The following is a 72,089-nucleotide window of genomic DNA, read 5'->3' on the forward strand; positions in this document are numbered from 1 at the left end:
TTGGTTAGAGGACTCTTTGAGGTTTCCAAAAAGTGCAAGATCTCCTTCATATGACAAAAATTGAGGGATTTACACCTTGTTGAAGTTGGCTAAATTTTGGGAAAATACATGAAATCAACATTGCTCAAAAATGTATTTTTTCCAAATGGGGCCAAGTTTTCATGGTTCAAACATCATTTCCATAATATAATGGGCCTCCCACGACCAAGACAAAGCCCACATCATTTTTATCCATTTTTGATTTAATTTTATCACATATAAGATTAAATTTAAAAGGGAAAATGGAAGGATAATGCATAGCTTGAATTCCAAGCATGACTCATCAAGAGAATCATTCAACTCTGTCCCAAGCCAAAGTACAGCAGAGGGAGAGAAGAAAATCAAGCCATAGTGGCTTAAATGCCAAGCTACACATGTGGAAAAAGTCAAAAATTCAACAAAGCACTTATTGCTTTCTAGCTTAGATTTTAAGCACTTCAATGCTTATATATAGGCTAGCATACTTCAGTAATGAAGAGAGACAAGTTCAGAAACAAAGCCTTGCTTGTAACACACTTGTAATCACTTGAAACTTTTCAAAGAAATCTCAAATTCGAATTTTGAATTCCAGTCACTTTCCATACAAACTAAACATTCTAATACCTTCCTCAAGCATCACTGAACATATCTCAATCATTTCCAAGTCTTGAAACCTCATAAATCGAGCTACCTAGGCCACGGTTTGTTCAAACTAAAACTAACTTATATCTCATAACACACGCATATCTAGCAAGATGTAGACATATATTTGAACTTAGTGTGGTGTGTAGATCGTTTCTGGACATTTAATTAAGGTTTGGTTGCTTATATACGAAGTTACCATTTTAGGGTTCATACTCTCCAAATTAGGGCTTTCTGAAATAAGCAAAATTACAGGTTCTAAGTGGTACCACTGAATTCGTATGGACTAGACGAATTGAATGGGCATGTCGCGCCAAATTTATATTCACGTTTACACCTATTCGCTATTTTGCAGGCTTAAGCATCACTTATTATAGCGCTTTTTTACAAAAGCGCTGTCAAAGGTGTTGTCTGGAGGTTGAAGATGATGCGTGTCCTCACCCTATTGGCTGGCATGCGCGCGTGTTTTTTAAATTTATCTCTGATTCTGTGCTTTGCAGGTGTAACTTTTACCACGTGCCTCAATATCTGGGCCATCTGATCTCATTTAATGACTCATCCAACGCATCAGAATGAATCCCCATACCATGGACTCTCAGATTAATCACACATGATCATGTATCCTTTTATTTTCTATTTTATTTTAATTTTCTTTGCAAAATTAATTAAAAATAGTTTTAAAAATCCAAAAAATACACAAAATATTTTTAGACTTCTAAAATAATATATTATTTTCTGAAATAAAAATATTTCATTTTTCTTCAAAATTTCAATATTTTGCATAATTAATTAGTATATATTTATATATTTGCTTTTTAATTATTCTAACCAATCAAAAAATCATAAAAAAAATTGTTCTTTATATTAAATATTGTTTATATGTTATAAACTAATTTTGTACATATTTAGGATAATTTTCTCTTTAAGTTTTAATTATTTGTATAATTATTTGCATAATTATGTTTTAATTAGCTTAATCAATTTCAAATCAATTTCAAAAATTCCAAAAAATTAGTTTTGTTTTAAAATTAATTGACAAATATTTTGTACATTTTTTTAAACTTAATTTCTAGGTTTAAATTTATTTTCATATTTTTTTCATTTTAATTTAATTAATCATGCATTAATTATAATTAAAATCAATCATAAAAAAAATCCAAAAACATGCCTTTTATTTTTCTTGCAATTTAAATTCCTAGATAAATGTATAGGATGTCAAATTCATGTAAATAGGCTAGTTTACATTTCCTGCACAATCGATGTAATAGCGTAGATTTACTTTCCGCATTTTAATTTCCAGCAAATATAAACTGCGTGTATGTCAAAGATAAAATTGAACCGTTAGATCACTAACTTCAAAGATAAAATATCTGAATCCAAACACAATCAAACTTGCACCTCTTAAGGTAATCCCTTCTCATTCTTTTCAAAATCAAAGTCAAAATTCTACTGTTTCGAGTACAAAATCGAACCTTTTGTTTGTATCCGGTGAAAGGATAGATTTTTAAAGGAAATAAGGATAAAGACCTTACAACTCAGGGTAGACCTCCTAGTTTGCTTGCTCAAATCAAAACAAACAAAATTCTCATACACTGTTGTTTTTCAAACAAAACTTTCCAAAAAGACAATACTTTGTATACATCCAAACACGGATCATTACAAAGTTAACGTTCTTTTCAAAACATCTTTTGAAAGATAAACAAACATTTTGTATACATCCGCACAAGGATCATTACAAATTCAATTTACAAAGGTATTTGAAACCACATATGAGCATTCTAAAGCAATTGAAAAATGATCAAAAAACAAGTGAGCTAAGCAAACTTAAGAGCCCATGGATAACCATGGATACAAAGGGTGCTAACACCTTCCCTTTGTATAACCTACCCCCTTACCCAGAATTTCTTAAAGGTCTTTTTTCTGTTTCTTTTATAAACCTTTCCTTAATTGGATAAAATAAAAGGTCGGTGGCGACTCTGTGAATTTTCAAAAATGCGAAAGCATAAGCGATAAAAAAGAGTCAGTTCACGTATCTCTCCCGCTCAGAGGTATGGCCCGAAAAAAAACGGAGGTCCACAACATAGATCATATGTCTGTACAATACAAGAGAGATAAAATGTGTGAGAAAGCAAACACACATCATAAGATACGCAAGAGGCAACACATACTATGTATGTGATCATCCAAAGTGTTGTTATACACTAAACACATGCCTATATGATGGAAACAGAGAGCATGAACGTGAAAGCTGACGAGCTAATTTAAATGCTCCATTAAGAGGCAACATACACTATGTGTATGATGATTAAATATTGAAATCTCTTGGAGACCAAGTGAAGGTCAGGAGTCCAGGAGTCAATGGATATTATAACTCGTGGAGATCACTGAACAATCCACTGCAGTCAGTCACAGCAGGTAGCTGTGCAGGAAGTTAGTCACAACGCGTTGTTGTGTAGGTTACTAGATTGATGAACGTTATATCTGGAAGGGATCACTGAACGGTTCAGTCATCTAGGGGTTAGTCACTTGCGGGTAGCTTGTGCATGGTTAGTCACAGCAGTTGGCTGTGCAGGTTGTTAGTCACGAAGGAGGATCGTGCAGATGTAATCATGATTTGGTTATAGTGGATTAAGACCTCTGCACAAGAGGCAAATCACCTGAAGAAGGTGGACTGGAGGTAGCCTTATTCAGAAGGTGAACCAGGATAAAAATGAATGTGTCTTTTACTTTCTGCACAATTTGTTTTAACTTAGAACATTCAAGCAAAAGCTCCTCAAAATTGTACTGAGCAAGTAAGAAGTTCTGATGACACATAGAAGTTAAAATGAACATCCTATTGGTTATGTATTTCTACATCCTCATGCTTCCGCAACATCAAAAGCATAATCCAATAGATGATAAAAACGAAAGAAAGAAAAGACATTAATAAAGAAAGGGAATTTTAATTAATAAAGAACACAATTCAATCCCCCCTTTCTTGTGTTTTTCTCCACCTTCAATTGATATCAGAGCATGACTCTGTATTGATCTCGAGATCAAACACTTAACCGTGTAGAGAGATCCAGAAGGAGAAAAACATCACTAAGCAGAAGATCAACGTCATACTCTAACACTCAATATAATCATAAGATGTCAAGGCTAGATCTCAAGACTCTGAACGTGTCACCTACATATCAAAAGGAGTTTTGAAAATTAACAAAAGAATATTCTACAAAGCTCAAGACATCAGAATGAAGAATATGTGATCAATGGAAATATTCAAAGATGAATAAGTGTAGCTGACTCATGACAAGAGATCATCTCAGACTCTTCAGTGCCAGTCATAGGAAGAAGATAAGGAAGAACAAGATTGTAAGAATGAAGACTCTGTAGAAAGGAAAGGCAGAACATCTGCTCAAATGAAGACATTCAGTCAAGATCAGGAAGACAAAAAAAAGCACAGCTGACTCAAGCCAGAATGATCAAATCCATTCAGTCAAGATCAGGTCAAGGAATAAAGACACTTCAAGACAAAGATCAGAAGAAGAAAAAGACAGAACCTCTTCATCAGAAGATGCTCAAGCTCAGACAAAGACAAGAAGGAGGGCTTATCACCCAATACGGTAAGATCTTTCTAAAACTCTCTCTCTTATAATTCTACTAACTTCAAAATGAGTTTATTGATTATATACATAGATTTCTTCTGTATATTTAGTTTTTATTAGTGCCTGCTCTACTATTTGTCACATTATCCATGCATGTGCAGCATTTCTGCTTTAACATTAATTACTACATTCAATTCATATTTATTAGCTGTCTCTAAAAATCTATCTATGTGCTCTAAACGTATGTCTCTACCACTTATCTAATCCTACATGCTCACAGACGTATCATCATAAATGGCTAACACCTCCTTATTATCTTCCTCTTACCCAAATGTTTAATCTAAGTTTGTCCTCATCAATTTTTTTTAAAGTAAGTTAAGTAGATATGTTGTTTTGCTAAAACACCTAAATATTATAAACAAGATTGAAAAAGCTGAAGATATCTTAATTTCCTCAGAAGTTCTGATAGAATTTACGTAAGTTTCAGAAGACAGAGCATTAAAGGAATTGTCTGAATTTTAAAGGTGATTGAAGTTTTCAGTATTTATGAGCTCTTAAAACCTCTTGCGGTCAAATTCTATCCTTTAGTGTTTCATACACGCAAAACCCTTGGATCCTGAACACGTGTTCAAATGTTTTTTTTAAATGTCGCAGTCGGTGTAGCTCTAAGTCCCAAGTCCTAGGTATCTGTTCCAAATCTCTTCGTCATGCTATCTCCTCCCAACCGTCAGGATCATCAAATACGAATAATAATTAGGTTTAACTAGGGGTTCCTTTTTCAAAACTTTCCCTACCATTATTTATACTCCCTAATCTACTCCTTAGCCTTCATCACTTCACTAGTTTTTCTCAACCCAATACACATCCTTCCCAAACCCATCTCCTGCTCCTCTTCAACCGTCTCCCTTTCCTTCAAATGGACGTCCAACCTAGTCTCACTATTCTCAAAGAAAATTGTTAGAACAAGATTTGTTCTGATCAATATTCTTAGTTTTGATGATAACATTATATATGAATTTTGTATAAGACAATGTGGTACTCTAATCCTATGCACTTTCCATTTTAGGAAATATATATAAAGAGTATGCACAATTCAGCGCAAGAAGCACTGACTCAGAAGGTTCAAGTATGCAACATCAGAACATGCTCTCGCAAGACATCAGAAGATGGTCAAGCAGAATCAGAACATGGTCTATGAAGCATCAGAAGAACTTGAGTTCAGAAGCAGAAGCACTGAAGTTCTTATGGTATCACGCTAGAAGCACTTCAAAGTCAGAAGATAAAGAAGATGCTCTGCACAAAGCTGAATGACTCTGATATTCAAACGTTGTATCTACAAACATCAGATCAGAAGCAAGTAAAAGATGACAGGCTACGCTGACTGACAAAAGGAACGTTAGAAGCTATTAAAGGCAAAGTCAGTTAAAGCAAGAAAAGCAAGGCTCGAGGTAGTTGACAAAAGAGTGAAACATTAAATCCAAAGTTGTACGGATTACGCAATGCATTAAATGCTCCCAACGGTCATCTTCTCAAAACGCCTATAAATAGTGAAGTTCTGATCAGAAGCACGGTTACAACACTTACGCGAACAACTCTTCACAAACAACCTTAAACGTTGCTGAATCAAAGTCTTACAAACTTCATCTTCAACCTCACTACTCTTGTAATATCTTACTGAGATTTAAGCTTAGAACTTAAGAGAAATATCACAGTTGTGATTATAGCTTTTTAAGAAGCATTTGTATACTCTTGTAAACATTTATTTTACATTGAATTGTAAAAGGTTCCTAGAGTGATCAAGTTGTGATCAGTAGACTCTAGAAGACTTAGAAGTTTCTAAGTGGTGAATTTCCTAGAGTGATCAAGGTGTGATCAGAATACTCTAGAAGACTTAGAGGGTATCTAAGTGCAAAACCATTGTAATCAAGGTTGATTAGTGGATTAAATCCTCAGGTGAGGTAAATCACTCTAAATGGAAATGGATATACTAGACCACCAGTATTTGATGGTGAAAACTTTGAATACTGGAAAGATAGATTGGAAAGTTACTTTCTTGGTTTAGATGGTGATTTATGGGACTTGCTTGTAGATGGTTACAAACATCCAGTAAATTCTAGTGGAGAAAAGATGTCAAGACAAGAAATGAGTGATGATCAAAAGAAACAATTCAAAAATCATCACAAGTCAAGGACTGTTTTGCTGAATGCTATTTCTCATTGTGAATATGAGAAGATATCAAACAGGGAAACTGCCCATGACATCTTTGAATCATTAAAGATGACTCACGAAGGAAATGCCCAAGTCATGGAGACTAAAGCTCTTGCATTAATCCAGAAGTATGAAGCCTTCAAGATGGAGGATGATAAAAACATTGAAACAATGTTCTCAAGCTTTCAAACTCTAACTGCTGGATTAAGAGTGCTTGACAAGGGATATACATAGGCTGGTCATGTCAAGAAGATCATCAGAAGCTTGCCCAGAAGATGGGGCCCAATGGTGACTGCATTCAAGATAGCAAATAATCTGAATGAAGTCTCTTTGGAAGAGCTGATCAGCGTCTTGAGGAGTCATGAAATAGAGCTGGATGCTAATGAACCTCAGAAGAAAGGTAAGTCTATTGCATTAAAATCTTTAAATAAAAAATGCACTAACGCTTTTTAGGATGAAGAAGAAGATTATGAAGAATCAGAATCAGAAGAAGAAGAAGATGATGAACTGTCCATGATCTCCAGAAGGATAAACCAACTCTGGAAAAGTAAGCAAAGGAAGTTCAAGGACTTCAGAAATTCCAAAAATCCTGAAAGAGGAGAATCTTCTGGAAGCAGAAGAAATGACAAGAAGAAGGTCACGTGCTTTGAATGCAATGAGCCAGGACATTACAAGAGTGGGTGTCCAAAGCTTCAGAAGGAGAAGCCCAAGAAGAAGTTTCATAAGAAGAAAGGTCTTATGGCAACTTGGGATGATTCAGATTCATCAGAATCGGAATCAGACTCTGAAGGCGAGCAGGCAAACATTGCGCTGATGGCTACTGTGGATGCTGAATCAGAATCTACATCAGAATCAGACTCTGACTCTGAAGAGGTATTTTCTTATCTATCTAGAGATGAGCTAGCTTCCAGTTTAGCTGAAATTCTTGAAATCAAGGCTAAGCTTAGTATCAAATACAAAAAGCTAAGAAAGCTCTTTGTATCTGAAACTAAGAAGCTTGAATTAGAAAATTCTGAACTCAAAGAAAAAGTTTTAAAACTATCCAAAGATGTTGAGTCATCTTCTGGTTCAGAAAAATCTATTCCAAGCTTGAACAATATTCTTAAAGAAAATGATTTGAGTTTCAAGAAATTCTTATCTAGAGGTATTGGTAGAAGTCAACTTGCCTCTATGATATATGATGTAAGTGGAAACAAGAGAGTTGGCATAGGCTATGAGGGTGATACCCCATACAAACTTGAACATGTAAATGATATGAAAATCACATACAAGCCATTGTATGATCAGTTCAAGTGTTGCCACTCCCATGATATTAGGCTCACCTCACATGCTAAAAGCTTTCACGTTACACACACTAAGAAGCATGTGACACAAAATAGAAAATATCATGTTGCTCAACCTAAGGAATATCATGTTGTACCTCCTATTGTTTACCATGCTAAACCCAAGTTCAATCAGAACTTGAGGAGAACTAACAAGAAAGGACCCAAGAAAATGTGGGTACCTAAGGAGAAGATAATTTCTGTTGCAGATATCCTTGGCAGCAAAGAAGACAAAGCAAAACATGTCATGGTACCTGGACTTTGGGTGCTCGCGGCACATGATGGGAAGAAGGTCTATGTTCCAAGACCTGGTGCTTAAATCTGTTGGAGAAGTTAAGTTTGGAGGAGATCAGAAGGGCAAAATCATTGGCTCAGGAACCATAAGTACTGGTAACTCTCTTCTATAACTAATGTTCTTCTGGTAGATGGATTAGCTCATAACTTATTGTCCATAAGTCAAGTAAGTGATAATGGTTATGAAATAATCTTTGATCAAAAGTCTTGTAAGGCTGTAAGTCAGAAGGATGGCTCAATCCTGTTTACAGGAAAGAGAAAGAACAACATTTACAAGATTGATCTTCAGGATCTTAAGAATCAGAAGGTAACTTGTCTTATGTCTGTTAGCGAAGAACAATGGGTCTGGCACAGAAGATTAGGCCATGCTAGTTTGAGAAAGATTTCTCAGATTAACAAACTAAATCTAGTAAGAGGACTCCCTAATCTGAAATATAAATCAGATGCTCTTTGCGAAGCATGTCGGAAAGGGAAGTTTTCCAAACCTGCATTCAAATCTAAGAATGTTGTCTCTTCCTCTAGGCCGCTAGAACTTCTGCACATTGATTTGTTTGGCCCAGTCAAAACAGCATCTGCCAGAGGGAAGAAATATGGATTAGTCATCGTAGATGATTATAGTCGATGGACATGGGTCAAGTTCTTGAAACACAAGGATGAGTCTCATTCAATGTTCTTTGAATTCTGCACTCAGATCCAATCTGAGAAAGAGTGTAAAATCATAAGGGTCAGAAGTGATCATGGTGGCAAATTTGAGAACAGATTCTTTGAGGTTTACTTCAAAGAAAATGGTATTGCCCATGATTTCTTTTGCCCTAGAACTCCACAGCAAAATGGAGTTGTAGAGCGAAAGAATAGGACTCTACAAGAAATGGCCAGAACCATGATCAATGAAACCAATATGGCTAAGCATTTCTAGGCAGAAGCAATAAACACTGCATACTATATTCAGAATAGAATCTCTATCAAACCTATTCTTAATAAGACTCCTTATGAATTGTGGAAGAACAGAAAGCCCAACATTTCATATTTTCATCCTTTTGGATGTGTTTGTTTTATTCTGAATACTAAAGATCATCTGAGTAAGTTTGATTCTAAGGCACAGAAGTGTTTCCTTCTTGGATATTCTGAATGCTCTAAAGGCTACAGAGTATACAATACTGAAACATTGATTGTTGAAGAATCAATTAATATCAGATTTGATGATAAGCTTGGTCTTGAAAAACCAAAGCAGTTTGAGAATTTTACAGATATAGATATCTCAATCTCAGAAGCTGAAGAACCCAGAAGCAAAGTATCAGAAGATCAAGTTGCTGCTTCTTTAGAGAATCTCAGAATTTCTGAAGAGCCAACTGTCAAAAGATCTTCTAGACTCAACTCTGCTCACTCAGAAGATGTTATTCTTGGAAAGAAAGAAGATCCTATCAGAACAAGAGCATTCCTTAAGAACAATGCAGAATGTCAATTAGGTCTTGTTTCTCTGATCGAGCCAACTTCAGTTGATCAAGCTCTAGAAGATGCAGACTGGATAATTGCCATGCAAGAAGAACTAAATCAGTTTACAAGGAATGATGTGTGGGATCTTGTTCCTAGACCAAAAGGATTTAACATCATTGGTACGAAGTGGGTCTTCAGAAACAAGCTAAGCGAAAAAGGAGAAGTTGTAAGAAACAAAGCCAGACTGGTTGCTCAGAGCTATAGTTAGCAAGAAGGTATTGACTATACAGAAACCTTTGCACCGGTGGCCATTTTAGAATCTATTCGCTTATTGATTTCTTTTTCCACTCAACACAACATCACTCTATATCATATGGATGTTAAGAGTGCCTTCTTAAATGGTTATATAGATGAGGAAGTCTATGTCCACCAACCTCCTGGTTTTGAAGACTCCAAGTCTCCAGAACATGTTTTTAAATTAAAGAAATCATTATACGGATTGAAGCAAGCTCCTAGAGCTTGGTATGAAAGATTAATTTCTTTCCTTTTGGATAATGGTTTCATTAGAGGAAAAGTGGATACTACTCTCTTTTGTAAAACCTTTAAAAAGGATCTTTTAATTTGCCAAATTTATGTTGATGATATTATCTTTGGAACACCTAATGCTACACTTAAAGGAGTTTACTAAGTCTATGCAGGCTGAGTTTGAAATGAGCATGATGGGAGAACTCAAGTATTTTCTTAGGATTCAAATCAACCAAACCTCTGATGGAACGTATTTTCCTCTAGATCTGCATCTCATCTCACTACTTCTTTGAAGCCTTCCTATAGAGTTTAGCTGAGATTATTCTGGGATCTCTCTATCATAGAAAGCTGTCTCTTGCAGCTACGTATGTCAATCAGGATCAGAAGTATGTACTTTTCTGCATTGGAAAAGGTATGAAAGTTAATCTCTCACACATTCTTTTTCAACATTTGAAGACAAATATTGAAGAATCAAGAGATGAAGAACGTAAGAAGAATCCAAATTTCAAGAAGAATACTATCCCTCTTGCTAGAATGATTTTAGATATTTTGATAGAAAGTGACTTGATGGATGTTCTGAGAGCTGTTGGTTCACCCAAGTTCTTAACTGTCATCCAAGGACGTATTCTGAATGCTATTGATTTACAAAGGATGAAGCTGATTGAAAAGGTAACTTCTATTCCAAGAATATTTTCCAATATTCTGACTAGAAGAACTCCTGTTGTGAGTTTCTCTCACATGTTCAAAGAAGAGCTAGACAAGTCTGTTAAGCGCTATTTGAAGTCATGTGTCAAAGCTCAAACTTTTGTTGATCCTGCGTGGATTCGAGGAAGAACTCTTCCATCTCTGGATGAGTTGAGAAAGAAAGAAAAGAAGAAGAAAGAAAAGAAATTGAAGAAAAAAGCCTCAGAAGCAGGACCTAATGCTAAGCCAGCTAAGAAGTAGAAGAAACCCTTTGATCCTCTCAAGGTACAATCTGATGATTATCTTGCTGAGAGTATTCATAAAGCTTTTCGTGCAGATACTTCTGCATGTTCCTCTCCGAAAAAGCCTCCTCCTTCTGAACCCCACAATTCTTTCACCATTCCAAGTAACCAACCACCTCCTTCTACACAAATTCTGAACCCTCAACCACTAAATGCTATCCCCCACATCCCTTCTAAAAATTCATCTTCATCCACCTCCTTCTAAGATTCTACATCTTCTTTCAAACCTTTTATCACCCATTCTTTACCTTCAAGAAAATCCAAACCCTATTGCCTTCTGTACCCTGATTATCGTTTCACCTTTAATCCTCCTGAACCCTCTTTTGATATCTGCTTTGACTTGTTCAAGCTTAAGTTCAGAACAAGGATGGAAACTTTGAGAGCTGCTCATGACTCCAAGTTGGATCATGTTGCTATTCAAAGCTTATGGAAAATCTTTAAGAAGGACTTTCAGTTTGATGCTATGAACATCCAGAAGAGATGCTTGGTTGAGGCATCTGGCTCTCCTGGTTGTTTCTTAGGAGTTGATGATGGTAGGTACCATCATCCAATCAGAAATTGGAAATATCTTGAAGAGAAAGAATTTGTCGATGAACTTGAGGAAGTGCAGCCTCTTGCTATGGTTGTATGGAAGCCTCAGTTTCATGTTCTGACTAGAGACTTTCAGTCATTATTCAACTGGTTAAGGTAGAATCCCTCTGCTAAAGCACCAGATATGGTATATCCAGAAGTTGAATACCCATCAGAACCTGCTGCTCCTACACCTCCAAGGAATCTGGCTGAGATCCTTCAGGCTCTTGCAAATTCTGATTCAGATATCCCTGCTCCAGAATATGCTGAAGATGCTTCTATGTCAGAAGTTGATGCTGAGAATCACGTTGTTAAGAATCATCCTGCTGAGAAACTTCCTGTTCAGGAAAATCAAGATGATGTTCTCATGATTCATGCTACTGTTGAGCATGCTACTCCTTTGAACAATAGTTGTGAAGCTTCTTCTGCTGAACCTTCTGTTCTGGTGAACGCCATGAAGGCTCTTCAAAAGAATCAAGCTGATCTAGCTTCTCGTTTGGATAAGCATGAAGATACTCACAATGAGTTTCGATCGTTTATGAAGACGCAGACTGAAAGCACTTCTGAGATTCAAAACCTTCTGGCCAAAATAGTTTTTAAGCTAGGCTAGTCGTATTGTGTCTTGGTTTTAGTTGTTTTCTTGGTTTTTTTTGTTTTTTTTGCATCTGTTTCTTGCATCTGCTTCTATCCTTTGTATCTTCTGATATTTTATTGAATCAATGAAATATTATCTTCTTCACTCATATTGTTTTTCATCTGAATTTTTTAAATGCTTTTTGATGTTATGACAAAAAGGGGGAGAAACATGATAATTGATATGGTTTATTATATCAGTTACTGGGATTAAGTCTCAACATTCCTAACATTATTTGCAAGTTCTATGTCTTTGAGATTTTTTGCAGGATTGAAGACATTCTGAAAAAGCTCAACATGAGAAGCAAATACATGGGGAAATGCAATTCTATAAAGAAGCATGTTCTTGGAATTTGAAGCAAGCTTAGTGTTGTGAAGCTTCAAGATCAGAAGCAAGAAGGAAGAATGTTCTGATATTCTCGTGGCAGAATATGCTCTAATACATTCCTATCTCTCATATGTTCTGATACATATTCTTTTTAAGAACTTACCAAAGTTTGCTCTGATACATGTTCTTTCTTAAAAGAATGTTATGATTCATTCATGCTCTGACTTTTGTTGTCTAGTTTGTTCTGAAACATTTCAGGATGTAAAGATGCTCTGATGATGCTCTAGTACATTCAAGAATGTTCTGATACAATCAAGCATGATATGATTCAAGAAGAAATTCAAAGCTTTGAAGCTGTCCTATGGAAGCAAGAAGCAGAAGCTCTGAATGTTCTAAAGTTCTAGGCAAATGTGAACATCTCGACTGAAATGGAAAATACTCAGGGAAGTCTTTTATTTATAAATTCTTCTAGTATTTATTTCAGGGGGAGATTGTTAATCTCAGGGGGAGACATATTCACACACTATGTTTATATGCTTATGCTATAACTGTGTAATTGTCTTTGGTCATCTGATATTCTGATTGCAAATTCATATCAATTATATATGTTTTTGTCATCATCAAAAAGGGGGAGATTGTTAGAACAAGATTTGTTCTGATCAATATTCTTAGTTTTTATGATAACATTATATATGAATTTTGTATAAGACAATGTGGTACTCTAATCCTATGCACTTTCCATTTTAGGAAATATATATAAAGAGTATGCACAATTCAGCGCAAGAAGCACTGACTCAGAAGGTTCAAGTACGCAACATCAGAACATGCTCTCGCAAGACATCAGAAGATGGTCAAGCAGAATCAGAACATGGTCTATGAAGCATCAGAAGAACTTGAGTTCAGAAGCAGAAGCACTGAAGTTCTTATGGTATCACGCTAGAAGCACTTCAAAGTCAGAAGACAAAGAAGATGCTCTGCACCAAGCTGAATGACTCTGATATTCAAACGTTGTATCTACAAACATCATATCAGAAGCAAATACAAGATGGCAGGCTACGTTGACTGACAAAAGGAACGTTAGAAGCTATTAAAGGCATAGTCAGTTAAAGCAGGAAAAGCAAGGCTTGAGGTAGTTGACAAAAGAGTGAAACATTAAATGCAAAGCTGTACGGATCACGCAATGCATTAAGTGCTCCCAATGGTCATCTTCTCAAAACGCCTATAAATAGTGAAGTTCTGATCAGAAGCAAGGTTACAACACTTACGCGAGCAACTCTGCACAAACAACCTTAAACGCTGCTGAATCAAAGTCTTACAAACTTCATCTTCAACCTCACTACTCTTGTAATATCTTACTGAGATTTAAGCTTAGAACTTAAGAGAAATATCACAGTTGTGATTATAGCTTTTTAATAAGCATTTGTATACTCTTGTAAACATTTATTTTACATTGATTTGTAAAAGGTTCCTAGAGTGATCAAGTTGTGATCAGTAGACTCTAGAAGACTTAGAAGTTTCTAAATGGTGAATTTCCTAGAGTGATCAAGGTGTGATCAGAATACTCTAGAAGACTTAGAGGGTATCTAAGTGGAAAACCATTGTAATCAAGGTTGATTAGTGGATTAAATCCTCATGTGAGGTAATTCACTCTAAGGGGGTGGACTGGAGTAATTTCGTTAACAACGAACCAGGATAAAAATCATTATGCAATTGTTTTTATCTTAAGAGTTTTTAAAGTCACACATATTCAAACCCCCCCTTTCTAAGTGTTTTTCTATCCTTCAAAAAGTTCATAGGCTTGGCAGCAATCAATCAACACCTTACAGAACTTCTTATAGCTTAAGGATGTTACAAGTATGTTGTTCTTCTTCGCGGACCCGTCTTTACAAATCTAGTAAAGACATTTTGGGTAAATGCGTCCATCAGTGATGATCACCTTAGTATATCGGCCAACATTCATGGAATTCCTTTCATCATCATAGAAGAAGTCATAGCTGAATTAATCGGTTTTGAGCCAAATCCCTCTGCACTAGACTTAGAAGAGTTTGATCGTTGGAATACCTCAAACTATCTAAACAGAGAGGTGACTCAGATTTTTAATAATGCCGGGTTTCTGACTCCTTTTAGACAAGCTCTTTTCAGGTTTGTTCTGTCCAACCTGACACCTAAGGGAAGCTTTCTACAACTTGTGTCATGCAAGGATCAGTTTTTAATTCACTGAATCGAAAGTAGTCGTCCTCTCAACCTTCCGGCAATCATTTTCTGCCATCTAAGGGACTCCCTCATATCCTTAGGGTGTGGTCAAAGTGTTCACATTCCCTATGGAAGAGTTCTCTCTGCATTACTCGAATCTACTGATATCGTTCAGACAATTCGTGATGCACAATCCCCAAATTATGATTACCTTCTATATGAAGAAAACTGCGAAGCATTCTATTTTTATATGTAATCATTTGTTCTTCTATCTCTGTTTTTATTAATAAAACTTGTCTTTGTTATATCTACTTGTGTGTGGAGCATTATCCTCGTTCTAAGTTAAACAAAGTCTGAAAATAAAAGACATATATAAGAATCTGTTAATCTGAGCTCAAACATGTTCTGATATACTGGTCACCATATCCTCTGAAATTATTTTGAACAAAATAGACTCTGACATAACTCAAGTAAAATTAAATATTATCTATGTTTAAGAATTCGTGATAAAAGAAGTTTGTATTCTAAGCATCATTCCTGTCAGAACTTCTAAAGAAGATTTGTGCACTAATAAAATGCTATATCTGATAATCTTCTGAAAGAAATAGGCAAAATTAGAAAATTACTCAAGAAGACAGTAGCATACCTTCCTTTCAGATATTCATCTCAGGGGGAGATTGTTAGAACTCAAGAATGGCTGAATCAGAAACAAATAGGAATACTTAATTTAGGGGGAGCTGTATTTCATAAATTATTAGGACAATCTAGTTCAAGGGGAGATTATATATCTCAGGGGGAGAATACCACCTCAATCCCTATCCTACCCTATTATAAGCTTTTTGATGATAACAAAAAGGGGAGAAAGAAAGAGTATATTTTTGATGAATAAATCAGTTGCTTGATTGAACATGAAAAATGAGATGAAGTTTACTTGCTTAATTATTATCCTCTCATAAAATTGTTCCATCAAAATACATGGTTTTTGTCATCATCAAAAAGGGGGAGATTGTTAGAACAAGATTGAGAATCTATGTTCAGAATCTAGTTTTGATGATAACAAGCATATATTTTGTGAGTAACAATTTTATTACTAATGGTTTCATTTAGTGTGCAGATATTATGGTATAAATCTTATACAGGATTCATCAGAAAAAGAGTACAACAACTACATCTAAAAAATTCAGAAGATTGACAAAGCTAAACATCATTCATCAGATGTTCTGACTAAGAATACGTCAAACCAGCCAAGATCAGCAAATCAGAAGTAAAGAAGCAACAACGAGGAACAAGACCATTCAGAAGAATATGCAACAACAATAGTATCACAAGAAGCTAGAATTCAACAAGATAATCTTCAAAGTAATACCAACGCTTACAAACAAAAACTATATCAGAAACTGAATTAGATATGAAAGAAGAATCAAACATTCAGAAGATGGAAGAAAGTTAAAGTCATCATATCAAATAAAGCCTCAATCAGAAAGTACATTAGAAGCTGCAAGGAAATGAACAAGAAAGATCATTACAAGAAGCTTTGCAAACATCAGAAGATCACGCAAGTATAAAGATTAGAAGTTATGAAGTTACAAGTTCTGAAGCTACGATATAGTGACATACAAGATACAAACATCAGCAAAAGTCACGTACAAGCCAATGAAGAACCTACAGCTCAGCATACAGAATTGAATAAAATACAAAGAGCTGAGAATCAAAGGGAGAGCCGTTATAAACATCATCACGTGCAAAATGGTTACAACATTTAAAAGGAACAACTCACAAGGTTAAAAGAAGAAGCAAGCTACATGCAGCACATTGAAGAAAGAAAAACCAGAGTAGCACGCCACAAACTGACATCAGGATAAGATTATGTCATGGACACATGCAGCCAATCAATACGAAGCGTTCAAATCCATACTCAACCAGATTGCAACGGCTACATTCCAACGGTAACCACTCATCAAGCTATAAATAGAACCAATCTTAAAATTGGATGTGTGTGGAGTGACCACAATATATGGAATCCATCCAGCCTGCACAGAGTGAAAAATCAATCTATACAGAATGGAGAGTGAGTGATCATCCATCCCTTTAATGGATCCGGAGAGAAAAATACAATATCCAATAAGGATCATCCATGAAGATAAGAAGAAAATGTGCAACCAAAGATATATTCTGCATAAAAAAAAGAAAGAATCTGCAGAACCCATCTGTGTATTTGTAGATTTAGCAGCTGAGCATGGATACTTAAATGAAGAAATATGAAGACCTGCATAAGAAGATACAAGAGGCAACACATAGTCTGTATATGATAAGCAACAGTAATGAAATACACTAATCATATGTCTGTACAATACAAGAGAGAGAAAATGTGTGAGAAAGCAAACACACATAAGAAGATACGCAAGAGGCAACACATACTATGTATGTGATCATCCACAGTGTTGTTATACACTAAACACATGCCTATGTGATGGAAACAGAGAGCATGAACGTGAAAGCTGACGAGCTAATTTAACTGCTCCATTAAGAGGAAACATACACTATGTGTATGATGATTAAATGTTGAAATACACATCATATGCCTACCATGAAGAATCTCCTAGAGGATGAAGAAGAAAACCTTCATGCTATGAAGAATGCTCCATTGAGGAGAATTGAACACATCCAAGAATACTTGATCAAGCATTAAATTGATCATGTTGAGACAAAGGGAACTGCATACACTGAGTTGTTGCTCGTAGAGTGTTTCATGCTTACTGATGTTGATCAATGTGTCATCAGCTGTTATCAGCTTAATGATCAGTATTGAAGAAGAAGATGAAGATCAAGAAAGAAGCAACCTACATAAGAGCTACTGCTCTTTATCTGCTTTCAGAAGAAGAAAATCTCATCCAGAAGTTCAAGAATAAAAGACTACAAGTTCATTGGTTATTCTTGTATTTAAGTGTAAAACACATAGAGTTGTTACTTGTAATGTGTTATATCTTAGGAAACTTCTAATAGATTGTTTAGTATCCAGAAGTGACTTCTAGTCAGTGAGGCGTAAACATATGTATTGAAAATAGGAGACTGTCTGCTTGAATAAGAAGCACATCTGTAAATCTATAGAAGATGCCTTGAGCGACCAGTTGCGGTCAAAAGCTTAAGACAATCGACTGCGGTCATTGTGGAAATCTCTTGGAGACCAAGTGAAGGTCAGGAGTCTTGGAGTCAATGGATGTTATATCTCGTGGAGATCACTGAACAGTGCATTGCAGTCAGTTACAGTAGGTAGCTGTGCAGGAAGTTAGTCACAACGCGTTGTTGTGCAGGTTACTAGATTGATGAACGTTATATTCGGAAGGGATCACTGAAAGGTATAGTCATCTAGGGGTTAGTCACTCGCGGGTAGCTTGTGCAGGGTTAGTCACAGCAGTTGGTTGTGTAGGTTGTTAGTCACGACGGAGGATCGTGCAGATGTAATCATGATTTGGTTATAGTGGATTAAGACCTCTGCACAAGAGGCAAATCACCTGAAGAAGGTGGACCGGAGGTAGCCTTATTCAGAAGGTGAACCAAGATAAAAATGAATGCGTCTTTTACTTTTTATGCACTATTCGTTTTAACTTAGAACATTCAAGCAAAAGTTCCTCAGAACTGTACTGAGCAAGTCAGAATTTATGATAACACACAGAAGTTAAAATGAACATATTATTGGTTATGTAGTTCTACATCCTCATGCTTCCGCAACATCAAAAGCATAATCCAATAGATGATAAAAACGAAAGAAAGAAAAGACGTTAATAAAGAAAGGGAATTTTAATTGATAAAGAACACAATTCAATCCCCCCTTTCTTGTGTTTTTCTCCACCTTCAAGATTAGGGCTGGCAAAACGGGCCGCCCGCCCTGCCTTATGCCTGCCAAAAAACGAGCGGGGCGGGCATGCCCGCTAAATAAAATGGGCATAAAGGTCATGCCCACCCCGCTAAGATGGCGGACGGCGGGCTTACCCGACTATTTTTATTTATATTTTTTAATAGATTAATAGGTTTTTTACCTTTTAATTAAACTTTTCACTTATTTTTTAAAACAATTTTTTATAAAAGCAACTTTTTAAAAAATTTACTTAAAAATATATTACATATATTTATAGATAAATGTATAAAATAAACCATCAAGAATTGGAAATACTAGAATTAACTAAAAAAATAGTGAGTTTTGGAGGAAGGGCGGGCTTTGGCAAGGCGGGTATGGCGGGTGGCGGGTTTTTGCGGGGCGAGCTTTAGCGAGCGGCGGGCCTAAAATCCCAATCCCACCCGCCATTTTTTGGCGGGTGCGCGGGCCGGCCCGGCGGGCCACGACCAATTTTGCCACCCTTATTCAAGATGATAATTGGTCAAACTTACTTGCTAATCCATTTGAAAAATCTTCTTCTCACAGTGCACTTATGTCACCAGAAGCATCTTCTTTCATTTTTGTCTCATTGCATCAAGAAAGACAACTCACAAATCAATTATTAGTTATTATATACAGAAAGACAAATCAAAAATTAGTAGTCATACTTCAATGTTCCAGCTATAATGTAGTATATACATAAAATAGATCCAAACAAAATGGTAAAACTAATTGTTACATGAGAACAGCTAGTGTGGAACCAGCAGTTGAACTACCCTAATATCGATGATAACATTTACGATGTTTTATTGAAGCAACATACCAGTGTCATCTCTATCATAAAAGTGTTGATAATAAAATCCATACCCATAAATACTAAAGATGCATACTGGAATCCACAAGCAGACAATAACTACTACCAATAAAATTGTTGATATTATAAAGATTAGCAAAGAGTACGGACACCTAAGTTGATAGAAACACAAAATCAGAGTTGAGTCAAAACATGCGTGTATTAGAGAATAGTGTATTTGAGAAAGAAAATAATTATAAAAGTAGTGAAGAATATTCTCACCATTTGGATTTCCTTGCTCATAGAATTTTCAAAGGAGAAGAACAACCTTTGATGCCGTTATACCTACAACACATGTGATACCCCTTTTAGCAACTTAGTCATTGAAAGTTTACTTTTTTTTCACTGTAACTGAACAAAAGAAAACAATAACTCAACGAAACTATTGGTATTTTAACATATCGAACTCCGAGAAATTATCATGGATCGAATTGTCAACATATCACCATAGAAAATCAATTCTTCAATAACCCAAAGTCCTAATTACTTTAAAACCCTAAGGGTGTGTTTGTTACAAGGTTACCAAAATTATTCCTGTGAATATGAGTATGGGAATGCAATATTCCCATGTTTGATTCAAGTTTTAAAAAGTTATTCCAAGGAATATTATTTACACATAGTTTTGCAATTCTTCCAAGGCATAAAGGGTGGGAATAAAATATTCCCATGGGAATAAGTTAAACCAACTCTAACTTCCAACTATCACTCGTAATTATTATTATTTTTATTTTTTTATAATTTAAATTTAAACAAATTATGTCTAGGAATCTAAATTTTTACCAAACACATAGGTTGGAACAATATTCCTAGGAATAATATCCTTGGAATAGTATTCCAAGAAATATAATCTTAAGCCATGAAACAAACACACCCTAAATGATATAGAAGATCTAAATTTAAAAAAACACTAAATCATTGAAATTCTAAAACATTTTGCAGCAACAAAAGGAAACCCTTAAACCTTGGCAACTCTAAATCCATTTTTAAAGTAATATTTAAAAAACCCAAAAATAATAGGTGAAAATTGCAAATCTGCATCAACTTGAAACAGAAGCATCAACAAAATAAAAACTAAATAAGCAGAAGAAATATCGTGAATAGATGAAGGAGATAAACCCACTGTGCATCTTCCTCAATTTCATAGGATTTACGAAACCCTAATTTCGCGCACAAATATGGACTTTGATTAGGGATTTGTTAGCAAACTCTTACAGATAATATCATTCCGGTTTGTATAGAAGAAGAGAAAAAATGAAGAAGAAAAGGGTGAAGAAGAAGGAGATGGAGAATGAAGCTGAGAAAGAGAGAGGGAAAATGAACGTGAGAGAGAAAGAGAAGAGGGAAGAGAGAGATGAGAGAGAGAAAGAGAAAGAGGAAAAGGACGATGAGAGAGAAAGAGTGTGAATGAAAATTATGAAAATTTTGAAATTTGAAATCAAGTAGACATTGAAAATGGCAAAACATTATTAATTATTATTTTATAATTTAACTAATATTAACTAATAATGTTAATTATTAACTAATAATACTAATTAATAATGTAAATATTAACTATTAATTAATATATTTTATAATTTAATTAACTAATATATTGACTAATAAATTAACAGTAACTATAATATGTTAGCAAAGGCAACTACATAACACAAACCAAGGTGCAGTCTAGAGGTAAGGGTGTTTTTCATGTATGTTTTGGGTCCTGGATTCAACACCCCATATGACCAATTTTTAAAGCTTTCATATTTAACATTTTAACAACCATATAATAAAATAATAATAAAAAACGCCACATGGAAATAAAATAAATAAAATGTCACCTAAGCCAACCACGTCATTAAAAAAAATTTTAAAAATATCAAAAAAAATTGTCACGTCATTAATTCTGATGATTGTATTTCTTGAGGGGGCAAAATAGGGGAATCTTCATATGTTAGGGGGCGAATCCAAACTTTTTTTTACAGGGGCGTTTTTCAAACCTCGCCCATATGACAGGGGGTAAAATAGCTATTATCCCTATTTTAAAAAGGGAGTTAGGAGAAGAGAGTTTTTGCCTGTACGTAGAAACTTGATTTAGAGAAAAAAAAAGAGGCAAAGGTTAGTGTTGATTCTGATGATCTTTTATATAGAAATCCATAATCAATCAAAATAATGAATCTGCACACTCAAAAAATTATTAGAATACAAAATTGTTACATATAAAATATATGTATTGTTATCATCAAAACTAAAGATTGAATACACAACCAAATCTTGTTCTAATAGAGCTTACTAACACATAAATCATTGTTGACCTTTCTCCTAATAAAACTCCCATAGAATGTCAGTGGATTTATAAAATAAAATATCTTGTGGATGTTAATATTGATAGTTACAAAATTAGACTCGTTGCAAAGGGTTACACTTAACTTGGCAACTAGAAAGAATTGATGTTTATGAGATAAAAAAATATAAACTTCCTCATTTATCCACCACTAACAAAGTTAACAAACTCAATAAATCTCTTTATGGCCTTAAAAAGGCCAATAAATAATGATATTCCAAATTGTGTGATTCTTTAATTTCTCTTGGTTATTCCAATGTTGATTATTATTTATTTACTAAATCTTGTGATAAAAACCGTATTGCTTTATTACTGTATGTAGATGACTAAGTTTTAGCAGGAAATAACATTACATAAATTCAACATGTTTTTTTAGTAAACAAGATATTATATAAACCGGAGAATTAAGGGTTCTTCAACCTGTTTACATAAATTCAACATGTTAAAACCATTCTTCACATCAAATTTCATATTAAGAAATTAGGGTCTTTCAAATACTTTCTTGGCCTTGAAGGACTACATCCGCATCTGGTATTTTGCTAAATCAACGTAACTACACTTTTGAATTACTAAGCACCACATGCAGGCCCGACCTTATACAGGCGCAAGCTGCGCTGTAGCACGGGCCTCCAAATTCTAAGGGCCCAAATTTATTTATTGTTATTAACTAGAAAAATATGAAGAAAAGAAAAATAGACCATCAACATAAATTCTGAATGCCATTAAGAAAGAAATGAGGCCCCCTCTTCTCCCTATTATGTTCGCTCTTTACCTCCTTTCTATCAAAAACCTAAAACAAAACGCCGCCACGTCCCCATCTGTTTACGTCGACGGAGACGAAGCAAAACGAATGCGGTGTGGAGGCGCGGTATAGTTAGTGACTCAGTAGGAATTAGTTTGAATATTTTGCTTTTATTTGTTAGGAGAGTTGGAAAATATAGAAAGAAAAAGAAACTAATCTGAGAGATAGCTATAGTGAAATAGATACCATGAGGAGTGAATTAAAACAGGAGAGATATGATTGACATAACAATAGTGAATGAATTAAATTAAATAAGAAAAGTGAGAGAGTAAGATGAGATGAGATGGGACTTGAGTATGCAGTTTTATCTACAACACTACAAGTCTACAACTTAGTAAAATAATAGTATATATTATTACTATTAGCTAGTCTTAATGATAGAGGAACAGATAGATTGCAGGTGGTGGTGTTCACATGATGTTGCTTTAAAACGTGTCAATCCTCTAAATTTTTTATCCATTAGAGTATTATTTATTGCCAAATTTGTTCACGTCATGCTATTTTCTTTTTTATACTCTTTTACGTTAATATACTTTTTTTTGTAATCCTTTTAAGTTAATATTGTTAATTTATATTTTTGTTTAGTTTAGTATTTTTTAGCTAATTTCCAATTCTTAATTTTGATTAATAATTGTTAATGTTTTTTTATTTAATTAAATTGATTTTTCTTTCTACTAATATAATAATTTAATGCAGATTTATTTTATTTTTGGTGCTTCATTTAATTAATATATAATTTTATTATAGTTGTATTTTTAATTATTAAAATTATATATTTTTTAAAAAAAATTTAGGCCTATTTTTAAAATTAGCACTGGCCCTCTAAATTTATTGGGCTGACCCTGACCACATGTATGCTATCATTTACACCTTCTTCAACTCCATACAATCCTTCTCTTAAACTTCACTAAATTGGTTCTACACTATATCATGATTCCACTCAATTTCTTAGACTTATTGGTAAATCCATATACGTAACCACAACTGGCCCTGATATTTGATTTATTGTACTACAACTTATCCGATTTGTTTGTCAACCTACTGTCAATCACTTCCACGCTGCAGCCAAAATTCTACAATTCTTAATAATTTCTCGCTTAAGTTCACAGGTGGAATATAGAGATCTTGCAAGTCTCACATTTTAAGTCCAATGGATGCATTACCTCTTGAAAAACTTGGATATACATTTCTCCAGCCAACTCCAATTTACTGCGACTACAGACCTGTAGTGTACTTGGCTCACAACTCTACTTTCCCCGAGTGCTCCTAACACATCGAGGTCTATTTTCACATCATTATAGAAAAATCAGAAACAAGTCCCATCAAACTTTTTTTTCATTCCATCATCTGCTCAGATTGTTAAAGTTCTGACCAAGACTCTTTTTAAATCAGCTTTTTTTACCTTTCCTTAACCAGCTTGGACTTACATCCAGTGTTTCAAAAACCAGACCGGACATCAAACCGGTGAGGGTACTGGGTTACTGGTTTATTGGTCGAACCACTGAATCACTGGTCGAACCGCATGACTAAACCGGGTTAAACCGGATAACTCGGTTGAATAGACTGATCGTTATAACAAAATTATATAGGTATAAAATCTGTCAAACCGAATGATTCAGTCCCTACAAAATATAACTAGTACTTAAATTTTTTGAAAACATCATATTATAAAAAAATTTACAAGTTCATAATTTAAATTCGAATTTTACACATACGTATAACACACAATCAAATAGTACATAATTATAAAATATAAACAAAAGTTTAATCGCAACATAATTTAATTGAATAATTTATAACAAAATGATTTCATTGTCTACTAAATTTAATTTCAATAAAAGAAAAATTGTTTCAATGTTGGGATCTCCTTCTTCAATATCAAAATCATCTGTAACAAAATCAACCGCATCTACAACAATTTTTTATTATTTATTTATTTTATTTTTTATTTTAATTTTTAATTAAAATAGTCAAAATGACATTGTCTTAATTTTTTAAAATTAAAAAATTAAAAAAATTAAAAAAATTAAAAAATGCATTTAAACCACCGGTTCACAAAAACCACCGATTTTGACTGGTTCAATGACATTCCCGATCCAGCTATTGAACCAGATCGGTTACCTGACCGATTCCTGGTTCGACCGGTCCGGTCCAGTTTTTAAAACACTGCTTACATCCATTCACAATCTTGTTTATCGGGGAGTATTAGAAAATATTACTTAACTTGTTAGTTGTGTTAGTCACACGATTATAGAAAATTTAGTTTTTTATTGATGTAAAAATACACCCTTTGTATTGATGTGTAAGACAACAATAATAATATGGAGTACTAATTTGGGATGGAAATTCCAATAATGGGCCACATTTTAAGCCCTTATTTATCTAGAAACATTACAACACAACAAAACCAAAATAAAAAATATCATCAGTTCAATTATATAGCATTACTTTTATTTTTTATGATCTGTGATATTATCAATATTGAGCAATCAGTTCTTGGCTAGTAGAAGGCCTTTGGAACCTACAAAGTTTGCAGGATGTTGAAAAGAGAGATGGAGTTTGGTACTTGTCTTCTCCTCCCATCATTGGCATAGCAACACCTCTCTTAACAGGACTAACATAACTTGGCCTATAAGTTTGACCTAGAACTCCTTCCATAAAATCAGTAGGATTCTTAAACTTGAACTGTGTCTCCAAATGAGCAAAAGCATCATTTGATGGCAACTGATAATTATGAGCTTTGTTTTCTTTTTCTCCAATAGGCCGTACCCTTATGTCCATTTCAAGCAAACCAGAAATTGTGACTCTAACACTGTTTTTATCATCTGTTCTCTCCACAACCAGTTCCCTTTCATCTTCATTAGTCTTCCATTCTGCATCGTCATCAGTAGGAATGGTTATTAATTTTCCGTCCCATTTAACTGTAAGAGAGTCAACATTGTCATTCCATTGAGCTACTCTATTAGCTGTAATAACAAGAGTGTGAGTGTCGAACATGACAGAAAGTGCTTGCACCCATGTGTAGTCGCGTGTCCTTCCTTGAGGCCGAGTACCGATGAAGTGAGCGTTTATTTGGAATTCGTTGTCTGAAACAATGGCAAAGTTTCCTCCAGTGGCTCCGTGGAAGTAGAACATCACACCGTCGCCACCAACAAAGCGAGGATCATAGCACAATGAACCATAGCCATCACAGTTTGCTCTTCTAACTTCAAATAAACCAAACAAACTCAACATTAATTCAGTATTATACTTGCATGCATACTAATTTTATTTGAATATGATAGTAATATGAGCTTAAAGACTGTATACTGCTGCAAAAAAATTTACATTGTCCTCTTACCTTTGCAAGTGGCTTCACATTTGTTGCTGCAGTCAAGGAAACAACCTTTATCCTTCTTGTTCTTCTTTGGCTTCCTCACTTTGCACTCTTCTGGACATACAAGGGTCTTGAATTGACAAGTATTTTTTGCTTTGCAAAATGCTCTCTCCTGTCCCGATTGCAGAGCTGGCAACTTTTCAGACTTTGCGGATTCATCATCTTTCGGTGTCTTCCTTTTTGGAACCTTCTCCTTTCCATTTCCGTTGTTACCGATACCATTACCATTACCATTATCGTTTCCATTGTTACTGTTACCGTTATCGTTACCGTTACCATTACCATTACCGCTCCCATTGTTCCCGTTACCATTACCATTCCCATTTCCATTTCCATTACTGTTACCGTTACCGTTACCGTTTCCATTGTTACCATTGTCGTTACCGTTACCGTTACCATTACCATTACTGCTCCCATTGTTCCCGTTACCATTACCATTACCATTTCCATTTCCATTACCATTACCGTTTCCATTGTTACCATTACCGTTACCGTTACCATTACCATTACCATTACCGCTCCCATTGTTCCCGTTACCATTACCATTACCATTATCATTGCCATTGTTACCATTACCATTGTCATTACCATTACCATTCCCATTGTTACTGTTACCATTACCGTTACCATTGTTGTTCCCATTGTTCCCATTACCGTTGCTATTACCACTGCCATTACCATTGTTACCATTACCATTATTGTTCCCATTGTTACCGGTACCATTACCATTACCATTACCATTTCCGTTACCGTTGCCATTTACTTGACCTCGAGCAATGAAAGCTTCCATGGAGATAAGTAAGATAAAAAAGGCCACCAAGATGCTCCACTTTCCTCTAGCCATCTTGGTGAACTTTCTAATGATATCTTCTGTTACTTTGTTATACTTATTTAGTGATTTTGAATTGCTTCAATCAATGATGCAAATGATATATTGATTGATGGAAAGGTGCATGCATTTAAGAAAATATATAGAGACTTTGGCATATGAATATTGGCCTAGAATTTTGGCTTAAGATTCGCAAGCATTCTTTTTCTAACTACGCTTCTTAAAGTTGATTGTTGCTTGGACTAATGATATATGAGGGATATTCAAAGCTTAATAGCACTAAAAGTGGCAACTAGATATTAAACAGCTTAATTAACTCACTAACTTGATGTTCAAACAATTCCTTCTCTAAGAGCGCGTGTTACTCTATATATTTTCTTATAAACAATAACAATCAAATTTATGAGTACGATTATTTCACGTAACGTAAGACTCGGTTATTGTAGGCTTTGACGGTGAGAGCATTAAGAATGAAATTAGCTGTGACAACGTGGTTTTATGTGTAGAGTTTAGAATAAGGAGCTTGAAATGATGGCATGTGAGTTGTATCTTGTGTACACCAGCTTCTCCAATACACAGTTGTTGATGCAGCGAAAAGCCAATGAATTGGAATGGACTGAATTTTGAAAGTTGACGGTATGAGTATCTGCCATGTAAATTTTCTATTCAGCAATTTGTTAAAAACTAAATTTTCTTTTGTAGTTATTCAAATTGTGACAAATTCCATTATTATTATTAAAGATTAATGTATTGAGAACTTTTATTAAAGAAGTTGGGAAGATTACTAGCCATCTTAATCGTAGCCGCTCATTTTAAAAAATACTACTTAGTATTACTAACCATTTAAACAAGACAATGAAACTATACTCTTAATCACTTTATATAAAAACAGGATTACTATAGTATAAGATTTGTTCATCTATAAAGTAATTGCGAAATACAAAAAGGAGAGTGTTTCATGTGTTTGATATCTAAGAGACTATATATGCAAATGGAATTAGTGAATGAATCTCCAATTTTTGAGGTTGAGGTTGGAGTATTTATTGAGGGCAATTTAGGTGGTGCAAGAAGGAGAAAAATAATTTTTCTTAGCTTCCCGACGAATACATGGAAATGGGAGAAGATAGGATCTTCCTTAAATCTTGAAGGGTCCGGTTTTTTCTTTTACTGTCATCCCCTAATCTATTATCTTTTGGACACCTCATCGGCCACATGTGATAAAAACATGTAGAATATGAACCTTAGTTCGAATTGGGAGACTCGGGCCCAATGGAGTGACCTGGACCATGTGTGTCTTGTATTCCAATACTTCATTTGGTTTGTTCTGCTATGTGTTGTCCCTTTATGGGCCTAATAGAATTATCTAAGTACAGAATCATTCAAGTATGAGACTTGGACAGAGGTCTTATTGATATGAATCCTTTGAAAATGGGTGAGTCCCTTAAGCGTCGCTTGGACACGTACATCATTTATTGCTTAGACACACTGGCTTTTATCTCGAGAAGGCATGATCGCTATGAACTGTTGATCATATGCATGAAGCAATATCCAGCCATAGATGTTTCTTCGTTTTCCAACTGCATGCGCACGCCAATGTTAGAGCAACAATGGCATACGTGACCTAGGCAGTTTTATTCATATTAACATTGTTATGCTTCATTCTTCTTCATGTTACTTCCAAAACTCTTATGTTTTTCCCAACAAGAACTTTCCTTTAAAATTTCTCCCAAGCTTGACCTTATCTTCCATCCTTTTTCCATATAAGCTCAAGTATTATGTTTTCCCATTTTCCTTCATATTTTCCTTTTTCTGATAATGTTAATTATTAGGGATTTAGAAGAGAATGACAATGTAGTAGAACCCTTCACTAGTAAGGAGCTCACAGAGATATAGGAATATTGTATAAAAACACTAGGTGAGCCGATGAGACTGTTGATTACCAAGTTTTCAAAATATGAATGTGTAGTGTTATATTTGTAAAGAACCTGGCAAGGGCGAGAGCTTTGTAGCCCCCAGTAGGGGCAACGACCTTGTGTCGCCCTCTAGGAGGTACCGCCTTGCCCTAAGTACCTTCTACTCGCCTAGATACAGAAAATGTTAGAAAAGATGTTTCTTGGGCATAAAGAAATCAGTGTTAGTAGCTGATCCACGTCTCCCTAGGAAATAGGGATTCAAAGGTCCATCATTGACTGAGTGGGCGATGATCCTTCCCAAGGAAACCATAGGCCCAAAAGCATCTATAAATACTTCTCCCTTAACGAGAAAAAGGGACAGATCATTGACGGGTCTGTAAACAGAGTCTAAAATAAAACTGCAAATGCACAGCCTATCAAAGTAATATATAAGATTATCGAACCACAGAGACAAATCGTCAATCTATCAACTCTATTGCTAAGGTGCTTATCTAAGGCGGTTGAGAATATTTGATATGAGTGCAGTGCAAGAAAATAAAGGAATAAAGCAAATAGCAGATAAAAGCAACATGTTCGAATGTAATTCACGTATATCAGACAGCGTTCCAGTTACACATGGATAGAATTACTTACTGGGAAATATTTTCTACTTATAGAAAGGAACAATTTAACGGGAACTTTTCGCTTTCGCGTACTAAGAACTGAGTTTACTCTTTAAGTCTACCCATTCATTTGTCACATATGAATAGTGTGTATTGTGTTAAAGTAGTGAACCTATTTTTAAGAAATCAATTACTTGTCTTAGTAGAAAAATGATTTTAACTTGGAAAATTTAACTTAAAGAGATTCATGGCTTTTGGCCAAGAATCAGATTTCAAACCCATAAACGCGTCCGAAAATAGTTTCAAAATCGTTTTCTAAAAATGTGTCAAAGATTCCTAATTAACCAAACAAACTGCTTTCGCCCTTTTTGTTCGGTTGAAAACTAATCAAGTTTGATCTTAAGTATGAACGACTTTCGATCTTACCCATAAACATTTAAACACAGTAAACTTGAATTAAAGGTCGAAACATCCCCAGTAGTATTTCTATTAACATAACATTTGGAACACGATCGTGACAACGATCCTTACATTCTAACCCTTATAAATTTAGCCAGACATGGAAATAAAAGTGAGCCTATAAAAACGTGTAGGCATGGTAAGAGCGAGAAATAAATAAAGTAAAAGCAAGACAGTAAAATAAAGCAATTAGGCGAGCCTATAAAAACGTGTAGGCATGGTAAGAGCGGGAAGTAAATAAAGTAAAGCAAGACAATAAAATAAAGCAATTAAACGAGCCTATAAAAACGTGTAAGCATGGTAAGAGCGGGAAATAAATAAAGTAAAGTAAGACAATAAAATAAAGCAATTAAATAAAACCTGCTCCAATCGGAGTCTTTGAATCTGGTACAAGCGGAAAGTAAATGGAGAGGAAATGTAAATAGCGATATGATGAACTTCAACCAAAGTGCTCCAAACCTGATTACAGACTCAATCTACACCGTGACAACTCTTCAATGTGAAGTGATTGTCACTTTACAGATACTGATGGTATATGGCTTAAGTAGTAACTAAGCTTGGTGATCGGGACTTCATATAAGTCAATTGGGATATCACTGCAAGTATACAGCTTAGTCGTTAAGTTTTAAAAGATATCGAACCCACAAGGACTGAGGGTCAAATAATACGGTCTTTCGTTGCAGTTGGTAGCTAAGGCTTTCGATATTGTTGGTTTAGAAATGAAACTTAATTAAACTAAGGGAACAATAATTAATTAATCAGGTGTTTAGACACCGGTGTGCAATAGTCCAACTTCCGAGTTTAGAAACTTAATGGCATATTTTAAATAAATGTAGTCACTTTTCAGAATAAGTTATTCGAGTTAAAAATCCTTACCTCACACTTTCGTGTTTATTGACTCAGATTATACTACCAGTCCTAAAGTCCGCTCTCGCTAAATCTTTACAAACTGAAAAATAATTTTTGAAAGTCGAATAAAATATAATCAACTCTAAAGCGCTCTCGCTGTATTTAGAGTTGATGTTCGATGACCGCTATCCGGTAAAAATCTCACACTTTCGTTATTTTGATTTTAGACCTTAGGATGTAATTTACTTCCGTAAAAATACACGACTCAACATTAAAATAGGAAATCAGAACCAAAAAAATGCCTTGAGGAAGTTTATGCCAAATCGTTACTAAACTTGTCCTTCTGAGACCTTACACACCGGTTCAATAATTTAGCCGGACATATTATATTATTCAATCAAATAGAAAACAGAATATGAAGAAATTAACACAAGCATGGCAGTAGAATTATTAAACAATGTAAGCATGTAAAAGAAACGTGTAAACTGAATGATTAAACTGAGCTCTATGTTCCAAAAGCTTCAAACAGGTTCAAGCAATTCTTCACGTAACAGTACAGCTTCGGAAATTAAATACTTAAACTAAACTAAGTGTAGTAATCCTTCAATGCAAAGAATTACTACTTTGGATGGTGAATAAAAAAAGGCTATAAAGGTTCTGTATGCAAAATAGCAATGGAAATAAAAACTCAAAAACTCTGAAATTTGGTGCGGAGACGAGAGAGCCTTCAGTTGTGATATCTTCTCCTTTTATATGCTTCATAAAATCAGGTTAACTCTCGTGTAATCAGTCTTCCACTTTCCTCGTTTTTCGGATGCAGAAATGTCTCACGTTTTACTGAGAAACAGACGTAAAAATAGTTGGTAAAGGGGTTTGTGTCGAGGGGCACACGTCACAAACTTGCATCCAGCGCCGAGGGGCACAAGTGAGTACCTAGGGACACACGTGAGTGCCTAGGGGCACGCGTGAGTGTTTTGCCTCCTAGACCTTCGTTCTGGGCTTCTTGGACTTTTGCATTTTTTTCTTCATTTTCTTTTTCTTGTTTATACCCCTATTGCTCATTATTTCCAATACTCGAGATTCATTTAGAATTCCTGAAAAAAATAACAAAACAGCATAAAACCATAATAAAATAAAATAATAACTAATTAAATGTTATGGATTGTGTCGTAATCGAGACAGATAATACGGTATAATTTCGTGTTATCACTTGGATGGTTTGAAGAAAATGAAAAACGAAAATATATATAGAGGTTCTTGAAGATGCGCAAAGACAAGAGTGCCCCTCAACTCCTTCTGAGCGGGAAAATTTTTACACAGACCGCGCCCGCGGAGGGGGGGTCCGCGGCTGCGGAGCAGGCCAACATGGAGAACATGGGAACGTGGTGATAACACGATTTTATATCGTATATTTAGCTTAAAATCCATAGATATTTATAGCATTTTCCGTTTACTATGTTAATTTATTATGATATTACGCGAGTATTTGCTTTGTTTCAGGTTTTACACTCTAATCACGACTATTTGCAAAAAGGAAAGAAAATGGAGCTTAAATGTCCAATATCTATGCCTAAAAGATGGAAAAGGGTGCTGAAGTGAGAAGGAGGTGCAAATAAGACCTAAAGGCCCAATGAAGCAATCCAGCCCACGAAGGAAGGCAGCCCAAACCACACAAGCTAGTGGAGACGCACGTCTCCAACGTTCCAAAGGCCACCTCAGCAAAAGGAGACGCACGTCTCCAAGCCTCCCTAAAGATTCTCCACTTGAGACGCACGTCTCAAGTCCTGCGTCCAGTCTTCCTGAAGAATCGGAGACGCACGTCTCCAACCTAGTCTGAAGAATTTCCTCTTTTCACGCAACGTCACTGCAAAGCATCTCCTATAAATAGAGCCTGCCACTTCAGTTAAAGGGTCCGATTTCCTGCCAACGAAGTGCTGCCGAAATTGTACCGCGAACCGTATTTCTTTATTCTGCTTTCATTCAAACACTTATTTTCTCACAACGATTTCTACACTGGAAACTGTTGTGAACTTTTTATAGATCTAGCCTTACGTTAGATTTATCGCTTTTATTTCCTTGTTTATTTTTTCTGTCCGTTTAAATTCCGAAGAACGATCCAGCCAACCTGTGGTGGAAGTTCAGTACTCGAAGATCCAATTACCATTTATTTAATTCAGGTTTTTTATTTACCGCCTTTATTTATATTTATTTGCATGATATATTGTATGCCATTTACTATGTCTATTATTATGAACCGAACCGATTTATGCATGTTTAACCATATTAATATGTCTGGCTAAATTATTAAGATATCGGTATGTAAAGTAAGTTAACCGTAGGGATCCGAAATAAATTGGCTTAATTATGTTTTATTAACTATCACTTGTTTTTGGTCTGTATGTCTAATTTAATTAGTAAGTCTTAAAACCAATAGAGCGAAAGTTTGAGGGGTTAAGACGGTCAAAGGTTAAAATCAATAGAATGAAAGTTTGAGATCTTTAACTGGATAGTAGACATAGGACATTAGTTTTAAGGATGGAGAAAGCGTATTAAAACTAATTAGAACTTATTTATTTTTAAAAATTGTTTTTACACCCGAGCGGGATGGCGAAAGCGTACGTTAGGGATATTAGCATGTTCCGAGTCAACAGAGCGAAAGTTTGAGATTAGGAGATTTAAATAGATAACAACTTCATAAAACGGGCATTTTATTAATTACGTTGTTTCCAAAAAGCTTTTCTAAAATCTAATGGGATGGCGAAAGCGTACATTAGGATTAGGACAGTAATCTAAATCAACAGAGCGAAAGTTTGAGACGAGGATTTTTAATCAATTGAATTAGTAAAGATTTTTAATTAAATTATGCAAAAGCCAATGGACCTTTGGATCACCTTAAGTTAAACGAAATACATACTGATATCTGTCTTTTATTATATTATTCATTTCTCACAATCACTTTCCCTTAAGAACAATCGAAATATTAGTAGCCCTAGCTTTACATAGTAACCTTAGATAACGGTAGATCGATTCATAGTCCCTGTGGATTTGATATCTTTTAAAACTACATGACACGACTGTGCACTTGCAGTCATCAGATTTATAGACACGCAAAGTCGCGATCAAGTTTTTGGCGCCGTTGCCGGGGACTATTTAAGTCGATATCGTAACTCACTGTTACACCGTAGAGACTAGGACAATTCTTCCTTTTCTTTCTGAACGATTGTATGCCAAATACTCGTTCACAAGGAGGAGATTTAATACAACGAATTAACGAGATCGAACGTTTCATTAACGTCAAACGTCGAGCTCGCAATCTTCCCGAAGTAGCACCAATTCCTATTAATCAGGAATTGACTTTTACTGATCAAATCAATCAAATTATCCCGAAGTTAGAGATGGCTGCTATTCGTCCTCTTAGAGACTATGCCGCTCCTTCGCGCGCTGAACCGCATTCAAGTATCGCACCACCTGCGATTGAGGCAAACAATTTCGAACTGAAACCTTCGCTGGTCCAAGCTGTTCAACAGAATCAATTCTCTGGAAGCCCTGCAGACGACCCTAACCTCCATTTATCTGTGTTCGTGCAATACGCCGACACTGTCAAAGCTAACAATGTTAGTCCCGAAGCTATTCGATTACGTCTCTTTCCTTTCTCCTTGAGAGATAGAGCTAGAGCGTGGCTTCAATCCCTGCCTTCCAATTCCATAACCACGTGGGACGAATTGAAAAGAGTATTCTTAGCGAGATACTTTCCGCCTAACAAAACTGCTATGCTCAGAGGTCAAATCAACGGATTTACCCAGAAAGATAACGAATCACTCTTCGAAGCTTGGGAACGTTACAAGGACATGCTTAGAATATGCCCTCATCATGGACTCGAACCATGGCTGATCATCCATACTTTCTATGGTGGTCTCTTATATAACACTAAAATGACTATAGATGCCGCTGCTGGCGGAGCATTAATGGACAAACCCCATGATGAAGCATACAAACTCATAGAGAACATGGCACAAAACCATTACCAATGGGGTGGAGAACGAGCTGCTCTAGAGAAAACCCAAACCAAAGGAGGAATGTACGAAGTAAGTGGTATAGACCGCGTTAACGCTAAAGTAGACGCTTTAACTCAAAAGATCGAGAACTTAACCATCACTCCTTCAGCCACCGCTGCCGCTGTAACACCTAACTGCGAGATTTGTGGATTGACTGGGCATGCAGTTGCTGAATGTCAACTCTTGACTGGAGTCCCATCTGATCAAGTAAACTATGCTCAAGGAAACCCTTATTCTAACACGTATAACCCTGGATGGAAAAACCACCCGAACTTTTCTTATAAGAACAACAATGCGTTGTACGCACCTGGACAAGCACCTGCTGTACCACCTGGCTACCAAAAAGCGCCTGTAGCTGCTCAAAACACCCCTAGGAAGTCAAATCTAGAAATCATGATGGAGAACTTTATAGCTTCCCAACAACAAACCAATAAAGACTTCCTGAACCAAAACATCCACAACAGCGAGCAACTAAAACAACTATCAAACAAAGTAGATGCTTTAGCTACTCATAACAAAATGCTAGAAACTCAAATCTCACAAGTAGCCCAACAACAAGCACCTACTGCTGCCCCTGCTGGCACGTTTCCTGCTCAACAACAACCTAATCCTAAAGGACATGCGAACGCGATAACACTACGAAGTGGAACGAATTACGATGGACCCATAGATCCTAGAACTCAAAACGCGCCCATGTCACAACAAGAGCCAAAGGAAACCCAAAAGAAAACAACTGACGAACAAACTGCTAAGACTGATGAGAACAATAACGAAGTGGAACCTGAAAAAGAGAAACCTTACGTTCCACCACCGCCTTATAAGCCACCAATTCCTTATCCTCAGAGATTAGCTAAATCAAAAACCGAAGCGCAATTTAAAAGATTTGTAGAACTTCTGAAACAATTAAACATAACCATACCATTCACAGAATCCATAACTGAAATGCCTTCGTACGCTAAATTCCTAAAAGAAATCTTATCAAACAAAAAGAAACTCGAGGATAACGAAACCGTAACACTTACCGCTGAATGTAGCGCTATCATCCAAAATAACATGCCTCCAAAACTGAAAGACCCTGGTAGTTTCTCTATACCCTGCGTAATAGGTAAAACCATTATAGAGAAGGCCTTGTGCGATTTAGGAGCTAGTGTTAGTTTGATGCCTCTTTCAACCTGTAAGAAACTAAATCTAGGTGAGCTTAAAGCAACGAGAATGTCTCTTCAACTAGCTGACCGTTCAGTTAAATACCCTGTAGGAATGTTAGAGAATATCCCTGTTCGTGTAGGTCAATTCTACATCCCAACTGACTTCATCATTATGGATATCCAAGAAGATTCTAACATCCCGATCATATTAGGAAGACCATTTTTAGCAACCGCTGGTGCAATTATAGATGTAAAGCGAGGAAAGCTTACTTTCGAAGTAGGAGAAGAGAAAATAGAATTTATCCTTTCCCAATTCCTAAAAGCACCTTCTATAATTGACACATGCTGTTCTGCTGACATAATCGACGAGTGTGTCAAAGAAATAAAATCCGAACCAAATAAGGAAACCGAGATCCTAAGAATTCATATGCCGCCAATTCTTGAAGATGACAACTGGCGTGAGGAATATCAAGATGACCACCTGAGTGAATGCTTAGCTTTAACTCCTGATCCTATACCTGGACCTAAGAAACCTGCTATAGAGCTGAAAACACTTCCTACCGATCTTAGATACGAATTTCTAGACGAAGAACTAAACCGACCAGTTATAGTGAACGCCAACTTAGGACGAACCGAGACTGAAAAATTACTTAATGTCCTAAGAAAATACCCGACCGCTTTAGGATATAACATATCAGATCTGAAAGGTATAAGCCCTTCTCTGTGTATGCACCGCATTATGCTCGAAGACGATAGTAAAACCTCTAGGGAACATCAAAGGCGAATAAATCCTATTATGAGCGATGTGGTTAAAAAGGAAATCCAAAAACTGCAAGAAGCCGGAATAATATATCCTATATCCGATAGTAAATGGGTTAGCCCCGTTCACGTCGTACCAAAGAAAGGAGGAGTTACTGTAATCACTAACGCTAAAGGCGAATCTGTAGCACAACGTACCCAAACTGGATGGAGAATGTGCATTGACTATAGGAAGCTAAACAAAGCTACCCGAAAAGACCATTTCCCTTTACCTTTCATAGATCAAATGCTCGAACGCCTAGCTAAACACTCGCATTTCTGTTATCTGGATGGATACTCTGGATTTTTCCAAATTCCTATCCACCCTGACGACCAAGAGAAGACCACGTTTACCTGTCCTTAAGGTACATTCGCCTATAGACGAATGCCTTTTGGGCTCTGCAATGCACCCGCGACCTTCCAAAGATGTATGATGGCAATATTTGCCGACTTCCTAGATGGAATAATGGAGGTCTTTATGGACGACTTCTCTGTCTGTGGAGGAAGTTTTGAAACATGTTTAGAAAACCTTGAAATGGTACTTAAACGATGCGTAAGCGTAAACCTAGTCCTTAATTGGGAAAAATGCCATTTCATGGTTCGACAAGGAATTGTACTGGGACACATCGTATCTGATAGAGGAATCGAAGTTGATAAAGCAAAAATTGAAATTATCGAAAACCTTCAACCTCCCAAAACCGTTAGAGAAATAAGAAGTTTTCTAGGACACGCTGGTTTTTACCGACGCTTCATTAAGGATTTCTCTAAAATAACCAAACCGTTAACCGAATTACTTATGAAAGACGCCGAATTTATTTTCACCGATAAATGCACTGAAGCATTTCAAACGCTTAAACGAGCATTAATCTCTGCGCCAATTATGCAACCTCCCGACTGGAATGAACCTTTTGAAATAATGTGTGACGCAAGTGATTATGCTGTAGGAGCCGTTCTAGGGCAAAGAAAGGATAAGAAATTACATGTCATATACTATGCGAGTAGAACCCTAGACGAAGCTCAGATGAATTATGCCACGACAGAAAAAGAATTATTAGCTGTCGTATTTGCATTAGACAAGTTCCGTTCTTACTTGGTAGGAGCCAAAATAATCATATACACTGACCACGCCGCCATTAGGTACCTCCTAACCAAAAAGGACGCCAAACCAAGACTTTTGAGATGGATCTTGTTACTACAAGAGTTCGACCTGGAAATTAAAGATAAAAAGGGCACTGAAAATGTCGTAGCAGATCACCTCTCTCGATTGGAAAATCTGAAACCCGAAGAAGTACCAATTGACGATGATTTCCCTTATGAAAGACTCATCGCTCAGTTAGAAGCCAATGAATTCGAACCATACCGTCCAAACTCTGAAACCAAGAAATTAGCAGAAATAGCTTTAGCCCGATCTGACACACCTTGGTATGCAGATTTCGTAAACTACCTGGCTGCTGGTGTGCTTCCTCCTGATCTAAGTTACCAACAGAAGAAGAAATTCTTCCATGAACTAAAACATTACTATTGGGACGACCCGCTCCTGTTCAAAAGAGGCCCCGATGGAATCTTTAGACGTTGTGTACCCGAGGAAGAGATAAGAAGCATAATAACACACTGTCATTCTGCACCGTGTGGAGGACACCATAGCACATCTAGAACCTGCGCCAAAATCCTTCAATCTGGACTCTTCTAGCCCAACCTGTGGAAAGACGTTTATTTTGCTGTACTAAGCTGTGATAGATGCCAACGAACCGGAAACATTTCAAGACGCGATGAAATGCCTCAAAAAGGCATTCTGGAAGTAGAAATATTTGACGTCTGGGGAATAGACTTCATGGGACCGTTTCCGTCATCGTTTGGAAATCAATATATACTCGTAGCTGTCGATTACGTTTCAAAATGGATAGAAGCTATTGCTTCTCCTACAAACGATACACGAGTAGTTATCAAACTTTTCAAAAACGTCATCTTTCCTAGGTTCGGTGTGCCAAGATTGGTAATTAGCGATGGTGGTTCCCATTTCATTTCAAGAATACTTGAGAAACTCCTTCGAAAATATGGAGTGAATCATCGAATAGCCACACCATACCATCCACAAACAAGCGGACAAGTAGAAGTATCTAACCGCGAAATAAAACAAATATTGGAGAAAACTGTCGCTATATCTAGAAAAGATTGGTCAACCAAGCTGAATGAAGCTTTATGGGCTTATAGAACAGCTTTCAAAACTCCAATAGGAACTACCCCATTCAAACTCGTTTATGGAAAATCATGCCACCTCCCGGTAGAGTTAGAACATAAAGCCTATTGGGCCATTAAGAACTTAAACCTAAACTACACTGCCGCTGGTGAGAAACGACTTCTAGACATAAACGAATTAGAAGAACTTAGACAAGACGCCTACAAAAACGCCAAAATCTATAAAGAGAGAACGAAAAAATGGCACGACAAGCGTATATCTAGGAAAAATTTTAGCATAGGCGATAACGTACTTTTATTTAATTCTAGACTAAAATTATTTCCTGGTAAGCTACGGTCCAGATGGTCTGGCCCTTTCGAAATAACTAACATATTTCCGAGTGGAGCAATAGAAATCAAAGGAGAAACCGTCAAACCTTTTGTCGTAAATGGGCAACGTCTTAAGTATTACCATAATCTCAAACACGATGAAAACATCGAACATTTTAAACTTGACGAGCTACCCGCTCATTCGAAAAAATAGTTTTCTATTTTAAAATCGTCGAGCTTACGACATAAAACAAAGTGCTTGGTGGGAGACAACCCACATTTATTTACTCTTTTATTTTATTCTTTTATTTTATTTTTTATTTTTATTTTTATTTTTAACTTTTTATTTTCATTTAGATATTCCGTTTTTAATTATTTTCATTTTAATCATTTTTTTCCATTTTTCCTACATTTTATAATAATTACTATAATTATAACTGTTATCCTAAATCGTGAAAATATTTCCTTTTTATAATTATAATTATTATTATAACTTGTTACTTAATTTTATTTCATTTACTTTATTTTATTTAATTTTATTTTTAAAATAAACACTAGCCTAGTTCTAACTTAATCTTAATATTTTCAACTTCTAGGTTTTTCATTTAACTACTAACTACGATGCAAGAAGTTGATAATATGGAAGTTGTGTTCCGTGGTAGAGGACAAGAAGCAAGATTTAATAAGCTGGCTGAAAGACACATGGATTTGACTTGCTATCCTCACCAACCAACTATGGTGAAACTTGGTATCGAAGAGAGCATCCTACACCTGCTAAACCAAATTGGTTGGACTGGTTCTCACCTGTTCCGCAAATTTAGTACTTACCGGAAGCTCACTCTGGAATTCTTGAGCTCCCTGACCTATCTTCCAAACTGTGGACAAGGACTGAGAAAAGGAGTTATTCTCTTTAGACTCTTTGGTATGGAATTTAATTTCTGCATCCGAGATTTTGCTGAAATGCTAGAACTACCTCATGGATCAGATGCATACACCAAAGTAACTGAAGACAATCTTGCTTACTGGGAGTTGGAACGGTATTGGGGCAAGATCACTGGAAACGATAACCCTGAAGAGAATGAATTTCAATATGAGAACATCCATAACCCCGCCTTCAGATACTTCCATAAGATCCTTGCCCACTACATTTTTGGTAAACCCGATAATGTCACTGAAGTCTCTAGAGAAGAGTTATTTGTCATGTTTTGTACCTCTCAGAATCGCCCGGTCAATGCCATCGCATTCATGCTAACAAACTTCGAGCGCATCACGCAAGACGAAGTTTCACCTATTAGGATCGGCGGATTCGTCACTATGATTGCTAATGCTATAGGAATGAGAGTACCTTTGCTTAGATTGACACCTCTTGGCTCCCACAATTCTATGGACATTCACTTCTGCTTTAACCGAGGTATCATCGGTAACCTTGGACCTGATCAGTTTGATTTACTCATTGATAACAAAGTATTGGATCAGTTCACCTTACCGAGTCCTAGGACGAGTGTGCACAACCCTGCCAACTGGCTTTTCTATGATCAGATTCCTGAAAGAGAACCCTCACCTGAAACCCCTCAAGCCTATGAACATTTTGATGAGGAAATGCATGTATCAGAATCTGAGCCTGACACTCCTCCTGGTTACTATGAACCTAATCCTGAAGATGAACCCATTCCGGTTTATGAACCTCTTTCTGAAGATGAACCTATACCCGAGTACGAGCCTGAGACTCCTTCTGAAGACTCTGCTAATGACTACACTGTTGATATGACTGATGTCGAGCTCGAGGCACAACAACCCGCTACATCCACCGCATCGGTGAATCAAAGAACGCCTAACCTGAACACACACGAGCAAGCCATCATTGCACTACAACAAGATGTCCAACATGTGCGCAACGAGCTACACACTTTGCAAATGCAGTTCTTCGATTTTATCGACACCGTAAATGCTCAGTTCGACGAAGTTTTCAAACACATTCAGTCTAATGAGCACACCAATAGACGTGGCTAGATGTTACCGTTTAGATTATTAGATTTTATTTCTAGTTTTAGCAATTTTTATTCATAAGTTTAGATTTTCATTTTTCTGCATTCTACATTCTGCTTATGTCAACACTCAGTACCGGTTTAATTTTAAATGCTACTGTGTTATATTAAAATGCTACTGCATTCTACATTCTGCATTCTACATTCTTTTGATTACTGCTACTGTGTTATATTACACTGCTATTGACTGCTATATATTTGCCTACTTATCACTTTTTGCTGTTAATAGTATTAAAATTCGACACTGCTCTGAACTGATGGACACTTAATGGTATCTGTCAGCATTGTCTGGTCCTTTGCGCACGTGAAACCCCTTGCCTACAGCAGGAGACGCACGTCTCCATCTATGTGGGACCAGAAGGCATCATTCAAGGGACAGGAGACGCCCGTCTCCATGCTCTGTCCCCTAGCAGACTGACTGCCTGAGACGCGCGTCTCCCAAGGGCAGTAGTCTGCATTGTTGACCACGCAGCAGCACCCCAATAACTCCCATTTTGAATTTTGAATTTGAATTTCAAAATTAATCTTTCAATCTTCCTCATTCTTCCCCTTATTTATTCCATTTAAACACCATAAACCTCATTCATCCTCCATCATTCACATCTTAAACTCTATTCATTTCCCATTTCTCTAGTCCATTCAAACTTCAAACACCACCATTAATCCATTTTAATTCTCCATTAACCACACCATTTTCAAACCTCACTATAAAACCACACCACCACCACTCTTCTTCTTCACAACCCTCATACCATCCTCTATTCTTCCACACTCCATTTCCTTTTTTCATTTTCATACTCACCATGCCTCCACGTTCATTCATCCGTAGTGAGCGTCCCGAGAGACCACCTCCCGACCTTTCAAATATTATCTTCCGAGATGACGACAATGATGCTCAACGAACAAAATATGTCGCCTTCTACGAACGTTCGGTTGTTCCCACAAAATTTGTGAACACCGAGTATCTAGAAACTCTGGGTCTCATTGATGGTGTGACCCGTTTACTCACTAAATCTAGCCTACACCGTCTTTGTACCGAACCCGTCCCTACTTATGAGTCGCTCGTCTTAGAATTTTTGAGTTCTTTCAACTACGACACTCCCTCTAATCAACCACTCTCAACCGGTAGCATCCAATTTCGGATGTTCAACCGTGAATATACTCTAGATCAAGATGTCGTAGCTTCATATTTGCATTTTAATCATGCACCAAATGCTCACCGCTCAATCTTTCAAGAACTCAATGGTCGATCTTGGGAGGAACTCGCTTTTGAATTTTGGTTCAATCTCACTGGCGAAATTCCTACCGGTTGGAGAGCTCTACATGCTTCTCACATTCAAAACCCCGCTATACGTTATTTTCAACGTGTTTTGGGGCATACTATTTTTGCGAGATCTAACAACCACAAGGTCAACCAAAATGAACTATTTTTCCTTTACTGTGCGCTCAACAATATCCGTTTCAATGCCGCACCGTTTATGTTCCAACACATCCAAGGCTTAGTCAACGCCCCCTCTACAAACCCATTCTTGCTTGGCGGAATTATTACTTCCTTGGCCTGTGCTTTAGGTCTTGGTGACAAGCTCCTCTCACTCTCACATCTCATGAAGCCTGCTCAATCACTCGATCTCACCTACTGCCGTGACTCCCACTTGGTTTCACCCCGCCATGATGGCCGATACACTTTGGTCGTCAACAAAGTTCTTATTCCTTATGTCATCCTTCCATGCCCTGAAAGAATCAACATCCGTTATGTTCAGCGTTGGAGGCTTATTGAAGACAACCCTCAAGATAACCAACAAGAACATCCTAATGAACCTATGGATGCAAATGAAGAAGAACTCAACCAAGGGCAAGCTGATGTCAACCAACCTCCTCCAAACAACCCTCCGCCTATCACTCTTGAGGCCATGTATACTGCTATTCTACGCCAAGATCAACTCGTTCAAGCTATGCAGACAAACCAAACTGAAACAATTAGGCTCATCCGAGAGATGCAACAGGAGCACCGTGACTATGCTATTAGGAACGAAAGTCAATACACTTAAATTGCTACCTATTTGCATGATCTTGACATTCGTGTGAATGGCTCTCCTACTGATAGACGTCGTCGTGTTCGTACAAGAGGCGCAAGCAGTTCTCGCAACCGCAACACTGAGGAGTAGTTCTCATGCATTGAGGACACTGCATCATCTAAGTCTGGGGGAGTCGTATTACTTGCTTTAGTTTCATTTCCGTTTAGTTTATTTCCTTTCCTTTTAGTTTATTTCCCTTCCTTGTAATGTTTTTTCTAATTCAATAAAGAATATTTATGGAATTTCAAGTCTTATCTTTATAATTCCGTAGTTATTTCAATTTCTTCCATTTTCTTGAGCCATAACAATTTTTTTGCTCCTAAACGATAAACGCAAACCCCACACGTTCGAGAAATACGAAGCTACTCAAACACTCAACGCATTGAAACTGAATATAGTCAATATCCTTATTGTCCCAACACTCTAAAACCCCCGAGTATGCGTAACCGATTTAAATAACCTTTATACCGAAACTATCGACTTTAAGTTTTGAAGTAACCCTTAGTAGTTTATTCTAGCAGTCGGCACCGTCTTAGATACAAACTACGCAGAGAGTCGATGAATATAAGTGTATGATCCTCATAATAATAATTATGTGCTTAACCATAATAAGAAATGTGCCTACTAAGTAAGGTGATCCTCACAAGATCATTTAACCTAACGGTCGCAAATCTCAAATACCAAGAATTTAAAAACTCATTGTTGATTGGTTCAGAAGTCATCTAGTACTGAACTTGGTAGGAAGGACTATTGTCCGATTCCCCACAATCTACAAGTGAGTGCTAAGGAGTATACCACATATTGTGCCAGAACTCCATGAGAAGGATCATAGTCACTAACCGACTACTCTGCTATGTGCGTGTCGAGATAATGGGCTTAATGTGATTGCGCACGAATGAAAAGGGTAAAACATGATAACGAGTCAAAGATAAGCTATAATGGCATGATTCGGATTGGTATGCAAGCTGGGAGTTGTTTAGTGTTGCTACTATAAGTTTATTGCTAGGATCATTATCATTATTTTCAAATAAGAACACTATGTAGCTGAGTATAACCGAACGACGTGGTGGAAGTGTGTTTCATTTATTTTTATCTTATTATTTTGCTTGAGGACAAGCAAAGGTTCAAGTCTGGGGGAATTTGATAACACGATTTTATATCGTATATTTAGCTTAAAATCCATAGATATTTATAGCATTTTCCGTTTACTATGTTAATTTATTATGATATTACGCGAGTATTTGCTTTGTTTCAGGTTTTACACTCTAATCACGACTATTTGCAAAAAGGAAAGAAAATGGAGCTTAAATGTCCAATATCTATGCCTAAAAGATGGAAAAGGGTGCTGAAGTGAGAAGGAGGTGCAAATAAGACCTAAAGGCCCAATGAAGCAATCCAGCCCACGAAGGAAGGCAGCCCAAACCACACAAGCTAGTGGAGACGCACGTCTCCAACGTTCCAAAGGCCACCTCAGCAAAAGGAGACACACGTCTCCAAGCCTCCCTAAAGATTCTCCACTTGAGACGCACGTCTCAAGTCCTGCGTCCAGTCTTCCTGAAGAATCGGAGACGCACGTCTCCAACCTAGTCTGAAGAATTTCCTCTTTTCACGCAACGTCACTGCAAAGCATCTCCTATAAATAGAGCCTGCCACTTCAGTTCAAAGGGTCCGATTTCCTGCCAACGAAGTGCTGCCGAAATTGTACCGCGAACCGTATTTCTTTATTCTGCTTTCATTCAAACACTTATTTTCTCACAACGATTTCTACACTGGAAACTGTTGTGAACTTTTTATAGATCTAGCCTTACGTTAGATTTATCGCTTTTATTTCCTTGTTTATTTTTTCTGTCCGTTTAAATTCCGAAGAACGATCCAGCCAACCTGTGGTGGAAGTTCAGTACTCGAAGATCCAATTACCATTTATTTAATTCAGGTTTTTTATTTACCGCCTTTATTTATATTTATTTGCATGATATATTGTATGCCATTTACTATGCCTATTATTATGAACCGAACCGATTTATGCATGTTTAACCATATTAATATGTCTGGCTAAATTATTAAGATATCGGTATGTAAAGTAAGTTAACCGTAGGGATCCGAAATAAATTGGCTTAATTATGTTTTATTAACTATCACTTGTTTTTGGTCTGTATGTCTAATTTAATTAGTAAGTCTTAAAACCAATAGAGCGAAAGTTTGAGGGGTTAAGACGGTCAAAGGTTAAAATCAATAGAGCGAAAGTTTGAGATCTTTAACTGGATAGTAGACATAGGACATTAGTTTTAAGGATGGCGAAAGCGTATTAAAACTAATTAGAACTTATTTATTTTCAAAAATTGTTTTTACACCCGAGCGGGATGGCGAAAGCGTACGTTAGGGATATTAGCATGTTCCGAGTCAACAGAGCGAAAGTTTGAGATTAGGAGATTTAAATAGATAACAACTTCATAAAACGGGCATTTTATTAATTACGTTGTTTCCAAAAAGCTTTTCTAAAATCTAATGGGATGGCGAAAGCGTACATTAGGATTAGGACAGTAATCTAAATCAACAGAGCGAAAGTTTGAGACGAGGATTTTTAATCAATTGAATTAGTAAAGATTTTTAATTAAATTATGCAAAAGCCAATGGACCTTCGGATCACCTTAAGTTAAACGAAATACATACTGATATCTGTCTTTTATTATATTATTCATTTCTCACAATCACTTTCCCTTAAGAACAATCGAAATATTAGTAGCTCTAGCTTTACATAGTAACCTTAGATAACGGTAGATCGATTCATAGTCCCTGTGGATTCGATATCTTTTAAAACTACACGACACGACTGTGCACTTGCAGTCATCAGATTTATAGACACGCAAAGTCGCGATCACGTGGCAGGTAAATAACCTTTCTGGTCATACCGATTGTCTTTCCTCTATAGTCTAGATAACCACCTCAAAAGCTCCATACGTCGTTAAGCTTTTAAATCTCATTCGACGTTAGAATTGGGACAAGTAAATAACCTTCGCGAGATTACCCAATATTGCCACTTTCAAAGACTCATGCTTGTGTACGTGTGCAACAAAACAAGACTCGTGCATTTAAGACGATCTCTCTATCTCTTAAACTACACAATCACATCTTTACAACTTTGCACAACATTACACAACATGACATTCAATCCAATCTCAAACATCGATTAGCATTTAGCAATCAATCACATATTTCATGACATTAACATCACATAATGCATCCATGAACATTGATCATACAAGATTCATCCATAACATACACACATGTTATTCTCAATTAACATCATAATTAAATTAAACAATTGCCAACCAAACCTACTCTATCATAAACGACACATAAAAAGGAGTTACGGATCAAAAGTTATGGTCTTTACAAAATCGGCCAAAAATGGAAATCTTCAGGTCGACGCAAGGGATTCATAGGTCAACGCATGGATACTTTCTACCCCCCTCGAGTTAGCTCAGGTTGACTCATGAGTCGACGCCAGGAACTCTACAGGTCGACACACATAATTCATAGGTCGACGCATGCTGAAGGAAAATAGATTTTCTGCCTTTTTGGGTTGCTCAGGTCGACCCATGCTTCTGTTTAGGTCAACCTACACTGCGTAAAAACTCAGAAATCACCATTCTTCTTCCCCGTTCCCTCATACAACAACCACTAACCCTCATACAATTTATACATCAATTGACAGCAATTTAGCACACATATAAGGTTCCTTCACATGTTCCTAACCATGGGTCATACATACAACACATTGAACATGAACAAATCACAAAATCTCATTGTTTTATCATGAACCCTATCATTTCTAAAACTATAAAATTGAAAGATGAAGAGATTACAGAAACAACACATTATCCAATCATGGATTCTACAAGAATTTGGATTCTAACCCTTACCTCTAGTTCAATTCCTTCTTCTTCAAGAATCTACCTCCTCTCTTCTTGCCTCTTTCTCTTTTCTTCTTTCTATCTTTCTATCTTTTCCTAATTTAGGTTAAGTCATAAAATCCTCTTCTAACTCTCATTATCTCATTGGGCTTACCCCATCCATTATTATCATTTCTAATTCAACTAGGTCCAATAGCTAATTCTAATATAATTCTACCATTTATTAATTAGCTAAATAACATATTACCACAAAGTTAAATAATTATCACTCAAACAATAATTAAATAAGACACAAAAACAATACCAATTATCAAATAATCCTAATTAAATAAAATATAATAAAAATAGGGTGTTACAACGTGCATCAGTTAATGCTTAGACACACTGGCTTTTTTCTTGAGAAGGTGTGGTCGCTATGAACAGTTGATCATATGCATGAAGTAATATCCAGCCATAGATGTTTTTCATTTTCCAACTGCATGTTGTTAGCCTAGATTTTCGACGACATTGAGCTCAGCATTTGAAAGATAAGTTTAGAGAAAAGCTAAGTAAAATCTAGAGGTTTAGAAGAGCGTTTTGACACATTCTCTTCAACTCGAGAAATCAAAGTTTTAAGTATAATATGGAAGTTGGGACTTATCATTTTCCTCAAGAATATCCGTTCAAGATTTCGACGACAATAATGCAATCATGACTTCGACATTAGAAGTTAGCATGAATCTTCGACATCAACGGTTTGCACGAAGAAGGGCAAAATAATTGTCTTTTGGTCTTATCTGAAAGAGCATATGGAAACAAATCCAGAGCTAAAAAGCATACAAAGAAGACGTGTCAATTTCTAAGGAGAAATTTGTTGCAAAAATTTAATCTTGTATTAGTATAAATAGGAGTTCTAGCGTTAGGATTCTGGGTGTCAAATCATTACGAAAACTCACACACTCAAAGTATCCAAGTGTAAAGCGAGAAACGAGTAACCTAAGTGAACTGTATGATCCTGAACACCATTTTTTTGCATTTTAAGAAATCTTACATTACTTTAACTTGCCTTTTTCCTGCACTTTATTTCTTTTTCGCCTTAATTTTTACCAAGATTTCGACCAAGTTAAAATCCTTTATTTTCTACAAACTTTACATTTTAAACTTGGTAGAAACCAAAATAGATTTTACTTCACATCAAACATTCAAACAAAGTCACAAGAATTTATGCACACATGTCCTATGATTAACTATTCGACCCTGCAAGTAACCTTTTTTCAAAGACTAGCGCTTGTTTACTAAATTTCACGGTAAACAAATTGGCACACCCGATGGGACCTATTTGTGCATTAGATTTGTAAGAAGATTCTTTACAAAAAGTGTGTCTTTGTTATAAAATATTTTCAGTTCTTCGTTTGTGTAACATTGTTGGTTGAATTCACTTAACAAGAGGTAAAAAAACTATTAGAAATGACACATCCACCGACGAAAAATACCTCACCTCACAAAAACGACCATCAACACACAGAAGGACAAGTGAATGTATCATCAGAAGATGCAGTAGGAACGTCAAATATAGTAGGAGAGAATCCTTCTGACACCAGACAGATAAATAATCTAACAGCCCCACAAGGGATGGTAATTATGCTGCCACGAGTGTAGAGTGTTCCTACTACACCTATGGTACCCCAAAGGGTGTTTGTTGACCAAAGGCCCTTTTTTTTGTTGAATTTTGCATTGCCCTTAAACGTTAGAAAACATCCTTATGGTATGCTAACATCAGTCATGCAACCCTTCAATGTAGCGCGTCCATGTTCACAGACAACTCAATGGTTGTCACATCCCTTAGAAATCCTTATTTATCCTCAAGTACAACAGTGACTTATCTTGGTCAAACGACGCAACCATTTGGAGGATCTAGTTACCCTCCCTCGAGAACGTCAATTGTGACCAATCATACTCTTCAATCGTTTAGACGACAGATGGATGAGAGTAACAAATGGGCACAGTGTTCAATCCTTTGAGTTAAAACACCACACATAGTTACCAGTAATTGGCACAACAGATGGGTCAAATTACTAATTTCTTTGGCGCTCCTCAATTACCAGCACAGTAGTTGCCAAGTGCACAGCTTCGACAACAAGTGGGAGCAATCGAAACACTTGCGCCTAGGGCAGTAGAAGGTGCCATAGGCCAAGAAGCACCAAAAGTTTTCATGGTGCAACGAAACCAAGATATTGACTAGGAAATGTTTGACAGAATAATTTGGTGGGGCATAATCACATAATGAATGTTGTATAGCAAATATTAGCTCAAAATGGTTTAAACATAGGCCTCAATTGGCCAAATTTTGTGTCTCCTTTCATTGAGTATGTATTGCAAAATAAATTACCCAGGGGTTAGAAAATCCTAAAGTTTACCAAATTTGCAGGAGACACGACAGATTCGACTGTCGAGCACATTGCTCGGTATCATTCAGAGGCTGGAGATCTGGCCAACAACAAGAATTTGAAAATAAGATTCTTCCCTAACTCTTTAACAAATAATACTTTCACATGGTTCACTACCCATCCCATGCATTTGATCCATGTCTGGGGGAAATTAGAAAGAGTTTTCCATGAACAATTATATATGGATCAGTCGAAAATTAGAATTAAGGAGTTAGCCAGTGTTAGGCGAAAGGTGGGTGAATCTGTTGACAACTACCTCAATAAGTTCAGGATCATGAAATCAATATGTTTTACTCAAGTACCTGAACACGGGTTGGTTGAACTAGCGGCTCGGGGTATAGATTATTCGATTAGGAAGAAATTGGACACCCAATACTTGAGAGACATGGCTTAGTTGGCAGACATGGATGAAGGAGATCAGCAGTATGACATAAGGTACGAGGAGATTAAAGAAAATGATGTAAATTTGGCAGAATTAAAGGCAGACCTCTTAATGTTTATAAGTCATTGAAACCTTTCAACAAGAAAAACCCAGTCGAACCCAAGAATGATGAATTTGTTGACAAAATATACACACTTGACGTAACTAAATGTGACGAAATCTTTGACCATTTGGTTGCTTATGGCCAAATTATTATTTACCAAGGGAGTAAAAGCAACCTTTATAGCAACGAAAGAAAAGAGGGTTTTATAAATTTCATAATTTTCTAGGTTATAAGACTTCCCATTGTGTTCATATTAGGGATTTAGTAAAAGGTGCATTGAATGATGGAAGGCTCAAGTTCGGATGACAAATTCCTAGATTCAAAAATCACAATGATTTTGGGTTGCCAACTACTCTTTAAGCATCTAAAGCCTTTTGCAACCAAGTTCTCATTTTAAAATTTTTTTCCCAGAGTTCTCATGCATTCACAATGTGAATGAAACTCTTTTATACATCATAAATGTTTTCTTTAGATTTCATTCTGAAGAGTTCGTACTCATGGGTTAATGCATGTTTTCATCCTTGCCTTTTCAAATTCTTTCATTTTAAAAAGCTAATACTTTTATATCAAAACATTTACTTTGGGACCTACTTGTTTCCATCAAGGTTAAGACACAATGAATCATATGTGTTTTTTGTTGAATTAGTGTTGGCTGTCTTATCATACTCCTTGTCATTTTTCTCTAGAGCAACATCAATAGAGAAGAGATCAAATATTTTTCCTTGTCTTATCATACTCCTTGTCATTTTTCTCTAGAGCAACATCAATAGAGAAGAGATCAAATATTTTTCCTTCGACATTTTTAGGATGTTCATACTCATTTTTAACTAACTTCCATAAATCTAAATCATGAGAGATAAAGAGACTACGAAGATTATATCTCCAATAATCAAATCTTCCTTATCAAACATAAAATAATTAAATGAGTAAGAATTGTTGGCCCCGTCATATTTATCATCTATGTGATCAACCATATTTTTCTTAAAGATATTTTAGTATTACACAATTAAGTGTTTAAATAAGAGACTCTTTTTCAAATACCAACAGAAGTTGAAAAAAAACATAAGAAAGAGGAGATTTGAATTGTTTCAAATGGTTTTGGTCTCCTACCCATTTTGAAGTAAATTTTATTGACATATGACACAACTTAGATAGAGAAATTTAATATTTAATATATAAATATTTTAGAGATAATTTTGCTCACGCTAATTTTTTCATTTAAACATTTTCATTTTATCATGATTAACCTTAAAATGATGTGGGAGGTTAAAACACATAAAAATTAAAACTAAAAAATTAAAGATTATTGGCACAATTATATCAAGGGTCCTTTAAGTTTTTTTTTTAATGAATTGACCTTTAAGTTTTTTTTAACAATTTAATCTTTCAAGTTAACAATTGTGTGCTTCGTTACTCTTTTTTAAAATCTTTGATTAAATTAATTATCGAAAATACATAAAGTTGCACTAAAGTGCATAAAATAACATCATAAATACATAAAGGAGCATTCAAAATATATAAAGTAAGATCATAATTCAACATGTTTGTTAACTTAAAGAATCAAGTTGTTTAAAAAAACTTAACAGACCAACCTATTATAAAAAAAATAACTTAAAGGATCTATATGATGTAATTTTGGTAAGATTATTTTTAAAATGAAGTAAAAAGTTCAAATTCTAAAAAAAATAGAAATATTAAAATGGCACAACTTATACCTATGTTTCATGTGTTATCTATCATATAAGAAAATTATATGCTCTGAATTTTACCAAAATACACTATTTGCTCCTAAATTGTCCACGTGGATGCCTTGACCATCTAACATTCTTTTTCTCTTTCTTACAACATCTCACACCATATGAGTAAAATGATTATGATAAAGCCATATAAAATCAGAGTATTGTATTATTTTTAGGAGTTTTTAATTATTGATTAATAGATTTTAATTATTTTAATTATTAAATAATATCATCCTAACTTATCAAATAAATACTCCTATATATCTTAATATATTTTTATTTTCAGTAAAAAAAACTAAATTGTTGTGTTACCTCTTAATTAATTTATTAACATTAAAAAATATCTTAATTAATATATTATTTTTAAATTTATTCTGCTGATATATTTTTCATAAAATTTCAATTTAGGAAATAATAGAAATATGTATGTTTTAAAAATGGGAAGATCCATTTCATACAAGTTAAAAACGTTTTATATGTGTATGACCAAATTCTTAATATATAAATTACTTTAATTATAATTTATTTTATTAACATACATGTCATATATGAAAATTAATCAACTGTTTTTGGTTACTTAATATTTTAAATTACTTAATGAACAACAATAACTATTCAAAATATTAAAGTTACTGATCAAAATATTGAATATTAACGGGAACATGAAGTTATTGATCAAAATAGTTTGAAATTAACGGGGACCTGGAGTTACTCATTAAAATATTGAATATTAACGAGAACATGAAATTACTGATCAAATTATTGAATATTAACGAGAATCTGAAGTTATTGATCACAATATTGATTATTAACGGGAACTTGAATGTACTGATTAAAATATTGAATATTAATGGAAACATAAAATTACTGATCAAAATAGAGAATACTAACGGGAACATAAAGTTACCGATCACAATATTGAATATTAACAGGAACCTGAAGTTACTGATTAAAATATTGAATATTAACGGGAACATGAAGTTACTGATCACAATATTGAATATTAACGGAAACCTGGAGTTACTAATTAAAATATTGAATATTAACGGGAACATGAAGTTATTAATCAAAATAGTGAATATTAACGGGAACATTAAGTTATTGATCACAATATTGAATATTAACGGGAACATGAAGTTACTTATCAAAATAGTGCATATTAACGGGAACATGAAGTTATTTATCATAATATTGAATATGAACAGGAACCTGAAGTTACTGATTAAAATATTGAATATTAACGTGAACATGAAATTACTGATCAAAATAGTGAATATTAACTGAAACATGAAATTACTTATCAAATTAGTGAATATTAACGAGAACATGAAGTTACTGATTAAAATATTGAATATTAACGGGAACATGAAATTACTGATCACAATATTGATTATTAACGGGAACCTGAAGTTACTTATTAAAATATTGAATATTATTGGGAACATGAAATTACTGATCAAAATATTGAATATTAACGGGAACATGAAGTTACTTATCACAATATTGAATATTAAGGGGAATCTGAAGTTACTAATTAAAATATTGAATACTAATGGGAACATGAAGTTACTGATCACAATATTGGATATTAACGGGAACATGAAGTTGCTGATCAAAATAGTGCATATTAACGGAAACATGAAGTTACTGATCACAATATTGAATATTAACGAGAACGTGAAGTTACTGATCACAATATTAATTATTAACAGGAATTAACATGAAATTACAAGAGGCTTATTAGACACAATTTAATTTTGGTGCTTTCAATTTTGTTCCTGATTTTTTTGTAAATATTTTTTTTTCACAAAATGTTAATTATTTTTAATATATATTTTTTTCTATTGAAAAATATACATTTGTTTTCATCCCATATCAGAACTCGTGCGAACGTACGGGTATGTTATTAGTTATTATGAAAAATTTTAGGCGGGAAATTTTGATGAACAAGTTATAAAATAATAATTTTATATGATTAAACTAAAATAAAAATAAAATTCAAAACAACTAAATATATTAACCAAGGAGACAAATGTGATAAGAAATGAAGAATTTTTTATTTGAGCTGAATTTTTAGTAATAAAGAAACAAAGAGGAAAGAATCCTATAGCATTGATTTTAAAACAGAATAATAGTAGAGAATGCCTACACGGTATATAAGCTGTGATATGATATCAACTGTTAAATTATTGACTGAATAAAATAACTTGTTTAAAACAGTCAATTTCACTACGGCGCCCCCCCGTTAATAAAAACCGTTACATAGCTCTACTAAAATGAGACAAAACAGTGGCAGGGTAGGCAAGAATCATAGGAAGAAGACACCACCAGATCTGAGCAACACGACCGTCGACCATGACACTGACCATTTTTTTCATTTGCATTTTTTAGATGTACTCACAAGCATTTGTGTAACTATAGTATATGTTTCAATCATAATAATACACTATCATTATACATAATAAACTATTTTTGTATGAATATTCTTATCTTTTTTCACAAAGCAGTTAGACAACAACCTCTTACACTTACAAGCATGTGATAGAAAAGACAACATAAAGTGAACAATAATTCCAACTAGCCAGCCATTCTTGTGCAAGATATTTTTTTGTACCAAGAAAGCAACTCCATTTTTAGAAATTTTTTTTTTTATTTTTGTTTTTTTCTTGTGAACTGTATTCCAAACCCAGGGTCATTTTTATTGCATTATTTACTTGAAGATAAGTGTGTCTTAAAAACTAGAACTTGGGCCTTTGAATACAAGAACATAGGTGAAATCATTCTTCATTAGCTTGTGTTGGTTTATAGTTTGTTCCTAAACTAAACCACAAAAAGATAATGAGATTGACACAGGTTGTGTTGGTTTTGCTTTGGTTTCTTGGTGTTTATGTCCCTGCTTCTTTTTGTGCCAATGTTACCTATGATCATAGAGCATTGGTTATTGATGGTAAACGAAGGGTCCTCATTTCTGGTTCTATTCATTATCCTCGTAGCACTCCACAGGTCTCTTTATCTTTATATTTGTGTATATACATACACCTATGTAGCACAGATGCATTGTGTCTGAAATGGTTACATTTACTCACTTCAATTTTTTTCCAAACTAGTATCGGTATGCTAGTGACGAGTCTGGTGTCTGTGTTTGTGTCTGTGCTTGTAGATATGCACTATTTATTCAATTTGTGTTTGATGTTTGAACTTAACAATGGTAGTATTGTTGTGATTGTAGATGTGGCCGGACCTTATTCAGAAATCCAAAGATGGAGGAATTGATGTCATTGAGACTTATGTTTTCTGGAACTTACACGAACCCGTTCGAGGCCAGGTTCTGTTCTTTTTCATCGTATTGTTTTTCTTCTGTCTTCCATTCACTGTCTTTTACATTGTATTTTGTGAGTTTTCAAAATTAATGATGGATTACATATTTTGGCTTGGCAGTATAATTTTGAAGGTAGGGGGGATTTGGTTGGATTTGTGAAGGCAGTAGCTGCAGCAGGTCTATATGTTCATCTCCGGATCGGTCCATACGCGTGTGCGGAATGGAATTACGGGTAAAATTGGATCTTTTCAATGTATCATTTTAAAGACAGTTTCATAATAATGTCTAATGCTTGAGTTAATTTCTTTCCCTTCCTAAACAGCGGTTTCCCTCTTTGGTTGCATTTTATTCCGGGAATTAAATTCAGAACTGATAATGAACCATTCAAGGCAGAAATGAAGCGGTTTACTGCAAAGATTGTGGACTTGATGAAGCGAGAGAATCTCTATGCATCACAAGGAGGACCAATCATTTTATCTCAGGTTTCATTCTCTTTAAATCATACTAATTTTTGTTTTTTCGGGGAAATTATTGCTTAGTTATTTGTTATGCCAGATTGAAAATGAGTATGGAAACGTTGATATACACTATGGTCCTGCTGGTAAATCTTACATCAATTGGGCAGCATCAATGGCTACATCTCTTGATACAGGTGTTCCCTGGGTTATGTGCCAGCAAGTAAATGCGCCTGATCCAATTGTATGTTTTCTCCGTTTAGCTATCCAGAGTTTTATGCAGTTTATGTTTTATGGGATTATACTTTTTTTAGTACAACATGAAAAAATTAGGTCGCTCCGTGCTTGTCACACGGTTTTGTCTTACTCGGTTATCGATCTTACTTGAATGTTAAGTTTTGTAATATTCTATCTTAAATGCTCGCAGATTAACGCGTGCAATGGATTTTACTGTGATCAATTCACACCAAACTCTGACGAGAAACCGAAAACTTGGACTGAGAATTATAGTGGATGGTTAGTAGGGACCTTTTCTATTTAAATCATTTATAGTTATTTGAATGGCATACTCAAAATATGGTCTAAAAATTCTTTCAAACCACAGGTTTTTTGCATTTGGAGAGGCTGTGCCTTATAGACCTGTGGAAGATCTTGCATTTGCTGTGGCACGCTTTTTTCAGCGTGGTGGAACTTTTCAGAATTACTACATGGTAATGTAACCTCACATGTAGTTAGTGTTGTCAAATAAAGGAGCTATAGCATAGCATAGCGGAATTTGAAAAAATCATTATTGTTACGTAATAATACGCTATTTTCTGCGATTCCGGATTAAAAACAATGCATGTAGTTTAAGCTCAAAGTTACTATGCAAGATAGTAAACCTACTGATACCACAACTTCTCTTGATTGCTTGCTCTGAATCAGTACCATGGAGGGACTAACTTTGGCCGGACAACTGGCGGACCGTTCGTTTCCACTAGTTATGATTATGATGCCCCCATTGATGAGTATGGTATGATATCTTTCAACTATCATACTTATTTTGATGGTATAGAAATGTAGAAAAATATAAAATGTGTTACTTTCTGATGTAGGAATTATTAGACAGCCCAAATGGGGCCATCTTAAAGATTTGCATAAGGCCATAAAGCTTTGTGAAGAAGCACTGATAGCTACTGATCCAACAATTTCATCTCCTGGTCCAAATCTAGAGGTAATAAATAAGAGGCCCTTCAAAGCTTTGATCATAGTTTGCTGGTTTAAGTTTCAAGTTACTAGGTGACATGAATGGTTTTGTTATACCACTTAAGATTTACTGTTCAATGTCAGACTGCAGTTTACAAGACAGGAGATGTATGCGTCGCCTTCCTTGCCAACATCGGTACGACCGATTCAACTGTAACATTTAACGGCAATTCATATCATTTGCCTGGATGGTCTGTGAGCATCTTACCAGATTGCAGAAGTGTTATTCTAAATACTGCAAAGGTTTGCCTCACCAATTACCAATCAAAAGATATAGTTCAATTTATTAGACCGGGTTTTAAACTTCATGTGATTAATAAATCTATTGTCGATATATTTTCTTCTATTTCTTGTTCGTAAAGTAAGTGTGATAAACTTAAGTTATTTTTCATAATACAGATTAATTCCGTGTCTATGACTTCAAGCTTCGCAACTGAATCTTTAAAAGAAGAGGTTGATTCTTTGGACAGTTCAAGTTCGAGATGGAGTTGGATCAGCGAACCGGTCGGTATTTCAAAGCCTGATGCATTCTCAAAATATGGACTACTTGAACAAATAAACACGACAGCTGATAGAAGTGACTACTTGTGGTACTCATTAAGGTATACGAGTTTCCAAGGTTGACATAGCTTTATTTTGACTTGAGCTTCTCCGCTCCACGTGTTAACCTTTTTCAATTTGTTTTGAAGCATTGTTGTTGAAGATAATGCTGGTGCTCAACCTGTTCTTCACATTAAATCCCTTGGTCACGCCCTTCATGCTTTTATAAATGGAAAACTTGCAGGTAATAAAAGAAAAGATTATATATCGATACATTATTACCGATATATCGATATGTTATTACTGAGAACTTTTTCAGGTAGTGGAACAGGAAACAAAGGAAAGGCCAAGGTGAAGGTGGACATCCCTATTACACTTGTAGCTGGAAAGAACACAATTGATCTCCTGAGTTTAACAGTGGGATTACAGGTTCATATTTTCTTATAATGAAGTACATAATTAGTGATCTACGACAACAAAATCATTGTTTTTTATTACGCATCGGCTAATGTGGATTCTAAACACTATAGAACTATGGAGCATTTTATGACAGAGTGGGTGCGGGGATCACTGGTCCGGTAATATTGAAAGGTTTAAAAAATGGCAGTACCGTTGATCTCTCGTCCCATCAGTGGACATATCAGGTTAGTCTAGGCTTAACTTAAGGCCTGCTTTTGTTTCTCCTTTTGAGTTTTGATGAATTAGTTTCATTTTTCTGTTTTCAGGTGGGACTTCAGGGTGAAGATTTAGGTCTGTCTAGTGGAAGTGTTGGACAGTGGAATTCACAATCCAACTTACCTACAAATCAACCATTAACTTGGTACAAGGTAATCTTATTATTAAGAATAGAGTATTTGTTCAAATTCTCAAGTTTTTCTTCAGCTAAGTAGTGTTGATATGTGTTATATTAGACGAAATTTGTCGCCCCTTCCGGAAGTAACCCTGTTGCAATTGACTTCACGGGGATGGGAAAAGGCGAAGCTTGGGTGAACGGACAGAGCATTGGGCGATACTGGCCAACATACATCGCTTCAAAATCTGGTTGTACTGACTCATGCAATTATAGAGGATCCTATAATTCATCGAAATGTCTCAAAAACTGTGGAAAGCCATCACAGACATTGTAAGTGTTAGACATTTTTTCTATATGAATTGCACCTAATTAGCGTCAGTATGATCGCACCTGAAAACTAATGCGCTTTGATTATATATATGTAACTGTTCGAAAAAAGCAGACCTGTTAGATACTCATTGAGTCACTGATCCTGCAGATATCATGTACCGCGATCGTGGTTGCAACCAGACAGCAACATTCTTGTATTATTTGAGGAAAGTGGAGGCGACCCTAGAAAAATATCATTTGGTACAAAACAGATAGAAAGTGTGTGTTCACATGTATCTGAGTCTCACCCTCCACCTATAGACAGGTGGTATTCGGATACGGAAAGAAAGATTGGTCCTGTAATGTCACTGGAGTGCCCTTATCCTAATCAGGTGATCTCTTCTATTAAGTTTGCAAGCTTTGGAACTCCTCATGGAACATGCGGAAACTTCAACCACGGACACTGCAGCAGCAATAAGGCTCTATCCATTGTGCAGAAGGCCTGCATTGGATCAAGCAGTTGTAGTATTGGAGTATCAATTGATACATTTGGAAATCCATGCAATGGAGTAACCAAGAGTTTAGCTGTTGAAGCTACTTGTACATAGACATGTCGCTTCTCTAGCCCGAGTAAGATGGAATTATAGTTGTAAATTAGATGGGAATGTCAATGCAAAACAGTCGTTACAATAAAAGAAGATCTGATTTGAAAAGAATGAAGTGATCTCTAGTGCCTATATGTTATGATACTATTTTTACTCTAGACTCATGAGTTTGGTCTAACAATTCAAGAAGCTATTCTCAATTCTCATACATGAGTGAAGGACTAAAAATATATTTAAACTTTATATTTTTTTCATCAAGAAAATGAGATCCGCTTTGGGCAAATTGAAACTCCATTTTTTGTGGCACTGCTATATTTTGTGGGCGTTAGTCTTCTTTGTCAACCCGTTTTTATTTTTTAGACTCTCTATTCGCATTGTTTGTGATATTGGGTGTCTAGTTTGTCAACCCATTTTTTCTTCTCTTTTTTACGTGTAATTATGTCAAATCAAGTCAACACTCATGTAGTGTATATACTCTTTATCTTTATCAGTAATGAGAAAATGGACAGAAAACCAATTATCTGGTATCAAATTTCTAAAAGATCCTAACATAACTCTCCTTAAAAGTTGTTGCCGTCGTGCCTCCTGCATAATGGATATGAGCCCAGTTGCAAACCTCATTCATAAAGTTCCAGCACAGATGCAAGTTTGTTGCTTCATTGAAGGCTCTGATATGCTTAATGCCAAGACCTCCTTCTTTAATATTTGATACATTGTAATAATAAAATCTTCAAATAAAATTAATATTTATTAAAATATAAAATAATAAATCTTATAAATTTATCATAATATTTACAATGTTACAAACAATATATGTGTCGTTTTAAAACAATGCAATGTTACAAACAATATATACAATATAAAATAATTAACTTTAGTATAAATTTGTTTCAATCTCTTAATTTTTTAAAACATAATATATATATATATATATATATATATATATATATATATACATATATATATATATATATTAATAATTTATTTTAAAATAATATTTATTTATTAATAACTTATTTTTAAAAACACATTTATTTTTTGATTCACTGATTCACGTAATTTTAAACAAAAATTATAATGAAAATATGAAATGTAATAAAAATGTAATTGTAGATGTTTTCATATTGGCTGCATTTTGTGGTAAAACATTCCTGTGTGTTTTGATGTCTTGACTAATGTCATGACACGCTATGTGTAGTGTTCTGCAGAGTTGTATGGTTGAGCTAATACAGGTGTTTGTTGGATGTCATGTTCGATGTCATGACATAAGTAATTAACAGCAGTGGCTGTTATGTTTCCTTATTTATACCAGGCTACAATTTAGGAAACTATATATTTTGTGTTGTATGGTTTACGCTAAAATATCTCGTCTACAACATATGTGTGAACACCCTGATTATGTGGAAATTAGGTTAACTTGGTTAACCCTAATTTATGTTTGGAAGTCCCAAGTGCTGCCTATAAGAAGATTGTTAATCCTACATTTAGAGGCGGAGATTTTGGCGTGAAGAATTATGTGCATTGTGGTTTATTTTCACGTGTGTTTGTGCTAATGTTTTCTTAAAATCCAAGCAATTGTCACTTTGATGATTGTATTGGAATAAGGTGTTTTGAGTTGTAATTTGTTGTGTCACTCTAAGCTTTTAAGCACGAGTGTTATGTCTCTTGATTAAAGCTTTTAAGCAAGATCAAGATTTGTTTGGAGTGCATCTTCAATTTTCTTTTCATAGTTTTCTATTTGTTATCACTCTTGTGATTGAGGGGGAGTGAGTAAGAACTCAAGTTTAGCACTAGATTGAAATTGCATTTGGTAGGTCTTAAGTGAGGGGTTTAAACTGGTGGTTTTGGCTCTGAATTAATACTGCTTATAGTGGATTTCCTTCTTGGCTTGGTAGCCCCTAGAGTAGGTGTTGTTTCACACCGAACTGGGTAAACAACCTCTTGTGTTCCTTACTGTTTTTGTTTACTCTTTGCAAAATTTTATTATCAGCTCTGAAGTGGATGTCATAACATCCGTTACGACATTCATCGTGTGTTACTAGAATTTTCAAATATTATATTAAAAATAAAGATTCTTAATATTTTTTATGAATAATATTTGTAAACAAAAATATTTATTAATTGTAATAGGAAATTATTTTAATGGCTAATGTACTCTCACAATATTTATTTTTTGTTTTGTTTTAGTGAATGGAATAATATACTTTATCCTTAAATCAACTATTATTACATATTATTATTAATATTATTATTACACATTAATATTACTATTATTATATATTATTATTTATAATAAAATATATTTAAAAAATCAAACTCAAAGTGAAGAGCTTTAAAAAATAACGTGAAGATTCTATGGTGTGTGGATCCTCTAAAATGGTATAACATTTATACTAAAAATTATTATAATATTTATTTAACAAAAAACATAAGATTATTATAATATAAATCATAACTTTCTTATGTAAAAAACAAATTTGTATTTCTTTTTATTTAATTTATTTTATTATGTATTAAATATTTATAAGAAAGATGGAAAAATGTAAATGTATAATATATGAATTTTATATTCATATGATATTTTTGTTAATGTAAATTCATACTATACGATCCTAGACCATGAGTATATCCTTAATCCTTATATAGTTATCTTAAATTTAGTTTTAGTCATTTTTATCAGAATCAATCATACTATCTCATAAATTTAAATTTGTGACTCGCATGGGTATACACACTAGTATATTTATGGTTAAAGAAGTGATGAATTTGGTTAATTACTGTTAAAGTCTTTGATATATAAGATGTTACTAGTAACAAACCTATGCATACGCACGAGTTTTGGTTTGCTACGCGCATTTGTTTACATAATATATTTATTTTAAAAAAATAAATAAATTTGAATAAAATTTTTTGGATCATAAATACCATTTTTCGTATATAAAAATATTTAGATCAATTTTTCCCTGTATACAAATATTATTTATGTTTAGATATTATTTAGAAAAATATATGGATTAATAGTAAATTTTCCTATATAAAAATATTTAAATTAATAATAGATTTTTTTTCCGTATACGATTTTTGAATCAAAATTTTTTGGATCGAAAATACCATTTTCATATATAAAAATATTTAGATCATTAATAAAATTTTCCCATATACAAATATTATTTATGTTTAGGTATCGTTTACAAAAATATCTGAATCAATTGTAAATTTTCGTATATAAAATATTTAGATCAATAATAGTTTTTTTCTCGTATACATTTTTTGAATAAAATTTTTTTGGATCATAAATACCATTTTTCATATGTAAAATTATTTAGATCATTAATATATTTTTCCCATATACAAATATTATTTATGTTTAGGTATCGTTTACATAAAAATATTTAGATCAATATAGTTTTTTTCCTGTATATCTTTTTTGAATAAAATTTTTTTGGATCATAAATATCATTTTTCGTATGTAAAAATATTTAGATCAATAATAGATTTATTTCTGTATACAAATATTATTTTTGTTTAGGTATCATTTACAAAAAATATCTGAATCAATAGAATTTGACTATAAATAATAGTAGTATGTTACAATTGAATAAGTAATACACTTTTTTTTGTATATATATATATATATATATATATATATATATATATATATATATATATATATATATATATATATATATATATATATATATATATAGAGAGAGAGAGAGAGAGAGAGAGAGGAGGGTTATATTTACTCCAGGAGTAAGTTATTATAACTTACTTCAAATCTAGACCACTGATTCTTTTCAATCTAGTGGTTAAAAATAATAAGTAATTAAATGTGGAGAGAAAACTATTATTATTTTTAACCATTAGATTGAGAATAATCAATGGTCTAGATTTAGAGTAAGTTATAATAACTTACTCCTGAAGTAAATATAACCCTCCTTATATATATATATATATATATATATATATATATATATATATATATATATATATATATATATATATATATATATATATATATATATATATATATATATATATATATATATATATATATATATATATAAAATAGTATTTTGATTCATATAAATTAAAGTTAATGATAAGTGAAACACATTTTTATAATTTATCCAATAACACACATTTTCAAGTATATTTTTAAGTTCATTTTAATTGAAATAATTTTTTTAAACTAAATTTTTTATCATTATTTTCTTAAAAAATATTATAGCTTAAATAAAAATTATTTCAAATTATATTTCTTCGTTATTAATATTAAATTATTAGAGTTAATTTTTAAAAATTAAATACTGTTTTAAACGTAAATTAACAATCATTTAAAATGATCATAATAATCTTTTTATTAAAAATAATTTATTGAAATATTTTGATTAATAATTTATTAGAAATAATAATAATAAAGTAATAAAAAGTGAAAAATGAAAAGTAAAAGGTGAGTTGGAAAAAAACAAGAAAAGATATTTTTTACCCATAAATTATTAATTTAGACTAAGATAACAAAATGATATTTTTGTGATTTTCAGAACAACAACTTTTCTTATATTATAGATTATAAATAAAATAATTTTTATATTTTCTTTTGAGAAAAGGGGTCATGCAACAGTGTAAAATATTTTTACACTGTCAACCAATAATCACCATGTATCAAAACACTGGTTCAACAATTACATTTCCATAAAAAATACATATTGACCATTACAGAAACAACAATACACCAAGACTTCATCTTTCCATACATAGCATCTGACTTTATCTTCATCTTCAATTTCTTGTTCTTCTTCTGTGAAATTTCATACAACTCCCTCATAGTTTCAAGAGCTTGGACCTCCCTGACCTTGCTCTCATTTTTTATCTTTTCATCATCTGACCTTTCGTGAACATCGGTTCGTTGTGCAATATCATCATCCCATATAAATAAGTTACAAGTTTTCTCACCTTGCCAAAATGGACATCTCCAAAATAGGCGCCCTTTGTTAGGTCCATTCTTACAGTGATATGAAGTCATCCGAGTATCACACGCACACCTTCTACCTGGACGGTTACTTACACTTGTGGATTGATACGATGTTGACTTCGTTCTCCTTGATGAAGATGACATCGTAACTTTGCGGAAAGCTTAAGCCTTTAAAGAAGTTGAAGACGACTTCAATCTGAGAAGAACACGATGGAAGAGGAACAAGGAAAGGGGAAGAAGGACTTCAATATGAGAAGAACACGATGGAAGAGGAATAAGGAAAGGGGCAGAAGGAAAAGGAACAATGAAATTAGGGTTAAAAAAAATTACACGATCCCTTATAATTCTAAACAATTATCCTACGTGTCTCTCTTTAATTAACACAACTGTCAAATAAATTAACACAACTGGCATGACACGTCACCTACCGTTAGTGGATTCTAACGGGAGAGACTAACCATGGGGACAGAAAATATTACAGGGACCAAAGTTTGAAGAAAATTTTTGTAAGAACCAAAAATAAAAGTTAGAATATTTATAGGGACCTCATACATATTTAACGCTTATAGACAATTTTTTTATTTTGAAAAATTATAAAAAAATAATCATTTGTGTTTTGTAAACTTCGGTGATGTGAAAATAGCATTTGTGAAAACATATATAGCCCGGGAAGGGATGAACTGAGGAAGTTCTCCTCAACTCTCCCCCGATCGGAATTTCACCTCAAATCCTTCCGCATCACCACCGCTCAATTCATTCAATTCACTCATTTCTTTTTCAAAATTACCATCATTGGATTGAATTCATTCATATATTCCACCAATCTAGGGTTTCTAGATTCTATTTCCCGAGTTAGGGTTTCTGACTCTAGACACTATTAGAGTAGAAACCCTCAATTTCATACCAAAATTTCTAGGTTTTTTCTTCCGAATCCGCGGCAACACAACCATCAGAAACAAGGTAACTATCTCTCACTTTCGCCTCTCCTTCACGTTTTCTGAATGTTGTATGTAAATTTGGCATCTTCGTTTGTGTGTTTTTTTTTATATTTTAATTTTTTTCACCTTTTTATGTAAAAAGTCAATGATTTGTTCCTGTGGGCTGAGTTTGCAACGATTATTTTGAACTGGAGTTATCGCAATGTTGGGTGTGAATTGTACTAATGGATTCAATGTCTTACGCCGTTTTCGTCAATTAGCTCAATGGCATCCTTTAGAGTAGCAGCATTTTGATTAGGGCTTCAAGCCCACTTCCTCTGAAATCAGGTCATTGTTTCATCCATTTTCATAATTCTGTAAAGTTGAATATCAGGGTCTATGAATTTTATTGTTTTTGACATTATGAAATGTTTTTGTTCAGATTTTAGATTTTTCAATCGACTTAAGATCTGAGTTAAAGATGATTTCTAAGACTCTTACTTATGTGAAAGCTATGTGGTGTTTTAATTGCTTTGGGTTTTTCAAGAGACGGAATCCTCAGAAGGATAAGCCTGCTGCCATCTACAATAGTAATCTCTCCCGGGAGCTGTTGTTGGATGATGATGATGATTTTGATGACGAAAGGTCTTTCTGTAATGATGAGGTTACTAGCACCACCAGTGGAGATGATAGTGAGGAGCAAAATCGTCCCAAGCGATCGGAGGATATTTTGGTTTTTAGAGTAGAGAATGGTATGATTTGTAGACAGTTTCCTGTAAAAGAGACTGACAAAGTTTTTCGCACAGAGGTAATTGGGACGAAGAGTTATTCCTTTATATATATTTAAGTATATTTTTGTGTTTTTTATTAATGATGTCGTATGTTATATGTATTTTCTTATCTGAATGGTTACTTTTATAATAATTGTGTCCAGGATGAAGATGGAAACAAGATGATAAATGAGTATGTTCGTGAGTATAAAATTGGTTCGGGTAGCTATGGGAAAGTGGTAAGCATAGTATTGATTTCATCCTTTCTCTATCTCTCTCAAGGAAAACAGTTTACTTGACCCAATTTCCTTGAATGTTTGGCAGTCTCTTCATCGAAGCTCGGCTGATGGAAAACATTACGCAATTAAGGCAAGATATATTTTTTAAAAGTTTGAAAGATTAAGTTATGATTGGAAGTATGGGCCATTACAGGGTTGTATTGAGTAATATAATATTATGTTTTGAATCTTTTGATTGCTGTTAATACCTTAATGCTGCAATTGCTTATTTATTGAGCTGGAAATATTCTGAATATAGGCCTTTCATAAATCTCATTTACGGAAGCTTCGAGTTGGACCCTCAGAAACTGCCATGACTGATGTTTTACGCGAGGTATATTTCTTCATTAGATATTTGAGTTTTTTCATAGTTTGGATCGATAGTTGAAATATGATTCAAATATGCATGCCAAATTTTGTTAAATGTAATGGATATTGCTTGACATTTGCAAATTTAGAAAGTACACATTCTCTTTTTGACAAATTTTTACATTCTAATTTTAAAGGAAGTTCTCTTTCCAAGGATTTACATCTTACTTTGCTTCCTAGTTTGTGTGTTTATATGATATATTACATTTTCTAATTTGATTGCTCTAGCTGCTGTGTGCTACTGTCCATGTAATTGGTTAAAAAACACACTTTCTTTTCAGGTTTTCATTATGAAAATGATCCAACATCCTAACATAGTCAATCTCATTGAGGTGATTGATGACCCAGAATCGGATCACTTCTACATGGGTACTGATGGCTAGTTTTAGTCTCTTGGTTTTGTTATTTAGTTATTGATTGCTAATCGAATAAGAATCTCCTTTTGGTTCTATGCTTGAGCATGACTAGGATTTTTTTTCCTAATACAGTACTTGAATATGTGGAAGACAAATGGGTTTGCGAGGGTTCAGGTCGAGCTTGTAGCTTAGGTGAAGAGACTGCTAGGAGATACCTGCGGGATATCGTTTCTGGATTAATGTATCTCCATGCTCATGTAATGTTAACTAAGTTTCGCTCTCTCACTCATGCATGAGCACACAAACATATGATCATGCTTGATAAAATGTAATAAACAACTTGTGAAACATCATACTGTTTATGTTTAATGCTCATACTCTTGGTCATAAAATGCTTTGAAATATTTTTAATCATGTTACTATAATGTTTAAATATTATATATAGATTTGGAACAAATGTAAATGCTTTAACAGTATTTTTATTGAAAAGCAGAATATAGTTCACGGGGATATCAAGCCTGACAATTTGTTGATTACTCGTCATGGTACAGTAAAGATAGGGGATTTCAGTGTCAGCCAGGCTTTTGAGGTAATGTAATTACTGAGCCTGAATGTTAATTTAAACACATTAAATAAAACAAAGCTACCACTTTACTTGGACAGTAGTGTATCTTCTACTGCAGCTTAGGACACATACTTTCCATTGTGATACTACAATATGGTTCTGACACCGCGTTTGAAAAATAAGAAATATGATTACTCGGATGATATGGAACTATGCAGGATGATTGGTGCACTCTGATAATACCTGAAATGAAACACCTTGCAGTGTTTTTGATATCATGTTGGTAATATTACATAGGCATTGGGATGTCCTGTGAACTAATTTGGAGCCTATATCGTCTTTATTTTGCAGGATGATAATGATGTGCTTCGACGATCACCTGGAACTCCTGTTTTCACTGCACCTGAATGTATTTTAGGTTTGTGTTTCCATTTTATGCTTTAATTATGCTTTTGGGCAAATGTGTTTATGAAATGTAGGTTCTCACTATTGTGTGTCTATTGATATTTGTTAGGTCTTACCTACCGAGGTAAAGCCTCGGATACATGGGCTGTAGGAATTACTTTATACTGTATGATATTGGGCGAATACCCTTTTCTTGGTGACACACTTCAGGATACTTATGACAGAGTAAGAAATTTGATTGTCTTTCTATTTTTGTTTTCATCACATTCTTTTGTTTTTATTCTTCTTTTGAAATCTATTTTTATCCCTTTCCTTAAAAAAAAATCTGAAAATTGGGGGGAACATGGTACTTTGTAATAGTTATATGGAAAGAGTATCAGCTTGTAAAGCAAACAAGAATCAAGACAAACCAAACATCGTCTAAGCTTCATAATATACAAGGCCTTCATGTTACTTTTTTTTTCTTAATCCAGATAGTCAATAATCCAATAGTGCTCCCAAATGATCTGAATCCGCGGTTGAAAAACTTAATTGAAGGACTTCTTTCCAAAGGTAAACAACATTCAACATTTTTTTGGTATATTACCGGACAAGTTCAAATTTCTTTGGGAAGATCTTAAAATTAGTCATTTTTGTTATTTTAATTAATAATAATTGAAAATTGAAATCTGCAGACCCAAGTCAAAGGATGACATTGGCTGAAGTCGCCGCTGATAGCTGGGTTATTGGAAATGATGGGCCAATTCCCGAATACCCGTGTTGGTGCAAAAGGAATGAACTTGGAGAGGAAAGACAGTGATGAGAGCTAGCAATATGCTACCATGACCTTTACTGACTAAATTTATTATTGGATCGCATTTGTATATGTACAGTGGAAACCTCAGATATTGTTTTTTTTCATTCTGACTACAACGGAATGATAATGATTATAGAGGTAGGCTTGAAGGAATGTTAAGATTCAAGAAATGTGCCTCATGTTTGTGGAAATAATTACAGGTTTTTTTTATAAATATTTGAGGTTTTGTACTACAAGCTTCTGCATGTAGGCATATAGTCAATATAGATACATAACTTTGTTGAGTCCTAGAGTTAATATGAATTTCATTGACTTTAGTGTTTAGAAGTGTAGTACAAATGTATACTGTATATATTTTGATCACAAATGAAAACAAAGATGAAATTAACTTTTCACATTCTCTAGGTTTGGCAAAACAGTTCTATTAAGCTAAGTCTTAAAAGTTATTTTAAAATTAAAGTTAAAAATAAGAGCTTTTTAAAGTAAAGTTAAAGTTAAAGTTGTTTATTTTTAAATTATTTTTAATATATATATATATATATATATATATATATATATATATATATATATATATATATATATATATATATATATATATATATTAACGTCTTTAATTAATTTTTTATGTTGAAAAATATTTTCAAAAATAATTAAATTAAATGATCAATAAAAACCGTTAGATTAATGAAAATCAATGGTTAAAATTTGGAGTAAGTGTTCAACACTTATTCTTGGAGTAAATATATCCCTCCAGGAGTAAGTTATTACTTATTATTTTTAACCACTAGATTGAAAAGAATCAATGGTCTAGATTTGGAGTAAGTTATAATAACTTACTCCTGGAGTAAATATAACCCTCCTTATATATATATATATATATATATATATATATATATATATATATATATATATATATATATATATATATATATATATATATATATATATATATATATATATTATTGAAAATCATCATACAATAAAATAAGATATAATATACAAAATTAATAAAAAGTTGGACAATACTAATAACTACAAAAATGATTAGGGGTGATCGTATCCGAACCAATCCAAAAGGAAAACCGCAAACCGAACAAATCCAAACCGAAAACCGCAAAAACCGCGTTTGGTTTGGATGGTTTTGGATGATTTTTGGGCCAAACCGCACGGTTCGATTCGGTTTGCGGTTTTCATTTCACAAAACCGAACCAAACCGAACCAAACCGCATATTTAACTAAACTTTTGAATTTCTATAATTAATTTATTATATTTTCAATCCAATTGCAATATTGTACACTCACGTTACGTGACTCACTATTCCTTCATTCTTCCTTCCTATTCAACATTTCAACTTCATTCTCTGATTTCTCTCTCACTCATTATAGAGAAGCATTTGGTGTATATGTAGTACTGATAATATTTAGTCCTGAAGTTGTAATGTTGTATTAATATTTAGAGCCGAAGTTATCTGATATTTGTATATGTAGTATGTAGTTTATTAGTTAGTATGTAGTTTATTAGTATGAAAAATTGTATATAGTATGTAGTATGAATAACTGAAGTTATATTAGTAATTTAGTATGTAGTATATGTAAAGTACATAGTATGATACTGTAAAATACATGATACACTTATATGGTAGTAATTTTGGTGTAAAATACATATATGGAAGAATGAATTATTTTGGTGTAATTAGTATGAAAAACTTCTTTTTAATGGTACTGTGTAATATATGTAATATATGTATGGAATAATGAATTATTTTCCTTTTTTTTATTTCAGTACATTTTTATTTTATGGTGTAAACCGCAACCCACCGAACCGAACCTAACCGCATTAGTTTGGTTTGATTTAGTTTGGATGACTTCTTAAAAATTAACCGAATCAAACCGAACCGCATGCATTTTTATCTCGCGGTTAGGATGACTTTTATGCTCAAAACCGAACCAAACCGCGCGAACACCCCTAAAAATGATGATATAAACAAAAGAAGAAAAAAATAAAAATAAAACATAATTCTAGATGTTATGAACCATAGAAAAAATTGAAAAAGTTACGTCTACTGCACAACTGCCATTTTTTTAAAGAAAAGTGTTTTCATTGCGATTCGAACTATGACCACATAATTTAAGCTTCGAAAAAGTTGGTTTCAACGGCTTTTTTACAAACTCCTTTTATTCAATTTTTTGTCTTAAAAAAAAGATACTTTTTTTCATAAGAGCTTTATAACAAATGTGTTTGGTCCTCCATCTCCTTATAAGGAGAAGAAAAGTAGATAAAAAGTTGGGTCAAACGTGCTCGGATAGGATGGTGAACTTAATTTATTTTTTTACCATGGTGAACTACTAAAATTAGCTTTATAAAAATGGACATTCTATAACATAAATAAATATTATTGAAGAGTAAAACAGTCAAAATCACAATTTTAAAAAAATGATATTTCAAAAATGATTTTTGTGAAAATCTATTTGAAATAGCTTTAAATTTAGTGACTTTTTGAAATTTTGATATTAAAAAAAAGTTGAGTAAATCACAATGCACTTGTGAAACTCTTAGCCATCTGGGAAAATTTCATTTATGTCCCCTACTTCTGTAGATGTACATCAGAAAGCATTTTTTTTTTGCCAATTTTTTCTTCTTTCAGAGGTGTATTTACGGAAGCATTTTAGACTAGTAAAAGTTGGGAAAACTTCAAATTAATTCAGTTCAGGAATTTTTAGTTACATCTACGAATCGTCTTAGTGGCAGAATATTCCGTAGATGTACCTACAGAACTATCTGATAAAGTTTGAATCATCATGACCACTCCCCCATTGTTGGTTTTCTTCTTCAACACTCACCTCAAAAACTTAAAAATCCTACATTATCAATATCATTTTTTACTCCAAAACTCCAATTCCTTAGTGCAACATATCAAATGGGGCAAGAGAAGACAGAATTTAAGATAAACATTCATCTTTACCTATTGCATTGCTCACATTATGCATAAAATTTCTGGAAAAAATGGAATGTTCCTTCCGTAGGTACAACTCTGGAATGTGTTGAAGATGAACACGTTCCGTAGGTGCATCTTAGAATGGTACAAATAACGGTCGAGCAAATCTTAGAGATGTGCAAGCGTCTGGACTATTGAAATGTAATATTTAATTTGCTATTGAAATTATCAATGTAATGCCGATTTTAATCTATAAATGTTTTTATCATTGCATATGTTATTTTCTGGTTTTCAGTATCTGGTTTATTCTGTAGCTATACATACAAACATTATTCTAAATTCCAATTTCTTTTTCTTATTTTGATGTGAAAAAAACAAAAGAATGTAATTTTGAAGTACAAAAATTGATTGAGAAAAATGAGATTTTTATGGGGTTTTGGAAGTATAGTGGTATGATCATGAAATGGAGAGTATAAGCAAGATGGAGGTATATTCATTTTTCTGCTTGATAGTTCCAAAAGTTAACTATCGTATTATCCACTGATAATGAGGGAAATAAATATATTATCATGAGTTCTAAATGTGTCCAGGGGATTAGTCTGGAATTTAACCTATACACTCACCCTTCCATCAATACGAAAGTTAACTTCTATAC

General features: G+C 34.4%; 3 protein-coding genes and 1 non-coding gene across 4 annotated transcripts; 2 read left to right on the forward strand and 2 right to left on the reverse strand.

Annotated features, from left to right (window-relative positions):
- Positions 1 to 24,914: 24,914 nt before the first annotated feature.
- Positions 24,915 to 26,875, reverse strand: LOC131630825 (uncharacterized). The gene is made up of 2 exons (XM_058901569.1): positions 25,927 to 26,875; positions 24,915 to 25,792 (listed from the first exon to the last, which is right to left on the reverse strand). Exons 1-2 carry the CDS (start codon positions 26,804 to 26,806, stop codon positions 25,062 to 25,064), a joined length of 1,611 nt encoding a protein of 536 aa, XP_058757552.1. The 5' UTR covers positions 26,807 to 26,875; the 3' UTR covers positions 24,915 to 25,061.
- Positions 26,876 to 34,384: 7,509 nt separating this feature from the next.
- LOC131630835 (small nucleolar RNA R71) lies at positions 34,385 to 34,491 on the reverse strand. Its single transcript, XR_009292522.1, has one exon. It is a non-coding gene; the product is annotated as a small nucleolar RNA R71 (small nucleolar RNA).
- Positions 34,492 to 54,105: 19,614 nt separating this feature from the next.
- Positions 54,106 to 59,521, forward strand: LOC131630812 (beta-galactosidase 8-like). The gene is made up of 17 exons (XM_058901556.1): positions 54,106 to 54,804; positions 55,031 to 55,126; positions 55,240 to 55,352; positions 55,443 to 55,602; positions 55,676 to 55,819; positions 56,003 to 56,091; positions 56,180 to 56,285; positions 56,500 to 56,587; positions 56,670 to 56,788; positions 56,905 to 57,063; positions 57,220 to 57,422; positions 57,510 to 57,604; positions 57,680 to 57,789; positions 57,891 to 58,004; positions 58,086 to 58,187; positions 58,272 to 58,483; positions 58,632 to 59,521. The coding sequence occupies exons 1-17, from the start codon at positions 54,640 to 54,642 to the stop codon at positions 59,068 to 59,070; spliced, it is 2,514 nt and encodes an 837-aa protein (XP_058757539.1). The 5' UTR covers positions 54,106 to 54,639; the 3' UTR covers positions 59,071 to 59,521.
- A 5,148-nt stretch (positions 59,522 to 64,669) lies between these two features.
- LOC131630826 (serine/threonine-protein kinase GRIK2-like) lies at positions 64,670 to 68,854 on the forward strand. The gene is made up of 13 exons (XM_058901570.1): positions 64,670 to 65,002; positions 65,123 to 65,307; positions 65,402 to 65,767; positions 65,894 to 65,968; positions 66,054 to 66,098; positions 66,267 to 66,341; positions 66,658 to 66,745; positions 66,865 to 66,989; positions 67,226 to 67,321; positions 67,649 to 67,715; positions 67,812 to 67,927; positions 68,176 to 68,254; positions 68,377 to 68,854. Exons 3-13 carry the CDS (start codon positions 65,441 to 65,443, stop codon positions 68,499 to 68,501), a joined length of 1,218 nt encoding a protein of 405 aa, XP_058757553.1. The 5' UTR covers positions 64,670 to 65,002; positions 65,123 to 65,307; positions 65,402 to 65,440; the 3' UTR covers positions 68,502 to 68,854.
- Positions 68,855 to 72,089: the final 3,235 nt, after the last annotated feature.

This window comes from Vicia villosa, unplaced genomic scaffold (genome assembly GCF_029867415.1).
Source record: "Vicia villosa cultivar HV-30 ecotype Madison, WI unplaced genomic scaffold, Vvil1.0 ctg.000742F_1_1, whole genome shotgun sequence".
Classification (NCBI taxonomy): Eukaryota; Viridiplantae; Streptophyta; class Magnoliopsida; order Fabales; family Fabaceae; genus Vicia; species Vicia villosa.

What these genes read in the sequence shown, in the direction of transcription:
- LOC131630825 (XM_058901569.1), bottom strand. Translation starts at nt 26,806, where the DNA reads ATGGCTAGAGGAAAGTGGAGCATCTTGGTGGCCTTTTTTATCTTACTT. An exon ending in ATGTGAAGCCACTTGCAAAG is followed by an intron (nt 25,793 to 25,926) that starts GTAAGAGGACAA and finishes GTTTATTTGAAG; the next exon opens with TTAGAAGAGCAAACTGTGAT.
- LOC131630812 (XM_058901556.1), top strand. Translation starts at nt 54,640, where the DNA reads ATGAGATTGACACAGGTTGTGTTGGTTTTGCTTTGGTTTCTTGGTGTT. An exon ending in TGCCCCCATTGATGAGTATG is followed by an intron (nt 56,588 to 56,669) that starts GTATGATATCTT and finishes TTTCTGATGTAG; the next exon opens with GAATTATTAGACAGCCCAAA. An exon ending in CTCCTGGTCCAAATCTAGAG is followed by an intron (nt 56,789 to 56,904) that starts GTAATAAATAAG and finishes GTTCAATGTCAG; the next exon opens with ACTGCAGTTTACAAGACAGG.
- LOC131630826 (XM_058901570.1), top strand. Translation starts at nt 65,441, where the DNA reads ATGATTTCTAAGACTCTTACTTATGTGAAAGCTATGTGGTGTTTTAAT. An exon ending in ATCGGATCACTTCTACATGG is followed by an intron (nt 66,746 to 66,864) that starts GTACTGATGGCT and finishes TTCCTAATACAG; the next exon opens with TACTTGAATATGTGGAAGAC. An exon ending in TGAAGGACTTCTTTCCAAAG is followed by an intron (nt 68,255 to 68,376) that starts GTAAACAACATT and finishes TGAAATCTGCAG; the next exon opens with ACCCAAGTCAAAGGATGACA.